Source organism: Argiope bruennichi, chromosome 10 (assembly GCF_947563725.1).
Source record: "Argiope bruennichi chromosome 10, qqArgBrue1.1, whole genome shotgun sequence".
NCBI lineage: Eukaryota > Metazoa > Arthropoda > Arachnida > Araneae > Araneidae > Argiope > Argiope bruennichi.
In genome coordinates this window covers 24,763,508-24,835,596 of record NC_079160.1, presented here as the reverse complement: position 1 = coordinate 24,835,596, position 72,089 = coordinate 24,763,508, and the positions used below count along the sequence as shown (strand labels likewise).

At 32.5% G+C, this 72,089-nt stretch overlaps 4 protein-coding genes across 5 annotated transcripts in view; 2 read left to right on the top strand and 2 right to left on the bottom strand.

The window, feature by feature from the left end:
• Positions 1 to 1,242, bottom strand: part of LOC129988651 (acetylcholinesterase-1-like) — a 13,387-nt gene extending 12,145 nt beyond the window's left edge. Inside the window, exon 1 of the mRNA XM_056096922.1 lies at positions 602 to 1,242. Within this exon, the coding sequence (XP_055952897.1) occupies positions 602 to 1,154 (553 nt within the window). The 5' untranslated portion in view covers positions 1,155 to 1,242. The remainder of the gene's footprint in view (positions 1 to 601) is intronic.
• Positions 1,243 to 7,377: 6,135 nt separating this feature from the next.
• Positions 7,378 to 12,108, top strand: LOC129988652 (TD and POZ domain-containing protein 3-like). Its single transcript, XM_056096923.1, has 2 exons — positions 7,378 to 8,994; positions 11,967 to 12,108. Exon 1 carries the CDS (start codon positions 7,470 to 7,472, stop codon positions 8,982 to 8,984), a length of 1,515 nt encoding a protein of 504 aa, XP_055952898.1. The 5' UTR covers positions 7,378 to 7,469; the 3' UTR covers positions 8,985 to 8,994; positions 11,967 to 12,108.
• A 6,338-nt stretch (positions 12,109 to 18,446) lies between these two features.
• Positions 18,447 to 30,720, top strand: LOC129989085 (speckle-type POZ protein-like). 2 transcript variants are annotated; one of them, XM_056097409.1, is made up of 2 exons: positions 18,447 to 20,019; positions 30,530 to 30,720. In XM_056097409.1, exon 1 carries the CDS (start codon positions 18,502 to 18,504, stop codon positions 20,008 to 20,010), a length of 1,509 nt encoding a protein of 502 aa, XP_055953384.1. In that variant the 5' UTR covers positions 18,447 to 18,501; the 3' UTR covers positions 20,011 to 20,019; positions 30,530 to 30,720. The 2 variants fall into 2 exon arrangements, with proteins under 2 accessions (XP_055953384.1, XP_055953383.1); XM_056097408.1 differs by lacking the exon at positions 18,447 to 20,019 and adding an exon at positions 22,978 to 24,615.
• Positions 30,721 to 34,237: 3,517 nt separating this feature from the next.
• Positions 34,238 to 64,950, bottom strand: LOC129988964 (acetylcholinesterase-1-like). The gene is made up of 5 exons (XM_056097261.1): positions 64,362 to 64,950; positions 52,449 to 52,739; positions 45,091 to 45,272; positions 38,635 to 39,149; positions 34,238 to 34,443 (listed from the first exon to the last, which is right to left on the bottom strand). The coding sequence occupies exons 1-5, from the start codon at positions 64,912 to 64,914 to the stop codon at positions 34,302 to 34,304; spliced, it is 1,683 nt and encodes a 560-aa protein (XP_055953236.1). The 5' UTR covers positions 64,915 to 64,950; the 3' UTR covers positions 34,238 to 34,301.
• Between the last annotated feature and the right edge of the window lie 7,139 nt (positions 64,951 to 72,089).

Here is a 72,089-nt window from a genome sequence, read left to right as displayed (position 1 = left end):
TAATTGCTTGTGATTTGACTTTGCATATATTCCTTTACTGCTGGCGCCATCTATTGGTAGAATATACAACTAAAGTAAACAACTTAAAGAAATGACATTTATATTTAATTCAAATTTTTCAGAAAATGGTTTACTCCAATACAGAAATTAAATAAATAGTTTTGAAAAAAAATCAAATTTAAGAAGTAAGCTGAAATTGATAAATTAATTCCATCACACGTTATTTAAATTAGTAAATTAAATATTAATTACAATTAATAAATTTTATATTTAATATTAAATAATAATTTTAAATTAATAATATGATTGAAATAACAGATATTTGGAACAAATATTTAAAAATAACAATAGCAAAATTATTTGTTATTCAAAAAATCGTGGATTATGCATCTCTAATAAATGATAATTAAATTTGAAAAAATAATCAAATAATGTATTTTTTAACGGTAATGCATAACATTACGGACTTTTCAGAACTCTAACAGAAAAGGGAGTGAGTAAAAAAAATTCAATTACAATATTCCATCCGTAAAAGTATTAAATTCACAAACAAGAAACAAAACAATAAAAAAAGATGGTATCAAAACCATATTATTTTTACCTGCATTTCCGGGTGCATCATCTGTATCTGAAGATAGAAAACCAAACACCCCAAGACGATAGTTCAATGTCACCAAGACAATATCACCCAAAGCAGACAAAACTTTACCTGAATAATGATCAAGCGAACTTGAACCGAACTTGTGATTGCCACTGTGAATCCAAACCATCACTGGTTTCGGATTCTCAGGACAAGCATCAGCGGGTGTCCATATATTCAAATACAGGCAATTCTCGCTTTTATATACATCATTGAAATACCAGGGAAATGGCGTTTCGGTATACTGACGACAAGCGGGGGGTTCATAGACGGCCTTATACTGTTTAGGGAGGCTTGTGAGTGGTTCCGTTTTCATGAAACGTCGATCACCAACAGGTGGTTCTGCATAAGGTATACCGAGATATTGGTGAACCGAGTTGTCTTCGAACGTAATTTCTTCCCCCCATATCTGGGAGTCCTCCACTTGCACCAATGGATCAGAACTCACACCAATGGCCAAAAATAAAATTATTCCTTGATTTATAATCAATAAAAAGGAAACTTTCGGTTCCATTTTTCTTTTCTTGAAGAATGCAGCGAATGCTTCACGGCATCTGGTTTTTATTCTGTTTCGTGAATCTGCCTGCTAATAATACTAGGAAAGAGTTATCTCGAGTTTAATGCAGCTGTTAATGAGTACATTCGAAATAAGGATTTTGTGGGAATGGCTATTTGTTCAGTTTGAAGGACAGGGGATAAAATTATATTCGAAAGAATTTAGCGCTGCATCAGTGGTTCAAATAAATAGGATATGCATGAAAAATATCTTACACTTAATCCGGAAGTGTGAAAGAGATAAGAGCAGCTGTGACCATGCATATGATGTTAATCAAGAGAATAAGAAAAAATTTTTTAGCCGAAAATATCCTGCTGCGTGTCAGAATTGGTTCAAATACGACAAATAATGATTGAAGCATGATTTATTTGTGTAAGTTGTTTACATCCTCCATTAAAAAAGAGAATCGATTTCACAAATGGAAATTTGAAATATGCTGTTGTTGCTTATCCCCGTTGGTTTGAAAATCAATTCAAACCAAGATAAGAGACAGGTGAAAGAGAGTAAAGACCCCTGAACACTCGAGGGCAGAGGTCTGACTTCATCTCATATGAAGATGACACTCACACACTCGCTTACACAATCCTTTTTTACAGGGGGGTTCACAGATAGAACTAGAGATGCATAATCCACGATTTTTTGAATAACAAATAATATTGCTATTGTTATTTTTAAATATGCGTTCCAAATATCTGTTATTTTAATCATATTATTAATTAAAAATTATTACTTAATATTAAATATGAAATTTATTAATTGTAATTAATACTTAATTTACTAATTTAATTAACGTGTGATTGAATTAATTTATCTGTTTCAGCTTACTTCTTAAATTTTATTTTTTTTCTCAAAACTATTTATTTAATTTATTTATTAGAGTGAACCATTTTCTGGAAAAGATAAGTTAAAAATTTATGTCATTTCTTTAAAATGTTTACTTTAGTCCTATATTCTACCAATAGATGGCGCCAGCAGTAAACAGAGTACATGTAATCAAAGTCAATCATGTCACGAGCAATTAAAAATGATCTGTATGGAATAGTGCATCATCAAATACGAATATCGGTCACTCCCGTAAAGTGGAGTGGTGACTTCGCACTTTCCGGTGAAATCACCGCTCCGATAAATTTCAGTGATATGCAATTCAATGATACGATACGATACGATAATTCCAATAACCGGTCCGTTCACTTTTCAATCCAATCACAGATTTCTTTCGAGAGCTTCCATTGGACAGATCGTATCGTCACCGCTCCGACAAATTTCAGTGATATCGTATCGATTGTTAGTTTCTATCGTGATCCAAAACCTGTAATCGAAATATCACCAGTAAGATCGTATGAAGGATTTGAATCACACCCCTCTTTGAAAAGTATTGTTCACTTGTATTTGTGACTTTTTGATATTGGTTACGTAATAACCGCTCTGAAAATATTCGTCATCCCTAGATAGAACACAAAGTAAAGAGCAACCATGCTCGAACAAGGACAACCCGGGATGCCCAGGACACGGGGAAAACGCGCTATCTCTAGGCCAGGACGCTGGACTGGGATTCGAAATATACAAATAGAAAATATTGTTTTTGCCAAGAAATAAGGCGAGAAGATTTTGAGGAATTTTAAAGTTTTAGTCATTCTGAGTTTGAAAAACTACATGATAATTGGAAGACATCCAATCATTTTAGGACGCCTTTCCGTCCTTTTTGTCTATTTATGACAAAAATAATTGGAAGACGCATTGAGTCAGACAGGTGAAATATACTGTTTGATATAAGGTTTTTATATCAAATTTGAAGATTTCCATCAAGCTATCAAATGAAGATCGATTTTTCTGTTGTTTTATTAATTGCCAAATCCAAAAATACAACGAGCTAGAGGGATGACGTTTGACATAAAATTTTATCATTAGACAGTAAAAATGCGACTAATTTAAATAAAATTCACTCGGTCTCACTATTTTTATCTATGTGAAATCGATAACTTCAAACCGTATCTAAGATTTGCACATGAAATTCGACACATGATTCTGACACCGAAATTGTATTTCTATATCGCATCTAAGATATTACTGCCGAAAGCAAAGAAGCACAAAGCATAATAAATTTTCTTCATCCTCATGCGATACTTAACACAAAACATGTCATTTGCAGTCAGTAAACATATAAATAATGCCATTTAAATAAACATCAAATAGTAACTGTGACAAATTTGAGCAAAATCCCTCAATTAATTTTTTTTTTGGTCAGCTTATTCGTGTCTATCTCAAATCGATAACTCCTAACCCTAGCAAAAATTTGCACCATTATTCAGTATATGGTCCCGACCTTGAGATTATATTTACGTATCATATTTAGAATAGAGCTGCCATTGGAAAGAAGCATGGAACATATAATGAATTTTCTTCATCGTGGTATGAAATTTAATATAAAGGGTACCATTCACATCGTTTAAACATGTAAATAATGCCACGTGAACACACACACACACACACACACACACACACACACACACACACACACACACACACACACACACACACACACACACACACACACACACACACACACACACACACTTGAAGAATGAAAAATATCGGTATCTGTATAATTTTATGGGGGCAATAGTTCAATTTGGCCCTATAATGTAGACTTGTATATTGATTAATGATTAAATGTCTTGTAATAATGGGAGGCCAGACACTGAAGTACTTCGGGGTTGTGAAGAACATCATACCAGAAGAAGATGTGCCCCTGACGAGAAATTATATAAAAGCAACATATAAACACGACTGGTGACTTTCTACTTCTTCATCAACAACATATTATGTTCGGTAGAAAAGTTATTTGTTTAAAATTATTCAGAAAAAAAGGAAATTCTCAGAATGAAAAAAAAATATATATATATATTATTTACCAATTTCCTATAAAGGAAGCCGTTAATTTTTTATCATATTATCAATTTTTATCATTTTCGGTTCCTGAATATGATTGCATTTGTGGTGCAGAATTTGAATATTGTAGTCTAGAGATAAAGACATATTGATAAACGGAAATATACAATTAGAAAAAAGTGAACTTCCCCCTTTTCTGCGTAATTTCTCTGATAAATCTTTAAGTTGGCAGATAACAAATTCAATTATTTTGTGAAAAAAGATACAGATAAAACATGAATGCAAGTATAAATTAAAAAAAAATGTTTTATTTTTATTTGGAAAATGTAAGTTACTTCTGATAGAGATAATGAGAGTACAATGAAAGTCCATCGCTCGAAGTTGATTAATTCGAAAAGTTACAAAATGGATATTGAAAATATTTGGTACACGTTGGCTTGGGAAAAAAATCCGTTTCTATTTTACCTAAACAGTAAATATGCAGAAACAGACTTTCAAGTTCTAAAAGAATTTAGGAAGGAAAGTCAGCCATCTAACTCTCCGACCCGCCACGAATGTACACGGATTTAAACCATAAAAACTGAATGACCGGACCGCCGCAACAGCAACATTGGCGGGAACTGTGGTTGAGTCCTAAGGGCAGTCACCGGCTGCGGTACAACCCTCCCCGAAGGAAGTACATCCCGCCATCGATGGGAGGAGTCAGATCCCCCGTCTATTAGTGTACCCTCCAGTGTGGCGAGATCTAACTGCCATGCCGGAAGCATCTCATCCTCATTTTTCAGGTGCCCTCCCGGGGGTTAATTTATAATTTAGGAAGGAAAAAAAAAGACTTAATAAGTATGAATATCTCAAATCAGACTTTTTACTCTCTCTTCTATGAAATATAGAAATATAGAGAAAGTATTGCAATCGTCAAAAAAAAAAAAAAAATAACGATTATTTTTATTTCAAACTTCTTTGAGTTCGAAAAACGCATTTTTAGCATTATGCTTGTCTGTCTCTCTGCTGTGAAACACTTTGAGACAAGTGGATGAAATTTATTACATGTTATTTCAAAACAAATTTGCAGATTTCTATCAAAGTCTATTGAGAGGAAGTTTGTCTGGATGACTGTTCAAATACAAGTGAACTCGATAAAAATAAAAATAAAAAGCTGGATGGTTAAAATCTGGCGCACAGGTTTAGCATCTAAAGCGTACATTCTTATCAAATTTTGAATGAAACATGTCAAAGGATTGACAGTCTGTCGGTCTGTAATTTCAAATCCAATAGCTCATGAATGCAATAATTGAAATCGATAAAATCTGGTATGCGATCATGTGACGATTACTGTAGTTCCTTGTCAAGTTTTGTTTCCTATTAGCAGGACAAAAAGGTGTCCAAAATGTATATTATAGCGGTATATTTAGTTCGAAAAAGCTACGCAAATCCTTACTCAAGGTCCACAATCTTATGGGAGGGGAAGGATCAGAACATTTCTCAGAGAGTATGTAAGAAAGTTTCGGGGAGACTTCTGACTCTGGTTTCTAACGAAATAAGGTGTTTGTTTCAAAACTCGCTGAATTTTTGCCTCAAAATATTTACAATTCTCTGAAGATATTAGTTTAGTTTAGTCTTATTATCGTCCCGTTGTAAAGCAACACTAAGGCTATTTTGGAATGGACCCCGTAATTTTTAACCACAATCACACGATGAGGGTGACACCTGAGTTGGCACCCCATCTCCAAAATTCCATACCACACTAGTGGGAAGACGTTTGGACCTGACGGATTTAACGTGCACCAGACCCGCTTATACGACGGTTCTTCGGTGGAAGAGGATCTCGAACCTGAACCCTCCGGTTTCAAAGCCGGGACCTTACCACCAGGTCACCGTGATCTTCGCTGAAGATAGGGACTCCTACCAATCCTTTGGGATGAATATGGAATCGAAGATGATCACTCTGAGAATTAGTAATTTGAATTCTCTTTCCCCATGAAGAAATTGCCAATTCCCGTGAATAGGGACGAATCACGATCAATTCAACAGATTGTTATTCAAATTCCAAAATTGTTGCCTGATCCCAAGTGGATGCTCACCAACTCTAATCCATCTGACCTTGCATGAATAACGATTTGATCTGAACATATCAACGAATATTTTCTTTCAGTTCAAAAACTGTATCTGGTTTTTAAACCTAGTATTTCAAACAAAAGGATAATTATTTAATTGCGAAATTTTCTCTGTGAGAAGTATGTTAATTGGGTTGTAAAAGTGAAATCAGCCTTGCGTTTAAGAGCTAAAATTGTAATATTGGCAATTTAGACCTTGGCAACGGGTATAAAAGTAAAATGGAATGCGTATAAAATACTGAGATGATGCTGGTTTGGAAAATTTCTGATTTGTTATTTGAAAATTCTTCTTATTTTTTTTATAATCAACGGCTATAATACAAAGTGCGTCTAAACAGTTCGGTGAATGGATGAATATTTTAAAAGCAACGTGAGTGAGAAATGCGGCCAGGAGCATGCATAGGAAGGGACCTATAGAGAGACGCCATGTAGCAAGGAGCGGAAGAAATCGACGCAGGATATTCTGCTACGGGTAGTCGAACGGCGTGTGCGTGAAAATTCACGTCAAATTGATATAGGGCAATGGATTAACATGAAGTTTGTTTCAAATTGAGAAAAAAGTTACTGCCACGCATCCAACGCGTTCACTCACAGTTGTACAGGACTAGTAAGTGGAGTCTGTTGCATGATAACCCCGGTTCTCTTACTGCGATCCATATATGCAACTTCTTGTCCAAACGCCGTGTAACCGTCCTCGCACATCCACCGTACTCACCTGATCTGGCGCCTGCGGACTTCGTTTTGTTCTCTCACCTTAAGGGGATCCTGAAGGGCACACATTTTGTAGACAACCAGACATCTGATGACGTGTGACATCTGTGCTTCGCTCCATTTCAAAAGAGGTCTTCGCCGAACTCATTCTAATAGCTTTATCAACGATGTCAAAAGTGCATTGTGGTCATTGGATGTTACTTTGAAGAAGAATAAAGATAATTTGTTACCATGATTTCTTTTATTTATTTTATGTTCCGATTCACAGTACTTTGTAGATGCACCTCGTATAATTTTCAAGAAAAGACAATTCTCAGAATGAGAAAGCTACAAGACAATCTCTTATAAACGTCATAGATAAATTTTTAACTCCTTATCAGCATCAGTTTCGGTTTTGTGTGTTGTTAGAACTATTTTATTATCACATGCTGAAGATAAGACAAATCTGATGAGTGGAAAGGCTCAAATAGACGAAAAAGGTTCCTCCTCTTCTCAGTGTTGTTTCTCAGACTATTTCTTGCTTTGGCAGGGAATAATTTCAATCCTTTAAGAAAAAAAAATGCCACGGGAAGTTGAATGTGAGAAAAATTGTTTCACTTTTACCTGGAAATTGGAAAATGCAAATTACTGCTGCCAAAACGTAGGAGAGTACATTGAAAGTTCCTCATTCGAAGTTGATGAATTAGAAGAAACGAAGTGGAAGTTGAAATTGTACCATAGAACTCGTAGACAGAGAAATGTGATTGCGTTCTATTTGCAAAGAGAGGGAGAGATTAAAGGAGCGGAAAGCGTAGATATAGATTACGAACTCGCTTTCTTATCATTGGATAGTACAGTTTTGAAATATTTAGGGAAAAGAAGAAGAAGATTTAGAACAAATGAATGTTTTGAATCTGATTTCTTTGTTTCACGAAATGAAATGTTTATTAATAGAAGGGCAGCATTTTTGCCCCAGAACACTCTTACAATCCGCTGCAAGATATGGAAAAGTGATGAAGAATTTTCAAAAAAAGTACTGTGCATCGCTCGCACCCGTATAATTCTGGAAAAGCGGTCATTCATTTGGAACATTGAGAATTTCAGCTCTCTAAAATCGGAAGAAATACGAACCGGTGAAATTAAATCTCTGGAGACTGGTGAACAAATAATGCATTTTGAACTTTTTGTAATCGAAGAAGAATTGCCAGAAGAAAAAGTTCGTTTCGCTGTTACTCCTAATAACGAAATTATAAGAATTTCCTCTTTCCAGTTGTTCGTTGTGGATGTTTTTAAAAATCTGATTGAATGTTCCCAAGATGAATTTTGGTATATTGATCCTAATGGAAGGAAAGAGTTTCTTCTTTTTCTTACAAAGAAGAAGTTAATGGAAAAGAAAAAAGAATATTTACCAAACGACGTTCTTTCGTTGCAATGCGAGTTTTCTTTTACTTCTGGTATCGTGTTTCAGGAAACCAACAAAATCATCTCTTTCTCACCATCCATTGAGAGTACTGAACAAGAAAATCGTCATTTGCACGATGAAAAAGATTTACCTGTTCCAAAAGGTATTTTAATTGACAATCTGAAGTCAATGTTGAACAACAGTTGTTTTTCTGACGTAAAATTGAGGACGAATGGTCAGGTCTACTTCGCCCATAAATGTATTCTCAGTTCTCGATCTGCGGTGTTCGAAGCTATGTTTTCGAACGACATGAAAGAAAAAATGAACGACTGCGTGGACATAGAAGATCTTAATGACGACACAGTCTTGCGTATGCTTCGATACATTTACAGTGCCGAGGTCGAAGAATTGGAGTGGGACAGTGCAGCTGAGTTGTATGAAGCAGCTGATAAATACCAGCTTCTCGACTTGAAGGGTATATGCTCATGCTACTTAAAGGACAACTTGCAACCAAGTAACGCATGTGCGACGTTGGTGCTGGCTGATCTACATCAAGATGAGGAACTGAGATGCTTCGCACGGGATTTCATCCTGAGACATGGAAAAGACATCAATTCTGAAGAATGGGAAAAGCTGTTGAGTTCTAATCTGAAATTAGCCGCCGAAATGATGCGTCTGAAATTTCAAGAATAGCTAAAAGCAGGTATTATTTATTATGCATTCATTCTTTTTGTTCTTTTAAATAATTTTTGTAATGTGATGGAATTAAAAGTTAAAATTCTTCATTTTTTTGGGTGCATCGGATATTTTTACAAGTTTTTGAGTTTGTATATTTTCATAAATAACATACATTAATTCACTATTACTTATTTGCACTTATTTTGCATTTAAAAAAAAATTTCTATTTCTTAAACGTATTTTTACTTAGTCCCACTTTTGTATTTCTACTATTAAATAGATTTGAAAATAAATGTATTTAAATTTATTCGAGCATTTCATTTAAAAATTCATTTATTTTTGTGATTTATGATCAGGGTAGGTTTTAAATATTTCTATACCTTACACGAAAAGCCATAATTTTACATCCTCTTCTTCCAGAAATGCGAAGTTTGATTTTCATTTAAATATTCATTTACTTATTCATATTTATTTTTATTTTCTCGTATACGTAGTATGGAGAAAGTATTATAATCCTCAAATAATTCAAACTACAGATTTTTACGAATTTCCACATTTTATACCTCGCTGAGTTCCCCACATTTTTGGAATATGTTCCTTTGTCTGTCAATCTGCGACAAGAATAACTCAAAAACACTTTTAGCTAGACAAATGAAATTTGGTATACGGTCTTTGCGCCAAGTTTATTGATTTCTATCAAATTTTGAGCTAAATTCTCTTAAAGGAAGTCTATCTGTCCGTCTTTCGAATATAAATTAATTCTATAACTACAAAAAGAAAGTAGCTAGATAGATAAAATTCGGTTCACAGATTTAACATTTATAGTGTAGACATTTGTCAAATTTTGAACCAAATTCAATAAAGGGTTTATTTTCTGTTTGTATGATCTTTCAGAAACATGTAAACGCGATAAATCAAAAACGCAATGATTTAAATATATCAAATTTGGTACGGGAATTTGGGATTAATGAAGTTTTGTGTCAAATTTTTGTTTCAATCAGTTGGGTTAAACTTGTCTAAAGCACAGATTCGTTTTCCATATATTATTAACCACATGCCAGGGATTAATCGTCAAATAACTCGCCAAGGATGTCATGATAGATTCAGTAAAAACGCTAAATTCACGCCAAAACTTAATATTTCGTAACTATTGTACTCCATTGCCATGCAAAGGCGCTTTCTGGCACGACAAGTATATTAGAGAGTGTAAGAGAAAGTTTTTGGGAGACCTCTTCCGGTGATTGAAATAAGTTATCATCTTGAAAACCTTTTTAATTTGGATATCATGTTATATACAGGGTAATCAAAAAAATAACAGGAGGTGTTCGGAACCTTGTAGCGTGTTATATACTTGACGAAATATAACAACATTTGGCCAAAGAAAAAAAATTAGCACCAAAAACGCCGATAGGGAAAATTCTGGCGCTGCAAGCGCATAATGTGTGGAAAAAGAAAACATAAAAACAGTAAATAGCAACACACGAAATACCAATGAAAAACGTTTATTATAGCAAGTTACAAATTTGGCTCAAGGTGACCACCAACTTGATATTCCAATAATGTATGCGGTACACTAGGTTTTCGATGGTGACTCGCATCATAATGGTATTTATCTGTCTAACATGTAACATTATTTGATCTTTTAAATTAGGAATGTCAGGAACATGTCCTTGATATACAACACCTTTCAAGTGAACCAGAATGCCCCGCAACCAGAAATTGCCAAGATTCAGATCAGTGTCATCAGTTAATGGGTGTTATCTTACACGGATAAAATTTCTGGATCTTAAGCAATATCTTCAGCACCGTCGAGAACGAGATATCTGTTTGTCGTGATATTCAACGTGCACTGCTGGTACCCTGCTTATTAGCTATCACCTGATCCATAACGGCATTTGCAACTTCTTCAACTTGTCCCTGCTTGATATCTTTACGACCTCGGCATTGAATTCTCGCATATCGAGAATTACTGTTATTTCAAATCTTTCAACTATTCTTCGTAAGTTAGTTATCCGCATCGGTCCTCTACGTAACTGTGTTAACCGCCGGTATTCACGAAGAACAGCACTGGCATTTTCATCTAGCTGATAAAACAGCTTGACTGATAAGGCACGTCCACGTAGTGACAACGCAGAGCGACTTAAATTCCCGCAACCCTACCTTTCAGTTTCAGTTTCGTTTCTATGCAATGCCTTCTTTACGTTCAACAAGTTTCCTTAAATGTAATATGTAATTTGTAATAAATAATTTTGATTGTTATTGCTTAACTTTAAACCATCCATTAAAACATTCAATTTCTTACTTTTAACAATAGTAAAATTAAGATAAAAAAATGCTCTATTTAGGTATAGATTGACCCCCGGGGGGTACCTCGAAATGAGGACGAGATGCTTCCGGTATGGTGGTTGGATCTTGCCACCCTGGAGGGTACACTAATAGGTGGGAGATCTGGCTCCCCCCATCGATGACGGGACGTACTTCTTTCGGGGAGGATTGTACCGTGGCCAGTGACGGCCCTTAGGATTCAACCACAGTTCCCGCCAATGTTGCTGTTGAGGCGGTCCGTTAATTCAGTTTTATGGTTTAAATCCATGTGCCTTCGGGCGGGTCGGAGAGTTAGATGGTTGACTTTAGGTATAGATTCCGATGTAGGATTTTTTTCTTCCGCTTTTATTTTGAAATATATGCACTTTTTAAGTCGCATGCATTATAATTTGTATTGATTAATTAAATTAAATTTATGTTTTTCTGTCATGTTATGTTTTCAGTCATGAGTAAGAATATTTTTATTTTATCTTTATTTATGTTTTCATTTCATTGAGTATTTTGTTTTCTTGATATCGAGTTGCTTTTGACGATGGGAAGATTGTCTGGAAATATTGGATATTTATATTTTCGAAATTTTTATTTTGCAGACATTTTCGTTCTGAATCAATTGTGCGTGTTTCATGTTTTTTAAATAAAATTTAACAATTTTTTTTTCATTTTTTTTTCCAGAGTCGAAAAGAAAATATAGCTCAATAGTCAGACAACAGGCCTTTCAATTGTCGTTTCATGTTTTTGCTCATATTACTGTATTAATTAATGAATAACTTCTAACAAAGGATGTTTGTATACGTAATCTTTTAATAAATATTATATTGGGTATGCAGTTTGTCAATAAATATTTTCAAACAAATTTTTGGATCATACTTTCCTTTTTATAGCCAAATTTGTTTGAGTTTTTAGATATAATAACAATTAAAAAGAATAAGAAAAAACAAAACAGAAAACAGGATCAATGAATGTAGGCATGAACCCATAACTTTCTGTCTCCTTAAAAATAGAGTAAATATTCCTTTATTGACTCCAAATTCTTAATAAATCATTTTCCCTGTGGAAATTATAGTTATTTTTATTCCGTTCCTAATGCTGCCAAATACATTGCTATAGAAATTGTCTAATGGGTGAAAGGTAAAAAAATTTTAACAAGCGGGTTTTATTCCACAAGAAAACGTGAGAAACAGGTAGCAAAAATACAACCGAGGTTCAGAATGAACAGCACCTACAGACATTAACAACACAAGCAGACACAAATCGGTATATAGAAAATCACTAAATAGAAAGACACAAGAAAAAATAAACAAGAGAACTCATTCGATAATCAGCTCTCCAAAAAGATAATTACAGAATCGCTCCGCCCTAAGGAACTTATATAGGTTTTCCAGCAAACTGCGACGTCAAATGGAGTTATTCTGAAGAATCTACATATCTCTGTTTTTAATAGAGACAAAAAAATAATTATTTTATTTTTCATTGTTACATTCATTTTTGTCACCAAAGTTATTAAATTCGTTCTCTAGTCGCCAAATGATTACCACATTTTTCGCAATATCTGGAAGAGTATTCATTAAAATTTTTTGTAAATCTGTCTTCCCATGATAGTGTTAACATAGAAAAGAAACATTATTGCAATGCTCCTATATAATGCAAGAAATCCAAAGTTTTGACACATAATACATTATTGTTTGATGTAATGAATAAAGGAATAACTAACATCTTTAACAATGTGCTTCTAATCGTGGAATTACATTCATTTTTCTGTTTTACTTTAAAAAATGATCCAGGTCTCATATAAGTAAAATGGTGATTAGATGCATGGAAGTAAAGAAAAGAGAGAGAGCCTGTGGTCAAAAGTATTTATCAGGCAAAGTATTTATCGAATAAGGACATTCGAGCAATGTGGAAGATGAAATAATAATAATGATAATGATAATTGAGCTATTGATTTGAAGGCGGATTTGAAAACGTAAACAAAAGTTTCATAAATATTCTTTTAAAATTTAAATGACTTAATTTAAATAACTTGCAGAATCAACACGCTTTTAATTCAAATAAGCTCAAATTCAGGGTTCTTATAATTCAAATGAAACACTCATATTCTTCAGACTTTAAAAGGAAGTCAAAGCAAATGTCTTTAGACAATTTTCTTGTAAAAAAAGCACACTCTATAAACAATAAATTACTCTATTGTAAATTTGCTTATTTTTTTTTTAAGAATGGAACACATTGTCCAATTTTACATGGATTTCTACGGAATTTTTTTTCCTACTTAACGTGTATTTCGCAGTACTAGTAAGATTTGGAAATGAATTATACTCCTTAAGCGAGGTTCCACTGTATTACCAATATTAGCAATGAAGACAAAAAACAAAATTTGTGCTAAATCTACTCTAATAGTAATCAGATCCAGGATTTCCTAGATTAAAATTTAGAAAAAAGAATGAAATCCACAATTTTTTGTCATTTAACTTTTGCAATCTAAATGCATTACATGGGAAACTGATTAACAATGAGTTTAATTTAGTTATATACTACATTTTCCATTTGAAATCAACACTAGGGCTACTTTAGAATGGATCTTATAATTTCGAATCTTGGTTGGTTGACGAGGATGACACTTGAGTTAGAACTGCTGTCACCAAGCGTTTGCAATATACCAGTGATGGGAAGATTGGTCCGCGATGCCAGATTTAATGTGCACTAGGCCTGCATACACGCCTGATTTTTAATGGAATCAGGTTTTGAACCTAGAATCCTCTGGCACCGTATCCGAGAGCTTACCAATAGGACTTCTGCAATCCTTTTAAATGAAACCACAGCGCACTTCTTGCTTTTTTTAATATAAAGCTTTGTATATATTGTAGATAACTTTTTCATCGTATCATGAACTGATTATCTACCTATCCTTTTGCTTTTTATTCTTTGGTAAATTAGATGAGATAACTTAATGAATTTCATCCATATAACTTATTATTTTTGAATCAAAATTGTAAATCCTTTCTATGTTTTTGACCAAAAAAGAGGTACTTTTCTGAAAATGCATATTGTATTATATAAATATATTATTAAATTAAACAAATAGAAGTGTATTGATGCGGCCCGAAATGAAGAGATGTCAAATCAAACGATTCTTCGCAAAGTCGACTAAATCAGATATCAATTTCACGCGATTGGCAGATTAAGATATATTAAGATTTGAAATATTTTGATTGACTGATTGGTCTGGCATGTTAACGCAAATAAAAAATAATGTAAGTTATACAAATATACCAAAAAAAAAAGTGAATGAAATTAAAGAAATAAGAATAAGTAAAAAAAAAAAAAAAAAAAAAAAATGAAATCTACTATATCTCCTTGTTGAAAGGAAATGCAAAAATATTTTCATTTTTGATATTAATATTTCATCTTAGATTTTTATTCCAATTATTGTTGAATATGATATGAAGATTCGGCTCATTTTTTCACGTTAAAAACGTTTTGGGAAAAAGCATGCATTTAAGAAAAATTTTGAAACTTTGTTGTGCGTATGATTAAGCTTTAATTTCGAAATCAATTAACCGGGAAATATTTTGAAGTGCTCTCATTTTTTAATATTTCCGGTATTCCTTGCCTTACGTTTGGATGGATGATGATTAGAGATTGCAATACCGACCAAAAGTTCAATACCGGTATTCGGTATTTTTTAGATCTTAATACCGGGATACCGGTTTCAATACCGGTATTACAAATTTTAGGAAAAGAAAGAAAACACGGGTGTTTCTTTGTTTTATTTACCAGTTTTATTAGAGAATGTAAATGTCACAAAAATAATTTGTAACTTATAAATTATAAAAGTATATAAAGAATCACAAAAAAAGTAAAGGAACATCTTCTTTAGTTCAATCGCTATACCAACTCCATGACATCAAAGCCCCAAAACAATCCCAAACCAAAGCCAAAATTAACAAATAATTGTCTTCGGTCTAAAAAGCCCCAAAACAACAGCGGAACTCTTAAAATCTCAGCAATCGTAAAATTTAAACATTTAAGAATATGATTGAAGGAGGTTTGATCTGCCCTGCACCAAGGACATTCAGCAAAAATCCTCCGTCCATGTTGGAAGGTGAGGGATTTGGTGTGTCCATTAAAAAAAGAGTCCATTTTAAAAATCGTTCCATCATTTGGAGTAAACTGTTCCGACGTGTTTTAGAATCTCCTCCTAAACATCTCCTTTCATATTTCCTCTCACCCCTATTTTGTCGAATTAAACCCATCCTAACGCATGCGCAAAAGCGCGGAGGTTTTTACAATCCATTGCCATACAGTATTTTATCACTTCTCTTGATTGTACGATGCAACTTTGTATTCACAGTCTAATTAATTTCGCCTGTTAGGGAGACATAAAAACAAAAAATTATACTATTTTGCTATGTTGGCGATCCCTGAACAATTTAAACAATTATAAGATAATTTTAAAAATTTCTAGTAAATACCGAAAAATCGGTATTTAAACTTGTGAATACCGGTATTACGAAATTGTACAAATAGCTCAAAATACCAGTATTCGGTATCCCGGTATACCGGTATTGCAATCTCTAGTGATGATATGAGGAAAAAACTAGGCAAATGTATTGAACAATGAACAAAAGAAAGTGAGACTTCTAAAATAGTACGAGATGCATGTCTATTAAAATTTGACATTTTTAAATTTTTTTTCTGAGGGAGTAATTACTAGCAAAGTTATATAAAATAATGAAGTAAAATTTTTTAGAAGTCATTAATAGTGAATATGTGATCGCCAAAGTCTACTAGTGAATAAAAAAAAGTTAAAAGAGTATTCCTTTCATATGAAACAGAATCGGAAATTTCTGCAAGTGATAGAGGTCAGCTAATTACAATGGGTCAATAAATATTTCTTTCAATAAAAGAAATATTTATCGAAGTAATAAAAGAATTATTATCTTAAAGAATTTGCAGACTGACCTTCTAAATTTGCAGACTAAATCAACCAACATGTCAACATAAGAGAAATCTAAAAGGTATACCTCTCAGCTCCCCCCCCACCGCCTATTTCTTCCAGGTCTATATACTACGCTTAAAAAAAGCAAGAAGTGTGAGTATTAATCTATTAATACCTGTATTATTTTTGTTTTCAAAAATATTTTGTGTACTGGTTGCAGAAAATGTCTAATTAAATGAAAAAATATTTTAAAAAATATAAAATTGAATTTTTTTAATTAAGTTTAAAAATTTTAACCCTCACCCCCCCCCAAAAAAAAAAACGATCTCCAAATAGCAAAAAAGCTATAAAACTGTTATATGAAGTCATAAAAATCCAAAGACTAAAGATTTATTCATAGCCGTACATACAAATCATACAATTCATAGCAGTACATATAATTCATAACAATAGATGCCAAATGCAGATACAGTTATTTATAAATAATTTGAAAAAAATTACTTTTTCTTGACATCGTGAATACTGTAATTCTTGAAAAACATAAAAATAAAATAGTTTTAGAACATATTTTATTTAATTGACGGGATGCCATCTGTAAACAACAAATTAAAACAAGCGCATAGGAATAGATTTATACCATTTTAAAGTTGAAATATTTACTTATGTATTAAAAATATTACATTGGATTAAAAACATTAATGGATTAATGTCATTTTTCAAAAGAAATATTGTAATATGATGCATGTATCATATCAGAACAAGACAAAGCATTTCTTCTTGTAAATGTAAATAAATGATAAAATAAAACTTTATTTTAAATGGAGTACTAGGGTGCTTTTTTATTGATTTTAATGATTTCAATGTTTCTTTCTGTTAAAAAGTTAAGAGAGTTGGAGTTTTAAGAACCGGATGCACAATATTGTAAGAATATCGTTTGGTATTATTAAAAACTTCGGAGTGGCAACACTTGTCTTGCTGGAACATATATATAATGAACTATTCTACTATTCTACGCAAAAGTAAGATGGTAAAAAATAAAGTAAGTTATTTTTATTTAATTTAAATCGGTCACTATTTAGGCAGAAAAACATTTTAATTTAAATATCATTGGATCCTTTTCTTCATTTGGAAAGCAATATTTCTTGACTTGTTTTCATGATTTCTTCCATCTTCCAACTTGGTGACAAACAATATTATAAGACATTCTTTTCAAAATTTTTGCTTATTTTTTTCTTTCTTGTTTCTGAATTTAATGTTCACTTATATACGCTTGCTTTTATTATTACACAAAGAAAGAAATAATATAAAATTTAAAAAAAGTTTTTTTTGCTCATATTTATCCATAATTATAAATAAGTTTTGAGAAATTTCTGAAAGAAATTTGATTTCGTTTTATAATAAATGAAATATTATTATTCAACCGACTATGAATTTCAAAATCTTAAATAAAATTGTTCTTTTTGGATTTTAAATATAACATCAGAAGTCAAGCTGAGTTTTTTGAACTATTTTACAAATTATGGGCTTCAGATTAAAAATTTTTCTAATTAACTAATTATTTAATCCACATATTTCCACCATAGTAACGAAATTTAAGATAGCACTGTTCTATTCATTTATTTAAAAAAATGAAATACTTATTTCTTTATTAAAAATACTTTATTTAATACTTTATTAAAAAAATGAAAAATTTTGATACTTTTGTGCAAATCGCTTGTCGGCGATTAATCGCCAAAAAGTTGGTAAAGATCACAAGCTTTCTATTCATAAGTTTTGTTTGACAACGGATTCTAAAACCCTCCGTGCCTTTGCGCATGCGTTAGGACGGGTTTAATTCGTCACAATAGGGGTGAGAGGAAAGATGAAAGGAAAGGTTGTTTACAATTAAAAACAAAATAAACTCTGATTACTCGCAGAGTGAATTAAAATAATGTGAACAGAAACGACACGAAATTCACATACACGTGGAGAAAAAATAAAAATAAAAATAGAACAAAAAAGTATCTAATAGGGAGAAAATCAAGGTCAAAGAATGACGAAGAATTCCGGAAATGAACTCATCCTTCCGATCGTTCAAAAGTGGTCGTTTCAGAATACTGAAATGAACAGTAACCTAGTTGCACAATAACTTCAACCTTTGGCGATAAATTAGAGCCAGATAAACAAAACGCTTATCTGAAAAACTACATTTCCTCTTTTTCTTGTTGAGTGTTTTTGATCTAAGTTGCATTTTAGCGATTTCTTCCTCGCGCTTATTTAGTTTCTTACAAGATGGCGAGCAGAAATGACGGTAAAAGAAAGTGCTTCACTTTTATTTGGAAACTGGAAAATGCTAGCTATTGTGGACAGTTTGATTCAGAATACGTTGAAAGTCCAGCTTTTAAAGTAGATGAAATACACGAAACGAAGTGGAGACTGGAGATACATGCTTTATGTACAAGCGATGACATAGGCGTTATTTTACAGCGACAAGGAAATGGGAATGACGATGACGTGATAATAGACTACGAGTTCGCTTTTTTATCAGCTGATGGAATAGTTCTGAAATCATTGGAAGGAAGAAATGTGATAATTGAAAAGGATGGATTTATCGGAAGTTGGGATTTTGCGTCAAGGAATGAAGTATTTTTTGAAAGGAGAGAAGAGTTTCTCTCCCAGGACACACTTACAGCGTGCTGCAGGATATGGAAAAGTGCCGAAGAAATTTCGAAGGACGTGCAATGCTTTGCTAGCACCCGCATAGTTGTTGAGAAAAGGTCTTTCATGTGGAACATTGAAAATTTCAGCACTCTTGAAACTGGTATAAAACACACGTATGAAATAGAATCAATTAACACAGATGAGAAGTTCATGACCTTAGAATTATTTTTAACTGGCGGATTTATTTTTGAAGAAGCGATTCGTTTCCAAATTATTCCCAACTTCCAAAACATAAAAAGTGCCACCCTCCAAGTGTGTATTATAGACGCTTCTAAAAATGCTATGAAATGCTTCCAAAGTGAATTTTGGATTCGTGAACCTAGTGACGCTAATGAATTCTCACTGTTTTATTCAAAGAAGGAATTAATGGAACAGAAAAGTGTTTATTTACCAAACGATATTCTTTCCCTGTGGTGCGAATGCACTTGTTCTTCCGGAAAAACACTCGAAGAAATTGACTTGGTCAATTCTGATTCCACCGCCATTGAAAAAAAGAAACCTGGCGATCGTATCTTAGAGAAAAGAAATGAGTTACCTGTTCACAAAGGTAATTTAATCGCCGATTTTAAGTCCTTGCTGAATGATAACATTGTTTCTGACATAAAATTGAAAACGAGCAATAAAACATATCCTGTCCATAAATGTATTCTCAGTGTCCGGTCTCCCGTATTCAAAGCAATGTTTTCGAACGACATGAAAGAGAAGGTCAACGAATGTGTGAATATAGAGGATTTGAATGAAGACACTGTCTTGCGTATGCTTCGATATATTTACAGCGCCGAAGTTGAAGAATGGGAATGGGACAGTGCAACCGAGTTGTATGAGGCGGCTGATAAATATCAGATTCTAGATTTAAAGGATATTTGTTCATCCTATTTAAAGGATCACCTTTGTCTCAGTAATGCTTGTGAGGCACTAGTGCTGGCCGATTTGCATCATGACAACAATCTCAAAGAATATATACAACACTTCATCTTGAGACACGGGAAAGACATAATATATTCTGACGAATGGGAAGAACTGATGAACTCTAATGTGAAATTAGCCGCTGAAACAATGCGTCTTAAATTTAAGGACTAGATTAAATAGGTACGAGCTTTTATTTATGCTTTTTATTTATTGAAATGTTAAGTGTTCATTGAAAATTTTTGTTATTACTATTGATTTTATAAACTGTTCGGATGATAGTCTATTGGTTTCGTCCTATGTCCGGTCAAGAAATTATTTAAAAATTGACATATGCCTTATTTTAAATTATATGTAATCAAAAATAATTATAAAAATATAATTATTTGAATATTTCCTTAAAATTATATAAATAAACTTATTTAAAAAGATTTCTTATTGCTTATTATTTGCTAGTCGCCTTTCATACCAGCTGGTTCTCCAGAAATTTGGTTATATTTAATTTCAGTTAGATTCTTAAATTTAAATTTCAGGTCCATGTTTCCGTCAAATTGTTAGACATCAAAGCTGTGTTAATGTAATCGCCTGACATATGATCTGCTTATTCGGCATGGAGACCAGTTTCATGACATCGGAATATTATTAAAAGCGTGCATGTCCGATTCCTTTGTCTTCTAAATTTCTTAGTATTGTAACTTCACAATTTTATTTGTCATGTAAACCACACAGTTATTAAACATAAACCATTTTATCAAATGTTTGATGAAAAAATGAAAACGATTTTGGTTTCATTCGCAACTAGATTAGGTTCTGCGCTCAATGTTACTGCGCAACACTAGAGAATGTATGCCAAACATTCAGATGAAGAGGCGCCGAATGCTTGTTGCTATTCTGTGTTGTTCTACGATAACATTCACCGTATACGGCCTATTCCACATACGCACACACGCAAATTATCCACAGGTATTTCACTGAGAGCTGTTTGACAATTTATCCTATAGTTCCCGATCTTGCTCCAAGCGACCTCCATCTTTTCTTGAAGAAATTTCTATTTCGTAACCACTTTTTCAATCGAAGACTTGCAGACCACTGTGAAGCGTTGTCATTAATATCCATTGCTTGATAGTACTGCCATTGGACTATAAAAATTTATCCTACGGTTACAGTGGTTATTATGTTGAAAAGATGCCAAAATATTGCTTTATCTATTGCAATATATCTTTCTATGTAATTATGTTTTTTATGGGCCATAGGAAATTTATTTTCTGGATTTTCCTCATATTAACACAATAGTTAAATAAATAAATAAATGGAACCAACTAGATAGATTACATTAAGTTTGCAACTTTCACACTTCTATTAAATTTTGAACAAAATTCATCAATAATGATTCTGCCTGCCTCTGCTTCTTTTGTGTATGAATGGAATAGCTCAAAAACTGAACAAGTTAGATAAGGAAATTTTATATATCTATATCTATATCTATCTATATATATATAAATAGCATTTGAATCTTATATCATGTGCCTGTGAACCTCCATAACTTTAATTCCTAATTAGCTAGAAAAACGAATTTTAGCCTGTCTTGTATTACTTTTATATATCTGTCAGTATAAAATGTTGAGCCCTGTTAATGAAAAGAAAGGAGTATTGTACCAAAAGGTATATTCTTTATACTGTCCAAAAATAATGTAAGCTCCGTATATCCCTCCGTTTCCATATGATGTGGAGGTATGCGAGAAAATAGAACTTTCCTGCTGGTTCGTTTGTGTAACTTTGAAATTTTCCTCCTTTCCATTTTGAAATAAAAGTCTGAAAAGAAACAGTATGGTTTAGAACAGAACGAAACCAATCACCACTAACATTTTAGGTTACATGCTGTTACGCCAAGCACGTTTTTTGAAGAGTTTATTTACAAGATGAACCAAATGATGCCTTCGAAAATCACTTGGAAATACGGTATTGGTGGGTATAGAAGCCATTCTCAACAGTAGACCTTTGATTTATGAGCATAGGGAGAATGATACAGAGGAAGCTTCGACCCCAACTCCTTTCCTAATTGATCGAAAGTTGACCATTGTCCCATTCGGACCTGAGCCTAAAAATAACAAGCTCACAAATATTTCCAAGAACTAGCAAGATTTACTGGGTATGGGTTGGAGAAGATGGTCCAAAGAATAACTTTTGGAGTTACTTTTATATCATCAAGTGAGAAATGTCAAGCAATCATCACAAACACGAATAGGAAATTTGGTCCTATTACAAGAAGATCTACGCCCACGATATATGTGGAAAAAAAAAACTCTCATGCTGAAATTAATCGATGGTCGTGACGGAAAAATCCCTACTTGTATCCTTGGGGGGGGGGGGGAAGGAAAAGGGGATTACCCGTCCAATTCAACTGGACATACCTCTGGAGGTTGACCAGGGTGAGGAGGATGTTGCGGCAAGCAAGCAAACATTTTAGCATAATTACTTTTAACTCGAGTGGCTTTTATTGTTATTATTCTATTAATTAATATTTTGACTTGTAACATCTATTTTGTGTCGAAGAAAAAGAGATTACCCTTCTAATTCAACTGGACATACCTCTGGAGGTTGACCAGGGTGGGGGAGGATGTTGCGGCAAGCAAGCAAACATTTTAGCATAATTACTTTTAACTCGAGTGGCTTTTATTGTTATTATTCTATTAATTAATATTTTGACTTGTAACATCTATTTTGTGTCGAAGAAAAAGAGATTACCCGTTTAATTCAACTGGACATACCTCTGGAGGTTGACCAGGGTGAGGAGGATGTTGCGACAACAAGCAAACATTTTAGCATAATTACTTTTAGCTCGAGTGGCATAACACTTTTATTGTTGTTATTCTATTAATTAATTTTTTGACATGCAATATCTACGCATCGTTAAGAAAATAAATTTTCTTTACTAACATCTCTCAACACATCGTTTGCATTTAAAGAAATAAATTTCGCTATCATTTGGTATCCATAAATGTCAATCCAAGTATTGCGGTAGAGGAAATTATTTTCGTATCACTTGGAGTGATAATATTCAGAAAAATAAATGAATTCCAAAAGATATCATCCCATTATCGGTTTCGTTTTGTTGATAACTGCGTTTTGAAAGAGTGAAAGCAATTCTGCTGCTCATCTTCTCTCAGTAAACTTTGTCTTTCTGATTGTAAAAGGTGCCTTGGTGTATTCTTCTGTTGGAGAAAGAGATGGCAAATAAGACTGGAAACCAAAGAAAGTGTTTCACTTTCATTTGGAAATTAGAAAATGCACGCTATTGTTGGCAGAAAGATGAACAGTACATTCAAAGTCCCATTTTTGTCGTGGATCAAATTATGAAATCGAAGTGGGCTTTGTTGCTTTATCCAAGATATGGAAAGGACAATATTGGATTTCAGTTACACAAATTGCCTGACAGCAAAGAGACACCCGTAGAAATATATTATAAGATCTTCTTCATTTCTCTGAATGGGACTGTCTCAAACTCGACTAACATAGTAAAAAGAATTTGTGACGATAAAAGCACACATGGATTCTTATGGAGCGTGAAACGAGAAAATGTATTACCTGCAAGCTCAGCATTTCATCAACAGGATATATTAAAAATTGGTTGTAGAATATGGAAAACTGTTGGAGAATTCTCGGAAAATGTGCAATGTATTGCTCGTACCCGTGTAGAGGTGGAGAAAAGGTTATTCATGTGGAACATTGAAAAGTTCAGCGTTTTTCAATCTGGACAAAGTTATGTGATCAAATCGTTGAAGAGCAACAAAAAGCGGATGTCTCTTAGCTTATTTCTAACTCCCGATGAAAAACTTCATTTCCGCACTATTGTATACGATAAAAGAATAAAATACTCCGGTTTCCACTTTTGTGCAGTAGATATTTCTAAAAATACAATCGCAGACCTGAGAGATGAAATTTGGTACGACGCACTCAATGAAAGCAAATCGTTCGAATTAAAGATGCTACTTACGAAGAAGAAATTAATGGAGAAGAAGAACATTTATTTACCGAATGACGTTCTTTCCTTCAAATGTAAGTGTGTGATGACTTTTGAAACAATATCTGAAAAAACTGAGGGAATCACCTGCGACTACATCGCTTTTGAAAATTATGAATTGGATAATTGCTCTTCTAATGATGAGGACATATTGTCTGTTTCTAAAAATGTTTTAAATGAGAGTTTCAAATTACTGCTGAAAGAAGAACCTCTATATAAAAGCATTATGATCGATAATTTACAATCATTAATAAGTAAGGGCACTCTTTCTGATATAAAACTGAAGACAAGAACTCGGACCTATTCAGCCCATATGTTTATCCTCAGTGCTCGGTCTCCAGTATTCAAAGCCATGTTTTCGAGCAAAGTGGAGACAAATAATGGATGCGTGGATATCGAAGACTTGGATGATGATACAGTCACTGGCCTCCTTCGGTATATCTACAAATCCGAAGTTAAAGAGCTTGATTGGGATACTGCAAGTAAGCTGTATGTAGGCGCTGATAAGTATCAAATTCTCGCTTTAAAGGACATATGTTCATCCTACTTGAAAGCTAACCTTTCTGTGACCAATGCCTGCGAGGCTCTACTTCTAGCAGATATGCATCAAAACGATGAGCTGAAAGGTATTGTACAGAGCTTCATCTTGAAAAACAGCAAGATTATAATGAGCTCTGAACATTGGGAAAAATTAATGAAAACTAAAGTACAATTAGCCGCAGAAACAATGCATCTCAGTTTTAAGAATTAATCCAAAGGTTAGATATACCAATTCTTATGCTTTCACATGTTTTTATTTAAATTACCTTGTTTTATTTTTTTAAAAAGAATTTAGAATTTTTTAAAATCGATTTCTTTATGTGTCAAACTTTATTGAAATTCCCAGTAGTAGTGTGATTTCGATGAGAGTACTATATTTTAAAGTATTATGCTGTAATAAATCAACCTAATCGTTATATTTTATTTAATATTTGATGCCGTATTAATAGCGTCATCTTTTAAAGAATTGGACAAGGAATCGATTTCAAGATTCTATAAAATTTATAATAATAAATTATAAGATATATTAAAGATTGAAAAGCAGAAGATAATCAAAATTATATTTTCAAAGCCATGCTTTCGCGATATTGTTTTTTAAGATTTTACTGCATTTATAAGTAGTTGCTTATAGTGATAAACTTGTTTACTAGAAATACTCGACCAATTTAATTTCATTTAAATCTCTCTTTTTTTTTTGCAACTTGATGCTCATGATTTTTTCACCGACATATTTTCATAGAACCATTAAATTCATGCGCGTCTAAATACTCTAGCTGCATGTTATCATTCACGACATTCACCGTAAGTTCAATATCTTATTCAGCTAGTAAACTGCTCAAATAATAAAGATACTTCCCTCGCTAATTTTTATTAATGAATGATAATCATGCGATTAATATTTGATGAAACAACGAAAAATATTTGCATTTGCATCGCAACAATGAAAACTATGGTTGAAAATTATTCAAAAATAACATTTCAACATTTTCAAAATACTAAGAAAAAAATGATATATTTAAATTTATATCCTTAAAAAGACATTTTTTTACAATAATATTTTTGGAAGTAGTCACTGCGAAACGACAAAATCTCAATTAATTTTTAATCAATTTAAACTTATGGAAAATCATTACGAATTGTACTTTCCCTATCCCAATGGTGGCTCTAGGTCAAATGATTTGGTCTTTTGAGTATCAAAGGGGACGTCTACACAAATATCCATACTCCTTTATTGCAAGTAGTAAAGTTTTACTAATAGCAGAATTACTAATTATACAAAGTTGAAACAATAAAAATAGTGTTTAGTAAAACATGTTTATAATAATACTTTTAAGAAGTTGATAGTATTTTTAAATAAGAATGTTAAAGAGAATGCAAGAGTCATTTATAGATTTTAATCAAATTAAAATTTAATTCTAATCAAATTAGAGTTTTAACTAGATTTACTATATATTTCTGTATTTAATGAATATTTAAAAATCATCTTTCCTCTGATATTAGAGATAAAATAATTTCCTTATAATTTCATATGAATTATTTTTAAGTTTAGAATACAATTTTATTCTAACGCCCTTTTTTATTATTGATTTATTTGCTTGTTTTTGGTACAGAAATAAAATTTATTTTAGATCTTTATTTTATTCTTTCTTACTTATCCCTAGTTAACACCGTTCTTAAATCAATTCCATAACTATTATGGACCTTAATGACGTCATATATATATTATGTCACACATATTGTTAAATCGATTATCGTCTTATTTATTAATATATGGCTCTTCTATTACGGATAGAAATTTGGATTAAAAGTAATTAATCATAATAATGATTTCTAAAACTATTATTGGGCTGCGGTGGCCTGATGGTCTCGGCTTCGGAACCAGAGGGTTTATGTTCGATATCCAATTCCATCCATGTACCGTCCTGTAAGCGGGCCTAATGCATGTTAAATCCATTGGGGCAAACGTTCTTCAGCCGGTATGGCGTGGAAGATTGGAGAGGGGGAAGGTACCAGCTCAGGTGCCGTCCTCGTCATCTGGCCACTGTTCAAAAATACTAGATGCGTCCCAAAAGATCCACAGTATTGCTTTAAAAAGGGACGTTAATATAATTAAACTGAAATTACTATTAAAAAGTTGTATTTTGATTAAAATTTTATATGGGTATAAAATTTTAGAACTTTACCACATCCACAAGGGAATGAAAAGTTTATAACAAAATTCTATTTTTACTGACTCGAAACCAGCTGCTTAGTAAAATTGTGTAAAAATAATATATCTCTTTTACACTTGGTATCTCTAATCTGCTGTTCCCAACCTAATTTTGGAGTAAATAATTTTATTAATTTGTACTTATGTATTGAAAGTTCCAATTAAAATTAACCTATAAAATATTATTTAAGTTTTAAGATTATTTAGAAGTTGTATTTTCATCTGGATTTCACAGCTATATAAATTTTCATATCATTAGCACATAATGAAATGGGGAGAAAAATTGTTTTTGAATTTTCCATTTCCATTTCCATTCACATAAAACAAATTAAGAAAGCCTGTAAAAATAATATATCTTCATAACTCTTGAACATCCTGGCTTGGGCCGGCGTCCTGGCATAAAGGTAGAGCGTCGTCCCCGTGATTTGCGCGTCCCAGGTTCGAGTCCCGGTTTGGGCCTGGTTGTTCTTCCGTTGTTCTATCTGTCATATGTGTGAATGTGCCCTCCTGTAAAAAGGGGTTGTGCAAGCGAATGAGTGATGCGTGAGTAGTCAAGTCGTACTCTTGGTCCTAGTTGGCGCTACTATAAAAACAAGAGACGCTCCCACTCCGGCTTAAATCGCTGTCTTCGTAACAGTGGGCTTGTCCGTGGCAAGTGCCATAAGAAACAACAACGAAACAAGAACTAACTTGGGAGAAAGTAGATTCCTTTGATAGTACTTATGGATTGAAAATTCAAAGTCAAATTAATCAATTAAATATTAATTAACTTTTAAAATTATAAAAAAATGTATACTTTCATCAGGATTTCACAGCTGTGAAAACACATCTGAAATTAAGTGAAAAATCGATTACAAAATTTCTTTTTCTCTCAATTGAAATAAATTAGGATATTTAAAAGCAGCACATAAAAGTAATATATCTTCTTGCATCCTGTTATGTCTAATCTGCTACTCATTTTGGAGTAAATGTTTTCTAGTTAGTACTTACTGATAGAGAATCGAATTAAAATTAACCGATTTATTTAAGTTTCTAAAATTTATTATTCATTATTATGCTCTTAATTAAAATTTGTATTTTCATGAGAATTTCACAGCTACATAAAATTTTATTACTTGGTCACGTCAGAAAATAAGTGAACAATTGATTGCACATTTTTATCTCTTCTCATATTAAACAAATTGAGACAAATAAAAGCGTGACTTGATAAGATATCATCTTTTATTTTATAGTATCCTATCTGTTGTCCTCTTTTGTAGTCTCCTATCTGTTGTAGTCTCCTATCTGTAGTCCTAATTGTTGGAATAAACAGTTTTCTTTTATCCTTTCGCCGTTCTCTCCTATCAGATAAAATTTCTCCCCTACGGTTCTCTGTTTTTCACCGAATATAGTGTTGTTTTCTCTGTACAGGTTAGTATTATATATCTGTACAGATTAGTATTAATATATATCTCTCTACACTAATATATATTAGTACAGATACCTCTATATAGATTAGAACAAACAAAAATAAAAACTCAATCAAGTAAACATTTACAAAGAGATTTAAACATTTAAAATTTTTAAACTGTTGAAGAACGCTTGAAGAGCATTACGGCCGCCCTGCTTAAGTTACGCTTGAATGCGGCAGCCGCGTTATGGACGACGAAGAGGTCAACCATTCATGAGAAATTATTCTCGATTTTGTACATTTTATTTCTTTTTAATACGTATTCATACCCCAAATCGGCAGGTTCTTACTATTGTTTGGATTGCTCTATAATCATATACGAATCATATCATATACGAATTTACCACGAAAATCATTCATATGGTTCGGAAAAGGGGAGCAGCTAAATGAATGAATTTAGGAGTATTCACTATAAGGGACCTCCTATTTGTTTCTCATTTATGCACCATTTTACCAAAGTCCCGATTCATTCGCAACTTTTGTAATGCTGGAGTATTTTGTTAATTCGACGCTCAGCTTCAAATCTAATGCCGTTTTCGTTGTTGAAGAAGACATAAATCCTTGTTTAATGTTTGCTTTTGCTGTAGTCCGGTCATTCAGTTTTTTTCATTGTGCCTTCTGCTGGGTCGGAGTAGCCAGTTTGTGATTACATTAATGGGAAATTATTTTAGAAAATTATGGCAACATATTTTTTCAATGAATGGTTTTATTTTCAAAATAAAATCAATAATATGTATTGAACTAAATTTGTTTTAATAGGTATAATATGAATTCGTGAGCGAAATCCAAATTTTTTTTGCACGAGTTAAAAAAAAAAATCATAAAAAGAAAATTTTGTGTGAGAAGGCAAAAAAAAAAAAAATAAATAAATAAATAAAAAAACATGTGTATTTAAGTGCTAAACCTGAGCTTAGAAGTGCCATCTTTATCCTTGCTAAGATAAGGATGGATAACATGGATTTTCGTCGTCAGATGCGTAACTTAGAACTACACATTGAACGAATTTTTCACATTACAGTATTTTCCATTACATAGTTCCATTACAAGTTTCTCTTATTATTTGAATAATTTTTTGTTTTCGTTTTCATTTATTTGAAGGTAACTAAATAAGATTGTAAACGAGATTTTAAAATAATTTCTGAATAGAAATTGCATACTTCTAAGAGACGGTCGACCTCTGGTATGGATAGCGTATTGTTGAAAACTTTCTCCATCAGATTTATTCTAGACTAACAGCCTTTGGTGACCAACTGGTTCGTCAAGATGAATGGTAGCTAAAATTATTCATGAATGTAACTTGATCTTAATGGCTTCTTCAGAAAAATATTTTTAAGCTTCAGATTTTGAAGGATACAATATTCATAATATTTTAAAAATCTTCAGCTATTCTATTCATTTTATGATGCATTTCCCTTATTTTCTGTAAGTTCCCTTAAAAAATGAGGACATTGTGGTGCATCTAAACTTTGAGCAGTGTCATCTAATTTCTAATCTAAAACAATATAAAGTTTGCATTTTTATTCATATTAACCCTAATAGTACACAGATATTGTACAATATTGTATGACAGTGATCAATATTCATAATATAGTATAATATTGATTAATATCATATAATATCGCACAATATTGTACTATTTAGCAGTGTCATCTAATTTCTAATCTAAAACAATATAAAGTTTGCATTTTTATTCATATTAACCCTAATAGTACACAGATATTGTACAATATTGTATGACAGTGATCAATATTCATAATATAGTATAATATTGATTAATATCATATAATATCGCACAATATTGTACTATTTAGCAGTGTATTCTAATTTCTAATCTAAAACAATATAAAGTTTGCATTTTTATTCATATTAACTCTAATAGTACACAAATATTGTACAATATTCTATGACATTGATCAATATTCATAATATAGTATAATATTGATTAATATCATATAATATCGCACAATATTGTATTATTTAGCAGTGTATTTTAATTTCTAATCTAAAACAATATAAAGTTTGCATTTTTATTCATATTAACTCTAATAGTACACAAATATTGTACAATATTCTATGACATTGATCAATATTCATAATATAGTATAATATTGATTAATATCATATAATAACGCACAATATTGTACTATATTGTGAAACAGGCTTTTCTACGAGGGAATAATATTTTAAATGCAGATTTAAATATTTTGCAGATACTTCTCAAGTTTAAGCAAATTTATGACTCATTTTCCTGAAATTTGCTTTGCCAATAAACATTATGTTAAGCACAGGATAGTAATTCGGATTGTAAAAAAAAATATAAAAAAATATTGAAATTAAATAAATTTCTATATTCCAATGCATTCATAAAAAGTGTATTTTTAAAAACCGTTTTTCTGAATTTAATTCTTTTTTTAGCTTATTTTTTTCAACTTTTGTTACATTGTTTATTGAATTTTTGTTTCTTTGCTTTCAGAGCCGATTGAAATATTGTTCAAGCTCTCTTTCAAAGAAGCAGTGACATTTGTATAATGTGACTCAGATTCTCTATTACTTGATGAAGAACTTAGATATCGATATAAATCACACCTATTTTGTAAATGATGTATGGTAATGGGTATGGTAATTTTGTATGGTAATTCTTGTCAATAAATATATTAGTGTGAATCGGAAGAGTTCATACTTTTATTTCGCATTATTTTATGGACACCTTCAATTAATACAAATATATTTTTTATATATTCATATATGCAATAATTGAATGACACAACTTTGTAAATGAATTATGGGATAAGATTTATTAATATGAATACTTTTGAGAAAACTAAAATGTTTGTTATTACTCTCTTTATGAACATCAGTTGGTATCAATATACAAATTTTCCATATCTTTTTGAATGAACTGTGTGATAACGAAAATATAAATATTCATGAGAAACCAGAATATTTTACATTATATTTTAAGAACTTCAGATGATATCAATATTCTATGTAAAATATTCTGGTTTCTCATGAATATTTATATTCATGAATATTCAAAGTTGTGACTCATGAATATGAATATGATTCATTAATATTCATGAGAAGCCAGAATATTTTACATTATATTTTATGAACTTCAGATGATATCAATATTCTAATTTTCCATATCTTTATGAACGAACTATGTGATAACACTTGCAAATACACATGAAATACATACATATTCATGAAAAACAAAAATATTTAGAATTTTTTTAAATATTATTTTATAAAAAATTCAATTGACAGGAATATAATCTTCCATAACCATGCGAAACAGACCAGATATTTGCAAAAAATTTATCAATAAAAATATTCGTGAGAAACCAAAAGATATATTATCTTCCTTTTGTATTATTTGATGACGAATTTAAATAGATATAAAATATTTTTTTGATAATTATGGGAATTCAGTGTGTGATGAAATGGATCAATAAAAATTTTCGTGTGTGACTAAAAGGTTCATTACTTTTATTTTTTTAAAAATTAAAAACTTAGTTTTGTTTTATTTCTACTTGAAAGGCTTTATTTCTAATAATCCAGACAGGCGCAATTGGATACTTAAAGTTGTCCTATATGAACAAAAGATTATAACTAAAATTTTACTTAAGATTTGTCATAAATAATATGGTTAAAGCAATTAGATAACTACGATTCATTTCTTTTCCCTATACAATTTGTATTAGATAGTTAAATAAATGAAAACGTTTTAGAATTTCAGCTAAACTTGAATTTTATTGAACTAAAAAATTAGAATATATTTTTTATAAAAAAATATAAAATCATAAAAGTGTGAGATACAGATAAAAATATTCGAATTTAGCATTTGTAAAATATTTTAATTTGAAATGAATGTTTATTATTTTTTGACTCCTTGTGTTCTAATTTCTTATTATTGTGTTACTTTCAAGGCTTAAGTTTTTATGACTTTAGTTCGATAGTCATATTTTTTATAAGAAAAATATTATTATCTGCTTTTTATTTTTGAAAACTTGCCCTACTTTTCATATTTCATAAGTATTAAGTTCATATTTCATATGATTTTTTTCTTCAGATTCACATTCAAATAGCTTATTCAAATGAAATCAACAATTTATTAAAATGAATTGATTCACAAAGGATTAAGCTATGGAGATGATAAAAATATTGTAGTGTTATTTAAAAACATATATTTGCGCAAATATTGAAAATTTTGAAACTTTAAGAAGCAAATGAAAACTCTAATAATAGAATTTTAGTTTACAAGCAAGGTTGGAAATTTCTGTGAGATGTGCATTCTTACTCTCAAAATATCATATGTTTGCGAATTTCAACGGCTACTTGTCTTGGGTTGTTACCAATTTCGTTATGCCAATTACAGTTGAAACTGATACTTGATTTTACTTGATACAACCAGTAATTAATTTTGCCATCGAAAAGAATCTGGATTATCTGTGGTATTCCGGGTAACAATACTCCTACTTCCGCCGAAATTAGAGTTTACCCGGTTTTGAAATACCAGGAGCAGACTGACACGGATACCGGATTGTACATGACATTTTCACTATTCCATAAATCCCATTTTTTTACACCCATCGAATATCTTTTTATCATCAATAGGTATTAAAACACCTTACGTCCATAGATTTTAGATTTAACTTTTTTTTTAAACTTTACTCCAATGGCGTTATCTCTAACTTTGGTCATTAATTTTAATTTTTTCTTTGGTTTTTGAAAGCATTATTAAAAAGTAAGAATTATTTTATAAAATTTAAAAGATTGATAGCAAGAGTTTAATTTTGTTTTTTATATTAAAATATATCTCAATGCATTTATTATTAAGAAAATATGTAGATTTTTAGTTTTAAAAAGGCTAATATATATATATATATATATATATTTAGATACCGTTGTATTCTAGAAATTTAATTTATATTCAACTTTTTATTTTTATTTGCCTTTAATTAATTTATTAATAATAACGCTGTTGTTTGAATTATATAGTTGTTCCAAATGAAAAAAAACAACAAAAAAACCGTTTAAAGCAAAATACATTTATTTATTCATCGAAAATCTCACCCAACTTGTATATTTAATAAATATTGTTAGAAATACTTTTATAACCTGGTAATAATAAGAAGTACTATGTACACATTGTTAGAAACTATGTATATAATTTCTTCAAACCACAATGACTGGCGACAGGATTGGCGATAATGCAACCATTCTATCAGATTGATGCAAGTATTACGTTGATAGTTTGTAATATGTTGTTACAATCATCACCTCAATGCTTTTTATGAGACTGATATAAACATCGCACTGATACTTTGTACCATGTTGATGCAATTATCACCTTTTATCATCCGATCCTAGCAGGGACTCATGGCTCAAACTGATAGAATATTTTTCCAAACTGAGATTTCGTTTCTCCGGAAATAATATTGACATTGGTTTTGACTATGATTGAAGGGTGGACGAGAAGAGGAAAGGAAATTTTTGCAGATATATATAGTATAAGGAAAGGCGGGTATTCTTCAGTGGTATGTGAATTGCCATATGTTAAAAAGACAGTTATGGTTGGAGATAAATATATGTAGTTACAAGTAAGTATTACGCATTGTTTATATCGTACCAATTCAAAGCGATGAACAAGAATATATCGACCTTCTTTGTATCAAATTAAATAAAATCACCAGATAGAAAACGAATGATGTCGATGAGATCACCATTCGATATGGATTGAGTTCGGAAACTGATATTGAGAAGCTAATACTTTTAGTCCTTATCAGTTTTGCGTATCTAATTTTTTGGATATCTGTTTCAAGATATCAGGTTGATACAATATCACTCAACCTTAATTGGTTTATGTTGTTCAGTGCCAACAGAGAGAGATTTCAATTATCAGTATAAATTTAATTTCTTCTACTGATTCTGTATTAACAAATTATGGAGTGATGTTGTCAAAGTCTGAGTAATCAAGTATTTGGTGTTACAGAAAGAATTCTTCATTTTAAAATTAATTATTAGAATGAAAATTGTAATTTACTGTCGTTCCATTTGCTAGTTGTTTTAAAGATCTAACTTATTTTTGAGATGCTTATTCGAAATGTTGTTTGATTAATTACTTTTTATTCTATGAGATGAAGAAATAGACTTTGAAGCATAAAATTATTTTATTGGTTTTATTTTTTTATATTTTCCCTAGCATTTTTTTATTTTCCAACAATAGCTTAACATTTCCGATTTTAAATCGAGGTAAGTAAACGAAAAATATCACAATTTTGCTTGTGAGGGGCAGTGCCATATTTTTTCTTTGAATTTCTCTTACCAATATATCTGAAGACAGGGTTCTTCTTGCTGTACAATGGCCAACAATTATTTGGTTTTCTAGAAAAGAAAGAACAACATTTATAAGTCCATTATAAAATGTATTAAATTTTGTTACTTCACGGAAAGCATGTTAATGCATTAATAAGCATTGCTTCTATTAATCAAGATGATTAATTATATATTTCTAGAATTGGAGGAAACTTTCTTAATAGCACAGCGTTCTGAAACACATTCTAATATGATCAGAAAATTCCTTCCGAATTTATTCTAAATCGTACGGATACATAGGTAATATGATCAAATACAAAAGACAAATATCAAACGACAGTTATAAAGAAGGTATTTTAAAGACGTTTGAAAAAGAAGTATGTATGATTAAATAATGAATATTTTTTTATAAATTGATTCAATTAAAAATTTAATTTGGAAATTTATTTTATGAGTGATATCATTATTTATTCTGCCACCAGGTGGCGATGCCATCTTTCACAAAGAAAAGAAAGCAAATCAATTTACGATAAGAAGATATTCTAAAATTCGCAGAAAAATGAATTTTATAATTTTTAAGAATTTTGAACAGTTTTTTTAAATATTTCGAATGAATTTAAAATTAATTAACAATTTTAGTTAATGGAACTCTTTTTATTTAAATTCTGACATATATAACACTTATCCTTGGATTAAAATAATAGAATTTGCAATAAAAATTCATAAATTCAGGTGAAAGGAAGCATGATTCTATTACTCAAAATTCATCACTGAATCACTGAATAAGACATCGCAGAGCTGTCAGGATTTCACCACGTTCAATTGCTCAGCTGTGTCTGAACTCCAGATCCGCTCTTCGTCTTTTATAAGCTGGCGAAAGGAGGGATAGTATGTTCTGGAAAGTTTCATGTGTCTAGAGAGCCAATCTTTGACAAATATGGATACCTCTATTTTTCCACAAAGCATTTGTCGAACAGTCATAATCGTCATAAAAGTATTTTCTTGTAATGCAAACTTGAATACTTCAGCTCAAAGAATTAGTATATTATAATTTTTAAAATTGCTTTTCTAACATTCATTGCACTTTATATAGAATTACATAAATGAGATTAAGGATATCGTTCATTTGCGGATTGAAGATTGTGTTGTATGGGTTTATATTATTATGAGTTTCTATTACAAATTTCTGGTTAATAATTATTAAAATTAGTATCTATTAGTGTCCAGCTTGTTAACTCATAGAGATTCCACCAACAATTATTTATAATTTACAAACACCACTCCAGTTTATGTAGTTTGTTTTAAAACATCCTGTTTCATTATAACAATATTTCTTTGTTGTTTGCTAGCTGCTTGCTGCAATTTTTTCTCACTATAAGATTATTCAGAAAGAAGAAGTCATTTCACTGACTCTTCAACCCACCCGAAGGCACACGGATAAAGAAAACTGAATGCCCGGACCGCCGCAACAGCAGCACTGGCGGGAACTGTGATTGACTCTTAAGGGCCATCACCGGCCATGGCACCACCCTTCCCGAAGCAAGTACATCCCTTCATCGATGGGAGGAGCTAGATCCCCCACATTTTTGCGTACCCTCCAAAGTGGCGAGATCCAACCACCATACCAGAAGCATCTCATCCTCTTTTCGAGGGCTTATTCAGAAAGAAGAAAGTAAGTCAGCAATTTAAGACTCAACTACGTTGCAGTAGTTATCATTAGTGCAAATTAGATCGAGTCATTAGTACGATAGAGACATCAATATCAGGAAAGACAGTAATACAAATGTTTAATAGTAAAATAAAATATAAGACAATCGGAAAGTTTTCTCATTATTATATGGAGATTGCAGCATAGCGATTCATTGCAAATGTTGACTAAAAATATCCTCCCTTATAGCGTCGGTTTTGTCTGTCTTATTATCATATTTTTAAGGAAATTTTTCTAGTGGGTGCATGCTACAAGAAGTCCAGTAATCTCAATAACGATTAATGATGCTGTATTCCGCATGAAAAAAAGAGAGTCATGAACAGCAAAATCACAATTGAAGCTTACATAAAGATAACACGGATCTCAATAACACAAACAAAAGAAAACCATCAACACCTCAAAAGTGCCCGGTAAACCTGCTAAAAATGCAATAACATTCCAAAGAGAGATAATTGAACTTATTCCATTTAGATTCTTAAGTGTATAGAGGTTCCCTAAAACAGCATATGATATTCCAAAAGAGTCTCTGGATATCAGTTTCTAACAGAAATATCGATAAAATTCTTGTATTTTCCAGAACCATTTTTGTCTTTTATTTAACCAAGGTTGAGGGTCAATGACTCGGAATTCATTAAGCAATCATTAAAAATATCTGTAAATGTTTCTTCCTCACTATAAACCTAATTGAGCAAGGAAACAATATTACAGATATGTAACAATATCTTTTTGCAGTTTTAAGACTTTCGTTACAGTCACTTTTACAATTTAAGTTAAAAGATGCAGCACAAATGCTGTTTCATATTAAGGTGTATTAGAACAATTAGTTATATTCGGTTTAAGTTTGTTTTAATTCACCTCCTTAAATCGCCAAAGATGCCAATGATGCCAAGACCCAAGGTAATAAGATGTAGAAAGTTGAAACATTAGAAATTGAACCAATAACAGGATTTCCAGAAGAAATATTCCGCATACCTATTCCGGTTACAATACTGGTGTCAAACTCAAAGAAAAAACAACCTGAAGTACATTTAAACCTTTTATTTTATCAAGTTATTAACTGATTTAATGCTGATAACTATCATATTTAAAGATAACTCCACAAGAACTGAAATATTATAAGGATGTCTGTTCTAGAACGAAAAGAAGACAGTGAACTAAAACTAAAAAAAAATAAAAAAAATACAGTTATTGGCAAAATAATTGAAATGTGCTAGTTTATAACGATGTATTGTTCTTTTTTGTTATTGAATATTTTTTGAAATATAGATTGATGCCTTTTTTCTATAAATAGCAGCTTTGGGCTATTATCTGTTATGACGGACTTATTGGTTACGAAAAATTTCAATTGAATGGACTTTTGATTACGTAAAATTTCTATTTAATCTCTTGGGTGCAATTTGGTCTCAGTGGCGTCTTCAACAAAATAATTTTTGCTTTCCGAATTTCGATAGTCATACAATTCGTATTATTTTAGATTCACCATGTAGTTATATACTTTATGCTATATTGTCTTGAATTTTCCGCCAATTTACCTAAAATATGAACTGAAATTTTAAGCGGGAGATTATTAAACTTCAGCTAATCTATTAAAATGCTTTTTAAATAGATTTATAAAATACATTCATAAAATGGCAAAGACAAGTATAATAACAATAAAAAATTAAAGTTTGTGGCACTATAAAATAAATTTCATGATTTTTGTGATATATCAGATAATTATTCAGTAACAACAACATCCACTGAAGCGATAACTGTTTGAATTTTAAAAATGCTCTAAGATTTAGCAGTCATTTCGGAAGTTATTTCAGCAAACTCCAAATCTCGCTTTATTTTTAATTAAATAAAATTTCCTCAATATATTGCTTCAAAGTACACAATCTTATTCTCCACAGAATATTTTTACCAATTTGGTAGCTTAAAACTAGTACCAGTAACGTGTTCTTAAGGTGTATATTCTTACTCTTCGCGGGATATCTATATCAATTTGATAGCCTAATACTAGTACCGGTAACGTATCCTTAAGGTGCACAATCTTACTCTCCACAGGATATCTGTATCAGTTTGGCAGCTTAATACTAGTACCGGTGACGTATCTTTAACATGCACTTTCTTACTCTCTGCAGGATATTCATACCAATTTGGTAGCTTATTACTAGTACCGGTAACGTATCCTTAAGGTGTACATTCTTACTGTCCACAGGATATCTATACCAATTTGGTAGCCTAATATTAGTACCGGTAACAAGCCCTATAAGGTGAAAGTCTTTACAGGATATCAGTTCCAATTTGGTAGCTTAGCTCCTGTAGAATGCCAACAAACACGGACGCATGCATATATATATATATATATATATATATATATATATATATATATATATATATATATATATATATATATATATATATATATATATATATATATATATATATATATATATATATATATATATATATATATATATATACACATTTTATTATTACTAGAGATTGCTTTGTAAATGAATTTCCGCAGGATAACACGGTGCACAGAGATGGTGAGAAAAACTACTTACCCTGTTATGACGAAGTTGCTCCATATTTTAATTACGTATGTGCTAAGTGTCCTCTCTTCGGCTCGGTAGGGGTAAAAGTCTAATACAGGTCTTCCAAAGACGAACTGCACTTCTTCAAAATGTGTAACTCCCATCCATGGGGCCCAAGGGGTTGTGCTGGGGCGATGAGCGAAGAAGTAAAAATAGACATCACCACCATTCTCAGCACAGTTTTCGGCATAATATACATTTGGACATACTACCAATAGGTCCCCAAGCAATGTGTGAAATTCGTGCAGTGAGGAATTGAATGCTTTTTGAAATAGACTGTGAAGAATTTTCTGCTGGATATCAAGCTTGAGATTAGAAATGCTTTTTAGCAGTGAGTTATCTGGGACAGGGGACTTCACAGTTGACTGGAGATCTGGTAAGATAGATTTAATTATTTCTTCTGCTTGTTTTGCGCCAATTGGTGGACTGGATTGCTTAATTTTCTCGCCAAAGAAGCCGAATATTTCAGGCGCACTCGTTGAAACCTGAGAAAAAGAAAAATTGAAGGTTATGTTGGTCATATCTTCATAGGAATTTGTTTCAATAAATTATAAAAGTCTGAAATCGATGCATACATTATTTAAAAAAAATTTAAACGTCTTTAGAAACCAGCGAGAATGATCTCCTCAAAATGGTTTTTCTCGATCTTGAATGAAGGTCTTATCTCCCCTCAAAATGGTTTTTCTCGCTCTTGAATAAAGGTCTTATCTCCCCTCAAAATGGTTTTTCTCTCTCTTGAATAAAGGACTTATCTCCCCCCTAAATGGTTTTTCTCGCTCTTGAATAAAGTCTTATCTCCCCTCAAAAAGGTCTTATCTCCCCTCAAAATGGTTTTTCTCGCTCTTGAATAAAGGTCTTATCTTCCCTCAAAAAGGTCTTTTCTCCCCCCTTCTTTTGCATAAAATTGTGAACCTCGGGTAAGGCTGCAAATTCCTCACTGACAATGGTGAACAACAGCTAAGAAATAAAGATTTTTGGCGAAAAGTTGTAGTTTGACTGAATATATAGCGAGAATATTTGGACACATTTCTGCCAGACAATTGACACCAAACTTTGACACAGAACTGCAGTTGTAGCCATAAGATAAAATATTGATTTTTATTGATTTATGCCATTCCGTTTACGAGTTATTGTATTTACATGCATGCAAAAGTACAGACCGATAGACGAGCAAGCGTTTCACAGATTTCGTTCAAAATTTGATACAAATCTATAGTTTAGAAAGTAACCTTTGAACCAAATTTTATTTACATAGCCTTTTTTCATTTTTGCTGGTAACAAGTTCACTCTTACTTGAACGGCCAGTCAGACAGATTTTCTGTGAATGAATTTCGTTCAAATTCATTCACAGAGTTCAGAGCATTCTACAAATTTGATCGCAACATGCCAAATATCATTCGTTTCTTTCAAATCGTTTTTGATTATTTTCAACGAGAGACAAGCAGACATAACGATAAAAAAATTGTGTTTTTCAGACTTAAAGGGGTCTGAAGTCTAGAGATTCGCTAACCTCTCGAGTTCGAATTTTTTTTGACGATTACAATAATTTCTCTGTACTTCATATATCTCTCTATCTCCCTAAGTGGAACAGAGCGGATGTCCTTTTCTTCACTGGGCACGGCCCATTCCCGACATACCAACGCAGATTCCATCTGGCCAACTCTCCTTACTGTAGTTGTGGGGAGATAGGATCCCCAATTCACTATGCCACCGAATGCCTACTGACTCTTTCATGGCACATGAGGAAGCCAGAAACAAGTCTCGAGGAAAAATGGTACAGGACAGTTGCATCGAATACCCTTTCACGCGGCAAGATCCACTCCATAGTAAACCATATTCATAAATACCATACCATAAATACTTCAAGACTACACAATAGCTGAAACCAAATTGCCGCTTTTCAAAATCAGCCGAAATTATAACTTCAAAAGTCCCTCAAAAGCGTAGTTCTCACGAAGGAAATCAAAACCACAGGATCAGACGGGCGTTACAGATTTCTGACTCTTCAGTGATTATTTATATGCTTTTACATGTCATACAGGTGTTCTCAATGTAATTTATCAATTTTTTCAGTTAGTAATCTTGTTTCCCCCTGTAAGTTGAACCCATAGTGATCATTTGTTTAAGTATTCTTGTCCCCTCCATCGAGTTATTGCTTCACCAAAAAATTAAATACAGTCGTGTAGGATTTGACACTGATGGGATTCTCTCTGGAGAACCGTGGATGGTCTGTCTCGTCTCTTTTTTTCTACCAACAATTTCTTTCTTTCTTTTTTTTTTTCCTTCCATCTTGTGCTCATCCAATTGGTTAGTTAACTTAGTGTTATAGGCACCGGGGGCCCAGGATGGCGTTATGTTATGTACTTCATATACGTGATATTAATAATAATAAAAAAAACATGATATTTGAAAACTGCCTTTTAGAGCTTTACTATTTCTCCGAAGTAAATCTTACTCTGTGGCGATTGGCTATCGAAAAACATTAAATAATAATGCTTGCAAAAATATAATTGCATTTGACCTGGGTCATTAGATAATGCGTTTAGGCAAAATAATTGGGATAAAATGTTGATTTCAAATCTTATTTTCATATCTTTTTTTTCTTCCGAATATCGATCTGGACAATACCAATAAAAATTCAAGAACAAAATGTTTTAGGATTTTTTCCTGTTTGCATTTTCTGATACATCCAAAAGTACTTTCTTGCATTTTTGATGGACATATTTTTATCCGTAAAATTGATTATTTTGAAAAATAATGATGATAGTGATACTAAATCATTACCAGGTATTTTATCCTGTGTAGCAGATATTTGTATGAAATACCGAAATTTTTGTTCTAATTAAAAACAATTTAAAATATTTTTTTTTCCAGTTGAGTCTTTTTTTAAAACTTATTCCTGATATAACTAAGCTAACTGAAGGCTTGGCGGCTTGTTACATAATTTAATTTTCATACAAATAATTTTTTTAGTTAAAATTTCTTTCTGAAATGATTCGATTTTCACTTAAACTCGAAATTTGATTTTTTACTTTTACTTTCGCCCCCACCCTCTTTCTTATTAGGTGTGTGTTTCATCCTCAGAGCTACAAAATGCCCAAAGTATTTAGGAACAAATGCAGTGGTATATTTTGGAAAGCCAACCTTACAAATTATAATTTCTATGTATTATTACTTTTTTTGTATGCAATAAAATATTTCTGTGTATTTTTCTACATTTCGATTTTTTACAGGACAATTAGAGTTTAATCTATTCGAACGTCATTCATTTTGTATGTATTATGGATAAAATGTATTGAATAATTTTATTACGATGTAGTGACGAAGTATTCAAAAAACACATAAAATCTAATAAGAACAGCATATAGATGGAGAAATATAATATATAGAAAAAATGAGAAATATAAATGAATACGTTGATAGTTTCGATACATTTTGTGAGGAACCCAATTCTAACTATTAGAATTCTTTTCAATTGTTGATGTATTAGTTACATTTCTTATATCGTCATCAGAATCTTCATAAGATAAACGTCTTTAAGCCTTTTCAAAAAAGTAAAATCATCACTACCATTATGATTATAAATTTCTAAGTTATTGTTATGTTTATTTCTATTTGACTCAAGATAAATTATTTGGTAATTTCATGGAAAGATAATAAAGTATAAAACCAATCGGTACACAGACAGTGAAAATGGCACTTGCTAACTTGTACGTAAAAGCATCTTGACTATTAGCTATAATAATGCATCATGAGTGAAGCTTGTTATTCTGCGCGAATGGTTTAAAACCAACCTAAGCTATACAAAATGTGCTTGAAATGTATTAATACTAAAACCATTATCTTAATACATTAAAATGATTTTGTAATTCATCAAATATTAAAAAATATTATTTCATTGGAACCAAGTAGAAGATTTGGTAAACAAACAGATACCGAATGACTTAATTACAAAAGTCCTATAATTGCATAATTTTCAAGTGCAAAGAATGATTTATATTGTCACGTAGATGAAGTGAATGTAGTAAGTCCAATAGAAATGAGCACACTCAAGATCAACTGAAGAGTTTAATACCAATATAACCGATTGGGGAACTACTTATATACAGTTCAAGAACCTTCTAGAATTTGAAGGTCCGCAGAAAATTAGGAATTTACATAAATAACATATTAGAATAATTTGCATATTTAACAGAAGTCTGACATAAAGCAAATTGAAATTAAAAAACAATTTTTAACTGTTCACCTCGCTTGTATTTGAACCCGCGACCTTCCGCTCCGCTATGAAATACGTCGTTCAGCCGATCGGCGCTTGATCGGAAGGAGCAATTTTCGCTTCAATATCTTTCTTTATATATATATATATATATATATATATATATATATATATATATATATATATATATATATATATATATATATATATATATATATATATATATATATATATATATATATATATATATATATATTACGAACCTGTGATGCGGCTTCCCAGCATAGCTGGTTCCATAGGAGGTCCCAGAGCTTGGCGACCATTTGTAGACTTGGCGACAAACATGGCGACTTTGGCGCCAAAATAGATTATACCCGAAACATCGAGAATTTTCCCGATCCGTCCAGTAGGAACGGAGATACGCCTCGAAAGTTCCTGATTGGTTGAGAGGCTTCTAGCCACGCCTCCTGAGACCTATAAAAGGAAGCACCCGCAGCTGCCGGGCAGTGGTGAACCAGCGGTGAATTGAGTAGTCGGAAGCGACAGAGAAGAGTAGTCGTGGACCAGTGGAGTCGTCGTAGTTGTGAACCGACGGTGAATTGAGTCGTGGACCAGTGGAGTCGAAGAGTAGTCGGAAGCGACGGCAAACTCGTCTTCCAGGGACTAGCAGAGCAGCGACGGAGTAGAGCTGCTGTGTATACTGTTGTATGTTGCTGTGTATATTGTTGTATGCTGCTGTGTATGCTGCACGTCTCGGCTGAAGATAATTGTCTTCTGTGCTGTATATAGTTGTCGTCTTTGTGCTGTCCTGTGTGTCTTCGTGTAAATAAACGTCGTTGTTTCATTTTCTACTGCCGCCTGCTGATTGTGCATTCTTTACACCATACAACTCCCACTACCCAAACGAACCCCGAAAATTTCATAACAATATATATATATATATATATATATATATATATATATATATAATTTTTATATTTTATATAAATTCCTTATACATAAAAATTTATTTGCATTTTTTTGACTGAATTGTCTTAAGTTGTGTTACCTGTGAAGGTTTACATTTTTGAAAATATATACAATTTACATATTCAAATACGTATAATAATTAATAATAAAATAAATAAAATAGCATAAAAATTCATATAATAAAATTTATAAAATTCTTTTTCCACTTTTTTTTTCCAGGCAGAAAGAGTTTATTATTTTATTTGAAATGATTCATAATTTTGTCCGTTTCTATGTTGTAGATAAATTAAAACTTATTTCTCACTTCGCATTGAAATCACGAGCCAAAAAAATTGATAAATAATTAATAATCTTTTCAAAATCATGGGAAAAAAACTTTCCTTTCAAGGTATTATGCCTAATCGAGCTAACATCTCAGTTTGAACGTTAGATTGATTATAATTCAATAATTAATTTTGTAAGAATGGATTACTTAAATTTGTCTATGTTTTACTAAAACAGTTAAATCTCAAACCCTACACTTTGGTTTTTGTTAGTAATTGTGTAATTGAAGTTATCCTTATTATTACTTTACTTTTTGAAGTTATCCTTATTATATTTAAAATTAAATATTTTAATTACGCAAAATAAAAAAAATCAATAATATTTATCATTTTGCATATTAAGCATCAATAATATCTATCATTTTGCATATTAAGCATCAATAATTCATTAACATATTTAGCAATAAAGTTAAATACATTCAGCAATGCGTCGACTAACTCTGAATGATTCCGTTTGAAGGATAAGTGTCTTTACGAAAGGGTCTAGAGTTGCCTAATGGTAAAACCGAATTTGGTGATACCAATAAGAGTTAGAGAATTATGAAGATAGGCATGTAGAATTAGCGACATTATGCCGGTTAAAACTCATTAGAGAATTTTGAAAAGTTTTTCTAATCAGTAATTGCATTTCTACGGACCTAAGGAGTGGGATGGATGCATATATATTTGCAGAAAATCCAAAGCGAAATTCTCTGATTGGATTCAGTACAAATGCCAAATGTGATAATTTAGATATTCATTATATGCACACGTTATAAATTCCTTTATTTCTTGCACACTATTGGATATTTTCTTTAATATTTTAATTGCTCTTTATTGGCGATAAGGAATATTTTGGTGACATTTATTTTATCTGCAAACTAATTCTGTTAATTTTTTGAAAAAAAAAAAAAAACAAATTTTTCAAAGTCCTCTTACAAAAACTGATCCTTCATCTAGGTTGTTTCCGATCAGTAGCTTTTTGCATCGGAATTCTCCACTAGAAACGGATTTTTGAGGGTTCTTCGGCAGAAATTCATCTCCGTATTGTGGAAAGAAGTGTGAAGTGGTTTTAGGCATTGTCTCAAATTCGGCTCTTTCCAAATCTTCCGCTTCGACATCTAAGATGATGAAAAAGTAAATACATTATGCGATAAATCATTATTATTATCATCTACAGGATAAATATCAATTAATCCGCAACTTTGAACTAAAATAACTTTACAAAACTTCACTAGATGGCGTTACAAATTTATGCTAGGTCAGGAATGAAAGAAAATAATTAATTGCCATTTAAATATTTTTTTGCTATCTCGTATGCGGAGCATGGAAAAAGCATATTAATCATCGAAAATTTCGAACTTGAGATTTTGACGAATGTCCGCATATTAGACCTCTCAGAATTCGAAAAATACGTATCGTCTAGAAAGGCGTCTGTCAGTCTGTCTGTGACAAAGATAATTCAAAAACACTTTGAGTTTGACGGTTGAAATTTTCTATAATTCCTTTATACCAAATCTGCAAGCAGGCTTCTACCAAATTTTGAATAAAATATGCTCGAATATAAATTAACGGGATAATTACAAAACGAAGAAAGCTAGATAAATAAAATTCGGTACACAAATTTAGCATTTTTATTGTAGAAATCTTGTTTAAATTCTGACCCAAATCCAACTACGAGTTGTATGTCTGTCGGTCTGTACTTTCAGAAATATAGTTCACGACGCGATAGTTCAAAAACGCATTGACTTATATTTTTCAAATTAGGCACGGTATTTTGTGAATACAAGTACAGTTTTATGTCGGGTTTTTGTTTCAATCGGTTTAGAAAAACGTGTCTAAACTTCAGATTCGATTTTTAGATACTATTAACGCAAGGCAGAATAATTGCCAAACAACTCGCCAAGGATGGCGGGACAGATTCAGTAAAAATGCTAAATTCACGCCAAAAGTTAATATTTCGTAACTTTTGTACGCCAATGCCATGTAATGCATTCTCTGACATGACAAGTTTATTAGAGAATGTGCGAGAAAGTTTTGGGAAGACCACTCGTGCTGTTTTTTTTGTTTTTTTTTAATATTCCTTCCAAATATTCACAATCTGCTAAATATTAGATTTTTATTCTCGAAAAGTACACACACACACACACACACACACACACACACACACACACACACACACACACACACACACACACACACACATATATATATATATATTAGTAATAAATTAGACTAATTAGTAATAAATACCAAGTTAAAACGAAAAATAGAATCAAAATTAAACCAAAGGAAATAAGAATCGGACTTGGAGACTTTCTCAAGGGTCACGCTCAGGCAGAGATTGAAAATAAGGGATTTTTTCTGTGAGGAATCTTAGTTTAGTCCAACAGTATTGAACCCTCGTGACCCTAAAATCCCTTGAAATTAAGGCGTAAGAGATACACCATTTTTTACAGAAAATGAAACAAAAATATAAATTAAAAGAATACGACCACCAATAAGCAAAAATGCAATAACATAAAATAAACTATATAAAAACTCTCATAACCAATAATTAAAACAAAAAGGAAAGCACATACCAGCAGCAGGTAAACAATTTTTTACAAAAATTCTCCTATCTTATTCATTCTTGTTTCCAGCGCCTTATCTGTTTCTGCTAACGTAATTCAATTTTTAAAAAAATTTTTAAGAATATTTTGGGTTTTCTTCTGGATTTGCTTTTTTGAGAATTCCATGTTTTTGTTGTTAGGGAGATATATCTTCATTATATTAAATAAATAAAATTATGCAAGAAGCTAATAAGGAATTTATCATAGCACATGACCCGTCGCGCGCTCTACCAAGGGGCACTGTGGATAGCTTTGTGTCAGGAGCATTCACGGACAAAAAATTACTGGCACAATTGTTATGTTATAAAAATCTTAAAAATATATATCAATTATGTGAAAACAAAAAGTGTAAGACTTGTCCATTAGCAGGTAAAGAGCAAATCAATAATGAAATTTCTGACTTGCAAATATTCTGTAAAAACAAAAACCTGATTTATCTTATAAATTGTTTAGAATGTAATTTAAATTATATAGGCCAAAATAGCACCGAACTCAATTTCAGAATAAATAACCATGAATCTGATATTAAAAATTTTATAAAAAATAAGACTTTGAACTAGAACACTTTCAAAACCATAATTTTAATAATGTTAATATATACATTCTAGAAGATAATGTTAATGGTTTAAACAAAAGATTAGACATAGAAAATATTTATATTTGTAACTTATAAACTTTATTTCCGTATGGACTTAATAGTAAATTAAATGGGGAAGGTTACGGAGATTTAAACAATAACTACATTTATTACAAATTTAATATATTTAGAGATTTTCTAAATAAAGAAAACTATAGTAAAAGATTTAAAAGAGGTAAAGGAAAAGGTGGCAATTTTCAAATTATATTTGTGGAATTTTAGAATTATTGTAATCTGGAACACAATAGTGAAAACATTCACAAAATTAGGAAATACATTTTTGGTCTTAGAAATAATAAAATTAGATGGTTAATAAATAATAAATTCGGGGATTTAAAGTTTGAACATTCGTACACTAAATGTATAATTCTTGATCTAATTAAATGTAAGCTTAATATTGGGAAAAACGATTTACTATTTAATAATAAAAATAATTCAAACAAAGAATTCTGTGTGATAAAATTTTTGGATATTAACTTCAAAACACTAAAATTACCTAAAATTGTACATAACAATAATATATTTTTTCCTTTAACGGATAAAACAACTGTTTCAATAGCGTTTAGTTATACGTCAACTTTAAGGAAACAAATTTGTAATTATAATTACTATAGCAAAAGTTTAGATAAAATAAATAAAAGAGATTGTAACTGTAACAAAGAAAGCTATAACGATTTTATAGATATTGATAAAGGTCATATTATTACAGGCAATTTAAAAATTATTGAATCCAACTCTTTCAGAGAGTTAATGGAAAGAGGAATTAATTTTAGATTAAGAGAAAAAATAAACCATAATAAATTCTTAATTTCTAATGGAAAAGATTTGGATATTTTAATTGCTAAATTGTCTAGAAAATACCATTGGCCTGTGAAATGTTTCGGAGAAGGGAAAATGAGAATTTTAGAGGAAATTAAAACAAAAATGAATACAAATATTGACAGATCTAAAGAAAGCGGGATTTATTTTAGCAAAACATTAAAAAAAGAAATTTAAAATTTAAAAGAAAAATTTGTTATTACAGTAATAGATAAATCAGCAAATAATTTCTGTTTAATTTGTAAATATTATTTTAAAGAACTATTAATTAATGAATATAACTCTAATGCTACTTATATTCTAAAGAACAAGGGGAAAAAGGAAGATAAAAGAATGCTAGCTTTCGGGATAAAAAAACAAAATTAAAACTTTAGAGAGCTGTTCCAAAGAGTTAAATTTCATAAAAAACTCCATTAAAATTCAGATTCGTGACTTGTAGCATTGGCAGTTATAATTATTTTACGTGTAAACATTTCTTTAAATGCTTGAAAATTATCCTGGACAAAATCAAAGATGAAGATAACTTTACAATTAATAGTAACAAGGAAGTTTCGGATTTTCTTAAAGATAACAACATTAATAAACTTAATACTTATGATTTCGAAAATTTATACACCAATCTGCCTCATGAAAAATTAATAAATGTCTGTACTTTTATATATGACGAATATTTAAATGAAGGTGTTATTACTAAAAATAACTGGCTAGAATTATGCAATATTAATATTACCGAATATTACGTTTTTAATGGAATTTTAATGAGAACAGCTTTCTCAAGTGCTTTAGACAATATTTTCCTACATTACTATGAGAAAAAAAAATAATTTACTATAATCTAATAAACGTTGGAGGTATATTAATGACTTACTTTTGATAAACTTAGATAATACCAATATTGTGACTAATTTAGAAAAGATTTAATTCTAGCAGAAACAAATAAAAATCAACTTGGAGCTACCTTTCTGGATTTAAAAATCGAAATTGCTAATGATAAAACAAAAGCTGGTATCTACGATAAAAGGGATGAATTCAACTTTAAAATAACGAAAATTTGTAATTATCATTCTAATCTAAATTCTAAAATTATCAAAAATTTCATTTTTTCACAATTCTACAGGATTAAAAGAGTGTGTAATAACAAAATTTCCTACATTGAAGCAACAAATTATCTCATGAAAAATTTCACTAATAATGAATTTCCCAGAAGCTACTACAATATTGATATCTTAATAAAAAAAAAGAGATTATTTGGGATTGATTCTTGGCCTAAAATAAAAATAGACTTTCCGTTGCATATTAACTAACTTAATAAATGGCGCTGAGAACGTCGAATTATTTTTACCTAGGGATTGCAATACCGGTATACCGGGATACCGAATACCGGTATTGTGGGCCATTTTACAATTTTGTAATACCGGTATTCACAAGTTTAAATACCGGTTTTTCGGTATTTACTAGAAATTTTTTAAATTGTCTCCACTATATGTTCAGGGATCGCCAACATAGCAAAATAGTATACTTTTTTGTTTTTATGCCTTTCTAACGGGTGAAATTAATTAGCTAATTATTTGCTTAAATCTCAATGAGCGAAACATGGATTATCCCTGAAAGAAGATATTGTATCCATAACGAATAATGGAGCAACAGTTATGAAAAAAGTTGGAAAGTTGATTGGTGCAAATCAGCAATTGTGCTATGTGTTCATGGAATTCAATTAGGAGTAATAGATATATTATACCAAAAAAATAAAGAACAGAAGAATCCAAATACTGTGGATATAGAAACTTCGGATTCCGTCATTGAAGAGAGTAAGAGTGGGAGTGATATTGACAATGAAGATAATGACAATGTAATTGTGGAAGAAGATATTGCTAATGAGGATGAAATATTAACCCATCAAGAATTGTTTTTTCCTATAATTTATAAAGTTCGAAAAATTGTTAATATATTTAAACGTTCCCCTACAAAAAATGCCATATTACAAAAATATATACTAACTGAAAATAAAACAGAATATATATTAATATTAGATTCTAAAACACGTTGAAACAGTTTATTCCTAATGATGGAACGATTTTTGAAACTGAGAAATCCAATCCAAAAAGCAATAATCGACTTAAACCTGTAAATTAATTTTTCAGATAGTGAATTCGACTTAATATCCAGAACTATATCAGCTCTACTTCCAATAAAACTGACTATAGAGGCATTGTGTCGGAGATATTTTAATTTATTAACAGCTAATGCCAACAATAAATTTGATGTTACAATCATGAAAGAACAACACACATCACTATCTGAAGAATTATATATTACATTGAAAAATCGCACAGATGAAAGGCATACCGAAACAGAATATGTCTTATGGTATTTACATATAATGATTTTAGAAATGAAAATGAAAAAGAAGAAAAGAAAATAATCAATTCAAATCTGATTTAGTTTATAGTAAATTTTCTTACAATTTTTTACTCACAAACCTATCCACATTCAGAAGAATTCGGTTCAGTTATCGAAGATTATGATGGCACTAATGTCGATAATGAAAATGAATTGTTTCTTGAACAAAAATTAGAATTAGCTATAAATAAAAAAAATTCAAGGAATCAAAATACTATACAGAAATCAGCTATATCCAAAACCATCCGACGAGAAATTGATTTATTTGAAGATGAGGGATTTAGAGGCAAATACTTGGAAAAAGTATATAGCGTATTGCTAACAGTACCACCAACTAGCGTAGATGCCGAAAGAGCGTTTTCGACAGCTGGTAATTTTTACACAAAATTACTTTTCAGGCTTAATGACAGTACAATCGATGCATTATGTTTTTTAAGATCACATTTCAAAAATTTGTAATAGTACCACAGATTGAATAGTGATATTTACACTTTTTTTGTGATTTAAATAAATAAGTTGTTCCTTTACTTTTTTGTAATTCTTTATATACTGTTATAATTTATAAGTTGCATATTATTTTTTGTGATATTTACACTCTCTTATAAAACTGGCAAATAAAACAAAGAAACACCTGTGTTTTCTTTCTTCTTCTAAAATTTCTAATACCGGTATTAAAACCGTTATCCCGGTATTAAGATCTAAAAAATACCGAATACCGGTATTGAAATTTTGGTCCGGTATTGCAATCCCTATTTTTGCCTTGAATGGTGTTAGAAGAAATAGTATAAGGTGCGAGAAACAAGAATGAACAAGATGAGACACTTTTTGTAAAAGCTTTTTACCTGCTGCTTGTATGTACTTTCCTTTTTGTTTTAATAATTGGTTATGAAAGTTGTTATATAGTTTATTTTATTTTATTGCATTTTTGCTTATCTCTTAGGCCTTAATTTCAGAGGATTTTCGGGTCACATACTGTTGGATTAAAGTCTGATTCCTCACAGAAAAAAACCCTTATTTTGAATCCCCGCCTGAGGGTGACCTTTGAGAAAGTCTTCAGGCCGGATTCTTATTTTCTTTGGTTTAATTTTGATTCTATTTTACCTTTTAACTTGGTATTTATTAATAAATAGTCTAGATTCATCTATGTTTTAGTAGTAGCTGCATTTGGCTTTCTAAATACAATGGTGCTTTTTCGGTATTTTACTTTTTTTTAGCTTTTTAATTTGATTCCGAAATAATTTTAATTTTAGATTGTTTCAGAAATAGGTTTTAATACATATATATATGAAATGCGACATCATTACTCTAGAAATGATCTTTAAAACTTCTTAAACTTTCTAGAAAGAGGGTAAAAGATTTGTTTGTTTTTTTCCTTCTGTTTTTAACAAGACTGTACTGAATTACGCCTGAAAATTCTTATTTTGAAAGAATTATCTATTTAATTTCTTTCCCATATTCTTTTCAATGCAAATACTCCTAGAACCAGTTGAAGAGACTCAGATTGTATTTCAATTCAAATTATCCTTTAATAAATTTACCTTAAAGTTGCAAATACAGATTTTTTTTTTTCGATTTATTGAATCGCTTCATACGTTTTACGTCAAATTGGCAGTAAGTCAGAATTATATCTTTACTTTCTTGTACATAAATATATAAAAAGAAAATATTAAAGAGAAATGGAAGTGCTATAAAAGTTCCATGCTAGCACCTATCTTGCATCGGCCATTATTATATAACTGCCACTATTGAAATTCCAACACTTGTAAAATTTGAACTCTCTGAAAAAATTTTTATACAAGAAATGAAAAGGGGAATACAATATTTCTTACCTTTCAGACATTTGACGACAGATTGGCGATTAGTGGCGCATCCAACTTTTATTGCTATTTGCTCTGTGAATGCAATATTCAGAAGTTTGGTGTCTTGCGTCGGTACTGCAGGTGATCCGCTTTCCATTATCATCTGGCTGAAGAGATCTGTGGCAAGTGGGGAAATGGAAAGGTATCCCACGGCAATAGATCCGGCGCTTTCACCTGCTATGGTAATTCTAGAGGTGTCACCTCCGAAATAACCGATGTTTTGGTTGACCCACTTGAGCCCCTCCAGTATGTCCCATAATCCTATAAAATGTGTGTAATTTTACTGCAACAATACTAAAGAATGGTCACAAAAAATTTCTTTGATTCGAAAAAAATTATTGCAAAAATAGTATTATAATTCGGCATTTAGTTTGTTGATGTATTGTAAAGACACTTATAAAGTTTTTAGTAAAACCAGGTACGTCAGTAAATTTCAATGTGAGCTTTCCTGATAGCTCTAAGAGTGTCAAGGTAATATTCCGTTTATCGAAAAGAACTTCCAATGTCATACTAGATACACAATCTATGACCCTACTTTTGAGTATTAAGGTAGTATTAATGAGTGTATCAATATAAGTACCACTATAAACTGGCGTTGAGTGTATAAGTATATAATTGGCGTTGTAAGTGCTCTATCGTTTAAGCAATTTTAAAATTGGGATAGTGTGGTGAATAGCTTATAAGCCAGTTAACAACTATGCTACCCGAGCAATTGCTTTTGTATCGTGGTCATGCTACTGGACTGCGAACCACAAGGTCCCAGATTCTATCCTCATTTATCCTAATCCACCACATTGGTGATCTCGGACGATGAACCTTCAACCTTCGTACAGCTATTGTGGCGCCATCTACCCACAGCAACTCAAAAGTCGCCAGACTCACTTGACGCAGCAACAGCATCAGCAACCACTCACCCACACACGCTCACCACAACGCTTGGCGCTACTCAAATGGGTATATGCGCATTAGAATCAACAGCTAATACATCACCACTCAACGCCCATATCGTTCGTCTCACCTCCGACTCACTGGAGGGAGAGTCTGTGGTGAATAGCTTGTAAGCCAGTTAACAACTACGCAACCTGAGCAATTGCTTTTGTATCGTGGTCATGTTACTGGACTGCGAACTACAAGGTCCCAGGTTCTATCCTCATTCATACCAATTCGCCACAATAGAATAGTGAAGGCCAATTTGAATTGATAGAACTAAAGATCACATTGAACATTGGTTCTTGGCGAGCTCCCGGTTTTGGATACTTAACGACTAAGTTTTATTGGATATTTTCAACTTTTAATAAATATTTTATGTTTTAACTAACTTCTTAATGCTTTAATTTTTTAAATATGTTTATGTTGTTTGTAGTGTTTTTATTCATCTCAACTGATGTATTCCGTATGGAATTTTCAACATCCATGGATTTTTCTCAACTACTGTGAATATTGATCCAATTTGTACCATCTCGTCAAAGAAAGGATTTAAAATTACTATACTTAACTATTATAGCTTTAAATAAATGTAAAAATACCATTTTTCCACACAGGACGCTGAAATACAGATTCATTAACAATTAATTTAACAATAATAAATTTACATCATATTACTCCAAATAAACACAGACATTCATCCATCCACAGGTTAGTAGCGCAACAGCCGGGCGGGCCTTCCTCCTCCTTCACTGCCCGCCTTTGTCTTAATACTTTGTTTTTATATTTTCTAAAAATAATAAAGTGCTCTTGCTCAATAAAACTAATATCCATGCAGTAAATACATGTAATTAAGTAATGCCCTTGTTTTGAGCAATGATTGTAATACTTTGAATTTATACAATAAATCTGTACCGAAAGTGTGGTTTGGTTATATTAATGTCCCGTTTGAAGAAACACTAGGGCTATTTTGGGACGGACCTCGTAATTCTGAACCATGGTCAAATGACGAGGACGGCACTTGATCTGGCACCCCCCTCTCCACACCACACTAGCGGGAGGACGTTTGGTCATGACGGATGTAACGTGCAACTGACCCTCTTACACGAGGGTTCTTTCGGTGGAATCGGGTCACGAACCTAAAACCCTCCTGTTCCGAAACTGAGACCTTACCACCAGGCCACCGCGGCCTCATCTGTACCGAAGGCTGCGGTGACTCGGGAATACTTGGCGTTATGGGATGGAACCCCCATTTCCATCCCGTGCCCCCTATCGCAGGTTTTACACCCAACTCAGGTAAACTTAGGGGTTATGTGGAAAATCCAACTTTTCCAACTTAAAGGTGAAATACTGCGAATTTTTTTGTTCTTCAGAAGTGAAAGTTTTATTTTGTCTCATATTCGCTAGCATGTAGACAAACTTTTACTAAATATAAATATAGATAACGAGAGATTATATCAAAGCTCAATTTTACAATTTTTGTAAAACTGACCTTTTATTGACTAATTAATCATTATAGGAATGCAATTTATTTGAAAGATTTTTGTAAACAGAAATACATGTTTACAGAAATACTGGATGAAGAAAACATGTTGCATTCTGTATATATAGTAATAATTTCATCATACCTGCATTCATTAAAATGAATTATTTTCTAGTTATTTAAATTCAAGCTTCCCTTTAACTTCTGAGTTGCAGGAAGTTTCCTTTCTTCTCTTTTCACTACACGCGCATAAAATAAATGCTAACCCAGCTGTAATTTAGAGAAAAATCTTTGTCGAAGCTATATAAACTTGGAATATGTTTCTAAATCCTTTTTCTTTTCGCTTTTGTGCTTCCTTTTCGCTCTTCATCATTGCCTGGTCATGAATTTAGCGAAATACTTTTGAAAATAATCTGATATTGAAGCATTTTTCATAACAGTTACAAAAGAATAAAACATATCATAAGAATTCTCCGACTGCTTTTTTACCAAGAAAGAAATTGTATTGAAGCTTCAAATAATTTCTTAATCACGCGAACTCTGATCTCATTGTTACTTTAACGTCTGAGCTACGCGGGCTTCTGATTTTCTCATAGAATTGAAGCGCTGTATCAACAAATTCTTTTCTGAAACTATATAAGTTCCGAATACTTTCACACGCTCTCTCTTTCTTGCTGCCTGTCTTCCTTTTCATATGTTTCCCTGTACTCGACATGTTTTGGACTAAAAAATATTTACAAAAGATAAAAATTGAATTAATTCTTTAAATCGTGAAAAATAAAAATTGTTAAAGAACTATCTGTTTGTTTCTTCAAAACATCTTTTACACACACTCATGCTGTCTCTGAGATTTATGATTTAAAAATTAAAAGTATTCAGAAATAAATCATAATATTTAAGATGGAAAGTCAATGACAATTTAATATTTTGTCGCTGTTACCATCTGTCCATCTTTTTTGTCACTGTTTCTATCTTCCAGATATCTTGCTCGCAGTGACTGAATTTATAATTTGACCCTAGATGAACACAAACAATCCGACATAAAACTTATATCCTTTCGTAAGAGTTCACCTTCTTGTACCGATAAAAGATAGCAAATATGAGCATAATCCCATATCTAATTTTCGAATGCTTCCAAATCTGACTTGTAAACATTCATAAATTTCAAGCTTTGGCTTAGTTGAAGTTTGCCTACAAGTCAGAAAATGACTGAATATCGATTATTTCAACTTGTTTTTGATATCGTGCTGTTTCAATATTTTAGGAGAAAAGTGAACAAAGAAATTTTTTTTATCATTTAATAGAATTTTATACCTTTAATTCTTCTTTTAAATTCAGTTCAAATATTTTCCGCATATTTTCTGCGTATCTTTTATATAATACAATTTCCTCTTGATTGTTAATATTTAAATGTTTCAAATGCTTTTTCAAGGACCGTTTTATATTTGGATTATATTAACTTCGATACAATCTTTATCTGATCTGATATTTCTCAGGCTTTTTAAATTTAAATCAGATAAGTTTTTCTTTTATATATATATCAAGATAACGAACAAACCTAACAACTATACTAAATAAGAAAAAAGGTTGATTGAAAAAAAAAAACGATATATTAATTTCCCTCTGCTACTGATGAAGGGAACAGGGCTTCGATGTTACACGATTGGGGATTGGGTCTTAAAATTCTCTACTTTTAATAAAAATGTATATGTGTCTTTCTGTCTTTTGGCGCACTGCAGGCTAAGCCATTTGACCTAGAGGTTTTAAATTAGGTACACACATACTTTGGGGGATGGAAATATAATCTTAGCAATTAATTTAATTTAAATTAATTATAAATTATGTAAGATTTTAGCATTTTTTAGGGATAACTTTAAAAGAGGAAATATAATAGTACCTCCGAGTAATTTTTGGGGAATTTATCGAAAAATAAAAGACATTTTGTCATTTTCTCGTGATGATTTTGGATGAAAAAAAGTACACATCTCCGAGAGATTTTTTGGAAATTTATATTCATTAAAATATGAGCTAGACTTTAAAATTTTCTCATAATAACTTCAGAAAATATTGTCACGAAGATTGGAAATAACAAGGCTGTTAGGTTGAACAAGTAATCAGATTTATTCAAGCAAAGTAACTCTCAAGCGTACAGACCGATAACTCGATCACAACTGGTGACACTTGACTTTATATACACTCTCAGAATGTTCGAGAAACATCCAGATAGAACATTTAAAGAAAGATCTAGAATCAACTAGAAACTAGAGAAATAATAAATAACATTTTAAATTAAAATTCCAGTCTTTGGATAAAACTGACTTGGCTGGTATTCGAACCTGGGTCGTGAAGGTCTACAGTCTCGTGTCTTGCCAACCAAGCCACAGGAATTGATATCAGTAGTTCATTATGCGGCATTACTCCCCTCCAAAGAAAGACAGCGCCCCGCTGTCAATCAGGTTAAGGGCTTTTACTCTGGAACGTGTCATGGGACCCTTGTAAATTTCTTGATTTTCGGCAGGTACGACATTTTCATTTTGACTGTCCTCAATTTCAATTTGCTTGTCGGGATCATGGTACGGTTTCATTCGCAGTACATGGACAACGTCTCTTGGTCGTCTTCTTCGGGATTCAGGGTCAAAATCTTGCACCTCGTATGTTACGTCTGATAAACGGCGTAAAACCTGGTAAGGCCCAAAGTACCTCCTTAAGAGCTTCTCGGAGAGTCCAACTTTTCGGACTGGAGTATAAATCCATACGAGATCTCCAGGAGCATAAGATACCATTCGGTGTTTGGCGTTGTAACGTCGACGGTCTTTATCTTGGGCACTCAGGGTTCGCACTCGGGCTAACTGTCTTGATTCTTCAGCCCTGGCAACCATCTTAGCGACGTAATCATCATATGCATCATTGGGAGAGAATGGCAACATTGTATCTAACGTCGTTTCGGCGTCGCGTCCATGAAGTAAAAAGAAAGGCGTAAAACCTGTCGTCTCCTGTTTAGCGGTATTATAAGCAAAGGACACAAACGGTAAAATTTCGTCCCAATTTTTCTGCTCTGTATCCACATACATGGACAGCATGTCGGTCAAAGTTTTATTAAAGCGTTCTGTCAGTCCATTTGTTTGAGGGTGATACGCCGTCGTGAAACGATGATCGATATTGCACAGGTCAACAAGGGTGGAAACAAGTCTTGCTCGGAAAACGGCTCCCCGATCCGAAATAATTACTCGTGGAGCTCCATGCTTTAGAATAATTTCTTCGAGCAAGAACTTTGCTACTTCTTCGACTTCGGCGGTCGGCAAGGCTTTTGTTATGGCATATCGTGTCAAATAATCTGTGCAGACTATGATCCATTTGTTTCCCCGACCAGATTTTGGAAATCTTCCGAGGAGATCAACCCCAATGCGATGGAAAGGTGCTATAGCTGGAGGGATGGAAACTAATCGTCCAGGTGGTCGTTGAGGAATAGGTTTTCGTCTTTGGCAATCCCGACAATGCATGACATATCGGACAACATTTCGGTACATCCCTGGCCACCAAAATCTTTTGCGGATTCGGTCGTAAGTTTTTGCGAACCAAGGTGGCCTGCCGTAGGAGCGTCATGGAAGTGTCGAAGTATGTCGACTCGTAGATGTTTCGGAATGACTGGTAGCCATTTTTGTCCAGCTGGATCAAATTCTTTCTGTATAGAACCCCGTCAATTAATTCAAATCCTTTCTTTTCTATGGATCGGCTGTTGTTGTCAATGTTAATTTTTACAAGGTCTGGATCTTTTTTCTGTTCTATTGCAAGGTTCATACTCGTGGTAACGGCTAGGGATTTGTCTGTTGTATGAGTCTCATCTTCCACTGGATTTCTCGAGAGAGTGTCGGCATCCCTATGCTTCTTACCGGTTTTATATTGAATGGAAAAATCATGTTCTTGAAGTCGAAGGGCCCATCTTGCAAGCCTTCCTGAAGGATCCTTTAAACTCATAAGCCAGCACAACGAATGATGGTCGGTTTTAACTGTAAAATGTTTTCCGAATATATATGGCCTAAATTTGTTGATTGCCCACACAATGGCGAGGCATTCCCGTTCGGTAGTGGAATAATTTCTTTCGGCTTTTGTCAAAGTTCTGGAGGCGTATGCGATTACTTTTTCAGCTTTATTTTGGATTTGCACCAAGACAGCTCCAATACCATAACCACTGGCATCCGTATGAATTTCTGTAGGGGCATTTTCGTCGTACATTCCTAATACAGGATCAGACGTAAGCGCTTTCTTCAGACTGTTAAAAGCTTTCATTTCTTCATGACCCCAATGAAACTCCGCACCACCTTTTAGCAGCATCTGCAAGGGTTCAGCGAGATAACAAAAGTTCTTGATAAATCGCCGGAAGTATGAGCAAAGGCCAAGAAAACTCCGTATATCATGTGCGTTTTTGGGGGTAGGAAAATTGCTAACGGCTTTCACTTTGTCAGGATCAGGGACGAACGCCACTACTAGATACAAGATGGCCCAGTATTTTTACTTCTCTGGCCGCGAAAAGACACTTCTTCGGGTTGAGTTTAAGACCAGCATCTTGAAGGCTTTTAAAACAAGTCTTAATCGAGTGAGATGGTCATCAAAAGTTTCCGAGAACACTATTATATCGTCTAGATAACAGAGACACATAATCCATTTGAAATGGCGCAACAAATTGTCCATCATTCTCTCGAATGTCGCGGGGGCATTACAAAGTCCGAACGGCATGACTTTAAACTCGTATAATCCTTCGGGTGTTATAAATGCCGTCTTTTCACGATCAGCCTCGTCTACTTCTATCTGCCAGTATCCGGAGCGAAGGTCCATGGAAGAAAAGAACTTGGCTCCCTTCAGACAGTCTAATGTATCATCGATACGAGGAAGAGGATACACATCTTTCTTCGTGATCGCATTGAGCTTGCGATAATCAACGCAAAAACGCCAGCTTCCATCTTTTTTCCTCACGAGTACAACGGGTGAAGACCAGGGACTTTCAGACGGCTGGACGATATCGTTATCGAGCATCTTTTGAACTTCTTCACGAATGATGCGTCTTTCGGTCGATGAGACTCGGTAGGCTCGTTGGCTGATTGGAGTATGATCACCCGTGTGAATCCGGTGTCTCACATTCGTCCGTGCAGCTGTCTGCTTGTCAGTCTTGGTGAAGATTGCCGTAAAACGTCGTAGCAGTTTAGCTAGTTTGTTTTTCTGTTCATTGTTCAACTCTGGTGACAACATCGGTGAACAATCCATTTCGACGTTTGGCGTCTCTTGCTGTGCATCGATGTCATCTGATTTGCTAGAAATTACACATAAATGTCCCCCATCCAGTGGTTCGGCTTGGCCTATGCACATTCCTCTAGGGATTACTCTGTTCGTGGACTGCAAGTTGGCAACCCAAATTTCACTTTTCCTGTTATGGTATAAGGACACCATGGATGGCACGGCGATGTTTCTCTCAAAGAGCAGCTGCTTATTACCATCAATGACTACGTTTAGGTCTCCTTGAACATGGTATCCTGATACTGCTACCTTTGTCACAGAATGGGGTTTAAGTGTGTAGTCTTTTGTGGCATACAATTTCCATGTGTCTGGTGTGGCAACGTCTTGGCAAATGTCTTCTACGTATAGTTCACTTTGACCACAGTCGATCACGGCTTGCGAGGCTTTTAAAAAGTCCCATCCAAGGATTATTTCGTGACTACAATGCGGCACAACAATAAATTCAAACGGCAGTTCTCGGCTGTTTATCCGAACACGCAGGATACATTTTCCGATCGGTCGGATGAAACTTCCATCAGCGACTTTCAGTACAAGGTTTTTGGTGTCAGAAAACAAAACCTTCTTTAACGACCGTCGATACTTATCGGAAATGATCGAAAATGAGGCTCCAGAATCGACTAGAGCACGTATAGGTTTCTTATCTATAATGACGTCCAGTTGATTTCCCGTCATCTTGGCGGCCGATGGAGGATTTCCGTTGCATGCGGCCTCACCTCCTAGGAAGGTCGCTCCGTTCAGTTTTCCTCATTTCTGCGGCTTGGCGACTGACTGGATCGACGATACGGTGACGGTGATCTGAAACGGCGTGTAGGGGATCGGCCTCTAGATGGACTGGGTGTGGAACGGCGGATGGTATTTGGTCGGCGGTATTCTTCTTCTTCAGCGTCAGTTTCGAAGTTCTGTTGGCGGCGTCGATAATTGTCAAATACAGCTTTCCGTTCTCTGCAATAGCGCACAACATGTCCTGGACGGCCACAGTGGAAACAAACTGGTCTATTGTCGGCAGTTCTCCAAATATCAGTTTTTCTTGACTGTACGGGCAACCTCTGAGCAGGGGCTCTGGTTCGTCTGGCCACAGCTGCATAAGATGGTCTTGGTCGAGGTTCGATTGGTTTTGCTGAAACCGGTGCCAAAGCTTTTACGACTTCGTCTTGCACCAGGTCCTCTAACGACTGGGAATATGGTTCCGAAGGTGCTTTAAGTTCGGTAACCAACCGCTGAACTTCCTCCTGCACTATTCTGCGAATGAGGGACGTCAAATCTGGCTCGTCCTCCATGGATGCTACAGGTACGACGTTTGGTAGCCTCTCAAATCTCTGTCGTTTTACTCTCTTTTGCTTCATATCCTCTATATAGTTGCACCATTTTGTGAAATCAGCTATAGTGGTGATTTCTTTCATTAAAAGGGCCTGATAAATGTCTTCGGCAATACCTTTCATTAGGTGTGACACTTTTTCGCAGTCAGACATCGATGGATTAACCTCTAGGCAGAGACCTAATACGCTCTGAATATAGGACTGCGTACTCTCCCCTGGGCGCTGGGCTCTGTATTTAAGTTGTTCTTCTGCTTTCTTGGTGTGTTTTTGACGGTCACCAAAAAGTCCTAGTAATCCATTTTTAAACGCTTCCCAGGAATTCAAGTTGTCTTCGTTGTTTTCAAACCACTGCTTAGCAGTGCCATCTAGGAAGAAATATACATTGGCGAGACACACCATGTCATCCCACTTGTTGAAATGGGCAACTCGATCATACTCCTTTAGCCATTTAAGAGGGTCCTCTCCAGGCGTTCCGGAGAATGTCGATGGGCTCCTCAGTTGTTGGGGCGTAGGAACAGTCACTACTATGGGCTTGGCTTCTACCGACATTTTTGTCCTTTTTCTGCTTTCTGGAGAGTAAAATCCAAATTCGGGAGATAATCCTCTCAATCGAAGGCTCCTCCGTAGGTTTTCGCTATCGTCCACGGTTGCAGGAATAAGTACCCGGCACCTCCACCAAACTTGTCACGAAGATTGGAAATAACAAGGCTGTTAGGTTGAACAAGTAATCAGATTTATTCAAGCAAAGTAACTCTCAAGCGTACAGGACCGATAACTCGATCACAACTGGTGACACTTGACTTTATATACACTCTCAGAATGTTCGAGAAACATCCAGATAGAACATTTAAAGAAAGATCTAGAATCAACTAGAAACTAGAGAAATAATAAATAACATTTTAAATTAAAATTCCAGTCTTTGGATAAAACTGACTTGGCTGGTATTCGAACCTGGGTCGTGAAGGTCTACAGTCTCGTGTCTTGCCAACCAAGCCACAGGAATTGATATCAGTAGTTCATTATGCGGCAATATTATTATATTAAATTGATTCTTATGCCATTTTGAAATTCAAAATTAATATATATATATATATACTTTTAAATGATAGTCATTTAGTTGTCGTACAATATTTTTCTGAATTTCAAAGATTTTTTTTTTGCATAATTTTCAACACTAAATTACAATGTTGTAATGAAATTCAACTTATTTTCATTGTTTCATCATATATTTAATAGCAATATTTTCTTTCATTGTCGAAATATGAGGAAGAAAGATTATGATAATTATCTCAGCAGTTTACATGAGAAATCTGAAGGTCACATTACCACATTACCAGAAAAAGCAACTAGCAATTTAAAGACAGATTACCGGGATACTTTAACTTTTATTGTTAATATGATGCAATCCGCACATAAAGCATTAAAGATGTAAACTTATTAAGGAAACAAGGCTTTAATGTCTGTCAAAGTTCAAAAATACTTCGTTAAGGGAAGTGCGAATATTAAGTTATGCATAAGAGATTTAACTGAAATGATTAGTTAGTAACGAAAAGCGCCAGTTATATATAATCAGACATTTAAAAATTTAATCCACAAAATGTTTATTGAAAATGTTGTTGAAATTCTGACGTGTTTATTAGGCAGCAAAGACATTCGGTGTGGGTCATAACACTATGATTCTACCGTAGTCAAAACGTTTTGAACCGTAAAAAAAAATCAAATTATTAAAGAATATTGATTATATCAGTTTTAAAGTCATCTTTCTCCATGCACGGTAATTAGACGAGTGTATTTCCTCCCTAACGTTGGAAATATATTTAAATTTCATTTCATGAATTTTATTCGAAAATCGAATCGATTAGTTTTAGTTTTGTATCCCCCAACTGATTTAAAATTATTGTGTAGAAATGTAGTTTGAACTGTTTACTTACGTATGCAAAATAATCTGTGGCCGATACCATAATTAAAAAACTGTAGTTGTTGAGAAAAAAACTTATTGCATAATTCATAATTTCTTATTATTCTAAAAATATTATCATCATTGATATCTCCTAATTTTAGAATTTAGGGATAATATTATGGAAACCAAATGAGATAAGATAAGAAGTTATTACAAAAGTGTTGAATACCATCGATTTTTTTAATAAAATTTGCCGATTCTGGTGACCATCTAATTCGACGGGAAAACAAGATGGATTTAATTTGAATAAAATCTCTTATGCTTAATTTTGATGTCCATGATTCTTACAAAAATTACCTTTCACCTTTAAAATTGTGATAAGCATTAGAATCGTGTAAATATTCCAAATGGAATCAAGTTCAATGATAAAGCTATTAAAAATGTAGTTGCCCGGTTCATTTATCTACTAACTTTCGCAACACTGGATTGACCTTTATTCCTCAAGTAAACAACATAGATATTAAACACAATCATTATTAATTTGCTTTTAATGATAGGAGAAAATTACAAGATTAAATATCGGATAAAATGTCAAAAAAAAAAAAAACAATTTGAATTTCCCTGCATCAATGAAATATATAAGCAAAAAATAATAATTTTCAAAATAGTCAAAATTTAAAAAAATACCTGACATTTAAGTTAGTAACATTAGAAACATAATGACATGAACCGATAGCTACGGTCACAATGGTTATATCTCCTATACTCTCTAACACTACTCCTTAATACCATTGATTTTTTTTTATGGCGCAAGGGCCAATGCTGGCCAAGCTGTGCCAGACTCGAGTACCATTGATCTTGTAACAAATTAAAACTGTACCAGCCAGCATCCACCCAAACTCTGATTGAATAAAAATACAGTTTTAATAATCTAGAAAGAAAAATAAAATTTTTTCCATCAGCACATTTACCTGCATTTCCAGGTGCCTCCTTTGTACCTGTTGTTAAAAATCCGAACGCACCAAGCCGATAGTTGACAGTCACAACGATTATATCTCCTATACCAGCTAAAGGTACACCATTGTACAATTGATCTTGTATCGAACCAAATCTGAATCCGCCACCATGTATCCAAAACAATACCGCTTTTTGATTTGAAGGACTTGCATCAACAGGTGTCCATATATTCAGAAACAGACAGTCCTCGCTCTTGTACGATCCATTCACATACCAGGGATATGGGCTTTCTGAATACTGGAGACAAGCGGGGGGTATGTTGAGAGCTTTGAACTGACTTGGAACGAAGCGAAGTTTTTTCGTTCTCTGGAAACGGAGTGATCCAACAGGTGGTTGAGCATATCGTATCCCAAGATATTCGTTAACTCTGTATCCCTCGAATTCGATGGTTCGTCCAAATATTTGAGATTTCTTTAGATTCACAACTGGCATGCACATTGAGTTATTTACCAGGAATGAAACGACTTCCAGCAATAGAACGACAAATTTTAAAATATTTTTTACCATTTTTCTTTTACAAAATACAGAACTACCTAGAAGGAATTTTTTATGTCCCAATGCTTTTGATCCTTTCTTGCAAGTTTTATTAAAACTACATCATAATTCGAGTTTAATGAAAAGATTACTAACCACATCTGTTCATATAACCGTTTCTGATAAGAATTATTTGTTCAAAAGGAATCATGCAAAATCCTTGGAATTGTTTGATCTTAAATTGTGATACGGAATTGTTAATTGAAGAAAAAGGCGAGAAATTTTTGAGATTATCTGGAAATAGATCTAATTTACTTGATCCAGGTCAGCTGTGAAATTTTTTAGAGGCAAGCTGGTTTAGCGAAATTCTTCTTTCCTTAATCTAATATCCAGGAGTCACGTCTCATTTTACTTTTCCTCTCATCTCTGATGGAATATTTCGTCTTCTATTTTTTTACCTACTTATTGATAATTTACTTAAGATAGGTGCAGTACCAAAATGCAGGAGTTTAACGGGGTCATTTGGAAATGTTTTTCAGCTTTTTGCGTGCATAATATTGGATAATTATTACATTCAAAAACATTTTTAAAAACATTAAAAGAAATAGGAAAAATTATCAAATTTTAAAATATTTTTAATTCTAGGTTATTCACTATAGACAATGTGTTCTTTCAATATATTTTTTTAAAATTTTTGTACAAGAAATATACAAAGAAGGAATTATTATAATCACCAAACAATTCAAGACTTTGACCAATCTCCTCATTTCAGATTTCCTTGAACCTGAAAAACGCATTTTTGGAATTATAATTGTCAATCTATGAACATGATAACTGAAAACCACTGAGAGCTAGGCAAATGAAATTTTGTAAGTAATTTTTGCAACAAATGTAATAGATATATATCAAATTTTGAAAGAAATCTATTAACGGGAAGTTTGCACGTAGGAGTGTGCAAATAAATCAATAACTGAAAACGTAAAGTATAGATAAAATGTGATCTACAATATCACTTTCTAAATTGTTCACCCTTTTCAAATTTTGAATGAAATATGTCAAGATATTAATCATCTATCGATGAATATTTCCTCATGCAAATAAACGTGATAGTTAAAAAAAAGCAGCGCTTTGGATAAATGAAATTCAGTACAAAGTGTCAGTATCTAAAATATAAATTCCTTTCAAATTTTGAACTAAAACCATTATTGTCTCTCTAAAATTTCGCGGGCATAAATGATAACTCATAAACGCATCGATTCAACTAATTGTTGGAGCCAGGGTGACCTGGTGGTAAAGTCTCGGCTTCGGAACCGGAGGGTTTCAGGTTCGAGACCCGATTCCACCGAAGAACCGTCGTGTAAGGGGGTCTGTTGCACGTTAAATCCGTCATGACCAAACGTCCTTCCACTGGTGTGGTATGGCGTGGAGAGGGGGTTGCCAGCTCAGGTGTCGTCCTCGTCATCTGACCGTAGTTCAAAATTACGAGGTCCTTCCCAAAATAGCCCTAGTGTTGTTTCAAACGGGACGTTAATATAACCAGAAGCAAATCATATAATTTTTATTTGGCATATAATCTTTTTACTAAAATTGTAACTCTGAGTCAGTTCGTCGGCTTTAGTCGGTTGCGCAAAAGCTTAATGCTTATTCGTTTTTCTTTTTACAAAGTAAAAATACTTCCTGCGCTGGACAATAAAAAATAAAAATATGAGCATTTTTGGTGATCAGCCTATAGTTCGTAATTGTATGCGAAGGGAAGGGGATGCCACTTTTATTAGGGTGTTTCAGGAAGGCGATTGCCTGTTGATCAGATCTAAAACCTAATACAGGAAATCCTCACACAGATAGTGCTGAAAAAAACAGCTACATCCAAGATACACAAACTCGACTGTTATTTATAGGCATTTATTTCCCCATCAAGTATAACTCGTTATTACTCTCTCAAGTATTATTCTTTATATATCGGATGATTATTAGGTTCGCAAATATTTCAAAAAATCATAAGAATCGAAAAATTATTCGACTTAAAGCGATTTACTGAGTAATCACTCCAAGCATGATATTCCCCCTCTTATTTTCAACTTTAAAAATTAATACAAAAAATCATATGCAAGTCGAGCTATAAATTATGACTATGTAGAATTACTAAAACTAAACTGTTATATTTATGATACTATATGTCACGAATAATTCAATTGTGTGATCTGTCTTTAGGAATATCAAAAGTAGAATCTAAAAAAAAAAAAAAAAAAATGTTAATTCCCGTTTTGAAAGGAAAAGGATTTCACTTTACACATTTCTTGAACCCCCGGGGGGCACCTCGAAATGAGGATGAGATGCTTCCGACATGGTACAGATCTCGCCACCCTGGTGGGTACACAAATAGGGGGGGGGGTGGATCTGACTCCTCCTATCTTTGATGGGACGTACCTCCTTGGGGGAGGGTTGTACTGTGGTCGGTGATGGCCCTTAGGACTCAACCACAGTTCCCGCCAGTGTTGCTGTTGCGGCGGTCCTGTCATTCAGCCCTATTGTTGAAATCCGTGTGCCTTCGTGGCGGGTCGGAGAGTCAGTTAGTTGACTTACACATTTCTTGAAAACAAGGCAACAGGTTTTACGAATCCAATAAAATACTTTATGATGGAGACTTCTGGGGAAGGCAGTACCATTATCAAGAACAACAAGTTTCCATGATCCTATCGATTGGCTGATTTGAACTGTCTTAGGTATTTTCAAATTAAGCGTGTATCGACCACAGCCTTCGACTTAAAATTCAAAAATATGATTCCCCCAAGAGATACAGGTACATCCTTCATTATGTTATCGTTGGTATTGTACAACTTCTGTCTTAGAAAAAATATTTTTTGTCATATTTTTTGCCTATTTTCTCATTTGCTTATATAAACGACTCCTATTGATTATATTTTGTACTAATACTTTTTGGGGGAGATAACTCCACGAGCATAGAATGTCTCCCCTAGTAACTGTTTATTTTTATCGGATTCTTTTACGAATTTGGGATTTTGTTTTATATGGCTGAAGTATATCTGATCATCTGGTGAATATGAGATAAATTCACAGCGTTTTAAATTGCATACGAATATTGTGGAATAACATTCATATTCACATATTCTACGCTATGACATAAAACATCCAATTACTTTGGATGCAAACATCAAACAAAAATCCCTTACAATTTCGTTGCAAGCATATTTTTTTCACCCGCTTTTCTTTATTTTGACTTGTTTCATATTCTTAAAGATAAAAATTTGAAATTAATTTCCCAGTAATTTCTCAATACGTTAAAGTTTTGAAATTTTATGGAATTGTGTGTTCCGGATGATAGCAGAATATTTTAATGCCTTCAGAACTAAAATAACAGTTAACTGAGTGACTTAAGTTAAAGTTTGGTTCTATACGTTAGAGAAATAATGGCAGCGGATTTCAACCTCTATAGTTTTAGAGGATGAATAGCACTGGCCTGTTTTTTAAAAAAATGAACTGAATAAGATAAAAATAAATAATACTTACTATTTATTTTCTACTTACTATTTTATTCTCTTACAATTTAATTTTCTTTATGTTTTTTTTTTCTTTCTATTTCATTTTTCAAAATCCTCTTTAATATGAAATTTCTATTTTAATGTCTAAAAATGTAAATTTAAAAAAAAAATGAAACCGATTAAAAGCCAACATACATTCGCTCTTGCCAAAACATATTTTTTTATTTCTCAATGTATATATTAATTGGGCTTGTTTTTTTAAAAAAAATATTTCATTTCACATAGTAAATAATAAATATTATTAGTATGTTAAATTATGGAAAACATTTCTAATTTAAAAATAATTTTTTGATAATTGCTTTATAAGCTGGAAATTAGCATCAAATGATTTTATAACTGCTCTAAATATGAAATTTAAATGGACGACCGTTAAAAAATTTTAAATCACTATAAATAATGTAGAAGAAATTGAAAATAAGTGTTTCTCTTGCAGCAGTGCGTTCTAGAATTTTTAATATATTGATAAGAATTGTAATAAATAAATTAAATCTGTATGATAATCTATATGATAAAATAAATACTTTATCGTTATATTTTAAAATGTTATTGCAAGCTTTTGTATGTTAATTTAATGCTGCATTAAAGTGTTTGTAAAAAAATAAATTTTTGGAAATAATACAATCTACATTTTTTATTTTTAATTCCTACCATATTATGGGATTTATAGAGCGATGCGTGGAAATTTTTTCTAGCATAAAATATTTTATATGTTTTAAAATTTTAGTGGATGAAGATTCTTATGAATATAATGTTCAAAAATTTTTAATGAAACAAATGTAGTAACACTTTAACAATTTAAGACATTTTCAAGACTGAAAAAAAGGTAAAAACAACAACAACAACCTAGAACTGTTATAAGTCGTTCGGATCTCTGCTAAATTTAATTAAAGTTTCCAACTACTATGGATAGATAGCAGCACTAAAACAGCAAAATCTGACCGAGATGTTTTAGCTAAGGTAGTCGTATTTAAGAATTCCTAACAATTAACCAACGGGAGTGGTCCCCTGGAAATTTCCCTGCATAAAATTGGAGACCCTGTGTAAGGTCACGAATACCGTGCATGATATTAGAGAACGATAGTTACTGTTGTAGTTTTTCGGTGTGAACTAGCATTTTTACCAAATCTATCATGAGAATATGTCTTTTGGACACCTTTTGGTCGATCGATTGACACCTAAATTTGAAATGAAATTACATTAGTACTCACAAGTTCACATACCAAATTTCATTGATTTAAATCTTGCATTTGAATGCATGGGAAAGTATAGACCAACAGACGGTCAACCCTTACGGATGTGATTCGAAATTTAATAATTGTCTATATTTTAGATGATAAACATATTTACCAAATTTTATTGACCTAGAATTTTTGCATTGTGTAGTTATCGATTCACTTATACTAGGTCAATCAGATTGAAACTTCAAGTGAATGGATTTCGTTCAAAATTTGAAAGGAATCTAAAACTGGTCGCAATTCCATATTCCAAATTTCATCTGCTTAGTTCAAAGCATTTTTGAATTATTATATTCACAGACAGACTGGCAGGCATAATATCAAAAATGTGTTTCTCTGACTGGGAGGGGGGGAATCTGAAAAGTGGAGATTCCTAAGAAATTTCGAGTTCGAATTTTTTTGACGATTACGATACTCCGCCTCTGAGAAAGTAAAAAATTAAGTCAAAAAATATTCACTTTATTTTCCGCTAATATGAAAAGTAAATATGAGTAAAGTAATAAATCAATTTAAATCACGAAAGTCAACATATATTTCTATTACAAATGTAATTTCTAACTACTGCTCTATTTTTTCAAAAATCTTTTTGAACTTTTATTAAAGATATCTTTATTTTAAAAACTGATTCTCTCTTCTTCCATAAATCAACATTTCGATCAATTCTAAAAATTGTAGACATTCAACATTTGATTTAAAACTATCCGCTTGTGATTTATATTAATTACTATACAAGCTTACGCTGATAATTGTGTATTCAAAAATTAATTAATTTAAAATTTGAAGTTTTAATTGTTATATTAATTATTCATGCGATTTTTATGTGAATACAAATTTTCTGGGGCATTCTGTGTATATGATAAAATAATTTGCCAGGAGACGTATTTAGTTTTGTACCTCATGAACTTTCACATTATTCATAGAAATGTTGAGTTCGCTGTACATTAGAAAGATAGTGAAAATAGAGGAAAAAAAAAGATTTATAATGCTAATAATTGTGTGTTCCTTAATTAATTACTTTAAGTGATGAAGCTTTAATTTTTGCTTTATTAATTATTAATGCGATTTTTATACAAATTTTCTGGGGAATATACAAATACAATATTTACAATACAATCAATACAAATTTTCTGAGGAATCCGGTGTATATGATAAAATAATCCTCCAAGAGATGTATTTAACTTTGTAACTCATGAACTTTTACATCATTCGTAGTAATTTTGCGTTCGCGTTGAATTAGAAATATAGAGGCGATCTAGCAAGAAATTTTGATATTTACTCTTTTTATTCCAACATTGCCGCGATAAGATGTATTATGGCTAAGAAGCCATTTTAACATTTCATTTTGAAGCGTCAGGAGAGATAACTAAGACCTGCTTAAAAATTTTTTAACCATGATCAGATGACAAAGATGACTCCTGTGTTGCCAGGTCCTTCCAAGCTCACTTACCATGCACCAGTGGAAAATTGCTTATACTTTAGCATCAAATAAGTTGGATGTCACGATTAATCCATGCCACATCAATAGGGAGGTGCCCTTGTCAATGCGAAGCCGCAGATTGGAAATTTAGATACCTAGTGCATTTTATTATCCTTCCAATGTATTTTTATTGCGACGTCTGGATTGAGCCGTCATTGAATTTAGGTTGGGAATAAAGGCTTGTGATGCATGCAGGGAAGTGACGCTTCCGATCTATACAAGCAAACCGTTCATTAAGGTGGAATAACCCACTTAAATTGATGGCCGGAAAACGGATTATAGTGGACTCCCAATACTTATTGGTGTGGTGTGAAGTGATTGCGATTTGATGGTTCAACGTTTATTAACGTTAAATATTAACCGGATTTTGAACATTGAATTCTTCAGTCCTGAAGCCTAGAGCATATTATCAATTCACTATCATATCAATCATGCAGGGGACTTTCATTTCTTATGTAATAACAGAATTTGAATGCAGTACGAAAGAAAAAAAATGGCAATGTATATGACTATACATTGCCAAATTATACAATATAATTTACTACTTCAATACAGAATGTGGATGAAATTGTAATGCAATTCATCGATTTATCTAATGTAATTGTCACACTACTGCACCTTAAAAATAAATTGCCATTTTAAGCTTTATCAGTTCTGTGTTTTCCCCTAGTTTTTTTGGTCCCTCTGGGGAGCACCTTGTAATTGTGAATGTGGAGCTTTCGGTATGGTGGTTGGTTCTCCACACCCTTGTGGGTACACAAAAAGGTGGGGGTCTGACTCCTCCCATCGATGACGGGATGTATTTCCTTAGGGAAGGGTTATATCGTAGCTAGTGATGGTCCTTAGGACTCAGTTACAGTTCCCAGCAGTTTATAGCAGTGTTGCTATTGCAGCGGTTCGGTCATTCAAGTTTTTTCATGTGCCTTCCGGTGGGTC

What these genes read in the sequence shown, in the direction of transcription:
- LOC129988964 (XM_056097261.1), bottom strand. Translation starts at nt 64,914, where the DNA reads ATGGTAAAAAATATTTTAAAATTTGTCGTTCTATTGCTGGAAGTCGTT. An exon ending in TAGATGAAGGATCAGTTTTT is followed by an intron (nt 39,150 to 45,090) that starts GTAAGAGGACTT and finishes TCTTTTTCTCAG; the next exon opens with GTTTCAACGAGTGCGCCTGA. An exon ending in AGCAACTTCGTCATAACAGG is followed by an intron (nt 34,444 to 38,634) that starts GTAAGTAGTTTT and finishes TTTCTTTTCTAG; the next exon opens with AAAACCAAATAATTGTTGGC.
- LOC129989085 (XM_056097408.1), top strand. Translation starts at nt 23,064, where the DNA reads ATGGCAAATAAGACTGGAAACCAAAGAAAGTGTTTCACTTTCATTTGG.
- LOC129988652 (XM_056096923.1), top strand. Translation starts at nt 7,470, where the DNA reads ATGCCACGGGAAGTTGAATGTGAGAAAAATTGTTTCACTTTTACCTGG.